We start from the raw sequence: 72,089 nt of genomic DNA, 5'->3' as shown, positions 1-72,089 counted from the left end.
GGATTAGTAAACATGCCATAAATGGATTAAAGAGATGTTGATGATGGAGAGTTAGTGGAAAAGAAATGGTGAGGGTAGTGGATGTCAAATGGTTATAAATGCTATGGAATAGGCTCTTTTCATTAACGGCTTTGTCTTCTATATTCTCCCTATTTACTTTTCTTCTATAATTATAATAATCCCAAAATTAATTCTTTAATAAAGTCCGTGAATAATTCTTTACACTTTGCTTGAACGTGGACAAATCGATATCTTCATCTTTTATGTTTCCCACTTCCAATATAACTCCTACAAGAAAAAATATCGTAATAAGTTCATCAAATTCAATATAGAAAGTTCATAATTTCAAATTATGAGAATAAATTTTTTTTTAAAAAAGTAAAATTATCATTATTAAGCCAAAATATTATAAAATCTCCAAAAAAATATATTAAAAAGATGTAATTTGAGACTCTCATCGCCGCACACCCCAACACCTTTGATGCCCATAAGAATAAGTAAAGATCTAGGAGTATTACGCCCCCAATTTCTAACACATAAAAATAAAACAAAACTAAAATCAAAATCAGAGCATGAATGAGAATACATTTTAACGCTAAAGGAAAAATTATAATCCTTTAATGCTAGATTTAAATAGGCCACAAACCCAAACTAAAGTCAACACTACTAAACTAATAAATTTAGAGTCAAATGTTACAAAACAAAAATAACAAAAAGGAATTCAACTCTCTAGAGTCACTCACTAGAAGTAAACAAATGACATAACACAACTACATGTTTGGAAGCTGCTCGCCTCTAACTGCTCAACAGCTACTCTTTAGGATGAACCCCTACCATGGAATGGTGTACCGAGTCACAGTGGCGGATCAAGGAATTTTTCAAATTTAGGGCGAAATGTGGAAGTGCAAAGCATTTTGATTGAAGAAAAAGATCGTAAATATTAATTAACAAAACACTCATTCATAGTGGAGCACAAAATAGTACAATTCCCAATTGTCCACGACGCGTTTATATTTTTTGAAAACGTTCCATCATAACATAGTTACAGATGCTATACTTAACAAATATATTAGTCCTAAATCAGTATAGGTTAATGCCTAATGACAACTCCTTATGTGAATTTAGCAAGGTTGTAAATCAATGAGAGATGACTTTGCCTTTTTCCTGGACAGATGATGCTCAAGTATCAAGTTAGAAAAGCATGTTATCATGTTAACATATATAACATGTAGGCTTTTTTATCACAAATGGTCCTTGACGTTTACGAAATTATCATGAATGGTCCTTGAGGTTTTTTTGTGACACTAATAGTCCTTAACGTTTGGACTTTTTATCACAAATGGTCCCTGCCGTCAAAAATTCTGTTGAGTGTATGATGTGGAAGATAAGTGGAGTCTACATTTCCAATCACATCGTGACATGTGGATTAAATAAATAAATAAATATTTTTTTGATAAAAATCCATTACAAAAACCATTTACCCTCTCTCTCTCTCTCTCTCTCTCTCTCTCTCTCTCTCTCTACTCTTCAATTTCGACAACTAATGAATTTGCATCAGCCAACTTTGCCTCAGACTTGAGCTTTATTTGGGCGTGCTCCTCATGCATTTCACGCAAAGCTTTCTCCAACTGCAGTGAATGAAAACATCCATATCAATAATTCTAACCCAAACAAAAAATTGCATACAAATTGACTAACAAGAAGTGGCAAGAAAGTGCATCTCTTGACACAAAAGTACCATAAAAGTCCAGTAAATTGAAGATATAAAATTGTATAAGTGCATCTTGACATACCTCGGCTACACACTGCTTTTCAGCAACCAATACTTTCCTCAAATTCTCTTCCCACTTCTCAACTTCAGATATTGAAATTAAATGTGCAGACTGTTCTCTTTTAAGAATCTCTTGAGTTTCAGCCGCTGATGGCTTAATCCTTCATAAAAGTTGAATTGTTGCTGCAAATCGTTGAGTTTGTTTGTATTATTGGCTTCAGTTTCTCTACAATTCATCCCAGGCTTTTCTTGGTCTTTGTCTATTTGAAGAGGATGATGAACTTAACTTAAGCTTGAACTTGGTCTTCGGGATTGAAAAACTTGAAGAGTAGAGAGAGAGAGAGAGAGAGAGAGAGAGAGAGAGAGAGAGAGAGAGAGAGAGAGAGAGAGAGGCTAAATGGTTTTTTAATGGATTTTCATCAAAAAAATATTTATTTATTTATTTAATCCACATGTCACGATGTGATTGGACATGTGGACTCCACTTATCTTCCACATCATACACTTAATAGAATTTTTGACGTAGGGACCATTTGTGATAAAAAGTCAAAACGTTAAGGACTATTAGTGTCACAAAAAAACCTCAAGGACCATTCGTGATAATTTCGTAAACGTCAAGGACCATTTGTGATAAAAATGTTAGAAATGTGCCCTAAGAGCCAATACATTTGATGTAATCTCCTTAGAATACATTTCGTATATGATAAATAAAGGGCAATATTATTTTGTTATCTTTTATGTCGTGTAAAGAAACAAAAGTCCAGGGTGTACTAAATAAGAGATAAAGTAATCTAAAGAAGTTTAGATTCGGGAGACCTTTAATCTCTAACTGTAGTATCCCAAAATGTTCCTAATCATAAGGTTATCAAATGGGCATTGATAAACCGTCAAGATTGGCACATACTATGTATGCTCAATGATGAGGATGGTTGGTCTCAAACCATTTGTGTAGTTGACACTAATACAAGTATGTGGGTGCTCATTAGTGAATGAGTACACTGAACGCGATCAACCGGTGTTCTCGTATGGAGTATTTATCTATATGTCAAACGAGAACTCATAGTTGCAATAATGCAAATTAGTCCTTAGACCTGAGGCATCATGGTTGTCTTGTGATGCGTTATTGATCTTTGATAGCTCACAAAGACAAGTCGTAAAAGATTTTCCTTATGTGTTATTGGGATCTCTTAATTCATCATAGAGGCATGTGAATGTACAATAAGGAATCTCTACCTTGATAAAGAAAGGAGAATGTTTCAAGATATGATTCAGTGAATCTTCGGCCGAAGTGCTTGAACATGATTTAGAAAGTGGTTTTTAATTGTGTTCTATTGAATCATATGAGTTTAATCATATTAGGGGTTTGACATTATCAATCCGTACCCTAACAATATGATTGGAAACATTGTATAAGAGAAGGACCGTATTGCATTGCAATTCCAACTGAATAGGTTCTTCATCTATTCTAATTAGCTTGGGTAGCCATGATATATTGCTAGATGTCACTCTTGGCTTGTGGAAGTCCTAGGATTGATTGTGATCGATCCAAATAAAGGAAGAATTAAAAAGGGGTTTTAATTCCAGTTGGTTAGAAAGAGTTCTAATGTTTTCCCACTGCCTTGCTAAATTAGAACCTAATGGATCGCACACCTTAAATGGTTAACTTTGAGTAATACAAATGAGAATGAGGAAATCAATTTGATTGATTTGATGTGGATGATTTACTACGTGTAAAAATATATTTGGGCCTCGATAATAGTTAGAGGGAAGCCCAAATGGTTGGGTATCAAGCCCAAGGGCTTAAGACACCTAAATATTATGGTTTAAGTGTCATAAGGCCCAATTTTGGAAGCCCAATGAGGTTTGGCCGAAAATGGTTAAGTGCATGTGTATAGGAATTGTTTCCATAAGCTCATTAAGACAACAAACACAATCCAACATAAACCAAAGAGGTTTGGGAGATCAAAGAGAGATAGTTGTGAGTTTTCAAGAGTGAAACACAATCTTCTTTCAAAGTGGTTTAGATTGAAACTAATCTTGAGAATCTTGTACTAGCATCCTTGTATTCTCAAGATACCTCTTCTCATCTCAAGGTTCCATTGGTGTGGAGACTTAGAGGCCATATACTTTTGTGGCTCACAAGGAGGAGAAAGATCAAGAGGAGATCAACAAAGGAAAATCATCAAGAGAAGACCAAAACACAACTTGGTTCATATAATTGCTTCAAGGGTAATTAGATCTTATCCTTTCTCTTGAATTTTCATTTATGAAAAACATATCAATGTTCATGGCTTAAGATACTTGGAAGAAGTTTTGTTTTTGAATTTAAACAACCACCATATTCTTCCGCTGCGATTAATTTGATTAAATGCATGTTTAATATTCAAATGAACTTCTTAAAAATATTTTAAAACCAACAATTGGTATCAGAGCCATAGGTCATGAACTTGATATGTTTCTAGGGTTTAGAGATGCATATGTGGGTTGTGAATTCATTTAAAAGTATAATAGTTATACTTGATTTATTTTGATTTGATTGAATAAAAATCAAATGGAGTGAAAGGGGTTGTTTGGGATTTTGAATTTCCGGATTTGTGTTTTGATGATTGATGCTCTCTTTGAATGCATATATGTATGTATGAACATTAGAGCATAGTTGCATTAAAACCCCCATGATTTTAACTTCATGAAATATATGATATTAAGAGCATGAGATGGTTAAAATGGAATATGGATTTTTCCGGAAATAGCATGAACATTCATATAAGTTCATATGCATGTTCTTGGTGTTCTTGATGTTCTTGTTATGGGATCTTTTTGATCCATAAGTTAGGTGGCTAATTTTGATGATTGTGTTTAGTGGAATTTTCCACCAAAATAGGTCAAAAGATGATGATGGTGTTTTATTATAAAATTAAAAGTTTTTCAAAAAATGTTTCCACTTAATAAACTTTTACCCACCACTAAAATTAATAAGATTACTTTGGTGAGTGTGTGGGGCTTTCTAGGTATAAATGTTGGTGATTTGATATAAAATGCAAAAGTTGATCAATTTATTCATATCACTAATTATTTTCCTACCACACTAAAATTATTTTTGATTACTTTGGTGAGTGTGGTTGGCCTACCTAGTCACATTCATGATTATTCACCTTGTTGGAATAATCATGATCACCACTTTGTATTATACAAATGTATGCTTTAACCCCACTCCCTAGTGGATCAACTTTGGATCCATTATTAATTGTTGAATGGTTTTGGAACTAATTACTATATATGATAAGTGTAACTATGTCCAAAAGATTTACACAATTACTTTTGCTTTTGTAGTAAAACGTTTTCACTCCATGGTAAATTTATTTTGAATATGGTTACCACTTGAATTAAACCCACATATGTATGCAACCCAAGAGCATGTATTTACATTGCTAGTTTAATTGTTTAAAGCGTTTAAATAATTAAAGGATGGTTATGGACTTAGACCAAACAATTGAGCTATGTGATTGGCCGCTTATTGGATATGTATTCATTTTTGATTGGCTATGTAATATTGAAATGGCTTTCATGCCTAATTTATTTGGCTATGTAATATTGAAATGGCTTTCATGCCTAATTTATTTTTATGCGCGCGTAATTAAAATGAATCACCTTCCAAGACCATGATCCAACATGGTGGCTCGTGTTGGATCAACAAGAAAGTCCATAATCATCCTATAAGCTCAATGCAATTTGAATGTTCGGTAATGACAATAATTAACCAATTAGTAGCACCATGTATTCTCGCTATCTTAAGCAAATGGTTTCTAAAATATTTAGTGGGAGTATTATGTGCTACTAATATGTTGCATTGGGAACCATTTAATGAGATTAGATAGGTAATTTTAACAGGATTAAAATTGGATTAAAATGAGACCAATTCAACTACCCTCAAAGCAATATTAAGTTGATAAGCGAAATGGCATTTTGAATGCTATTTTGTGGCCTTCCACCGTGGTAGTCTCTTATTGGGTGGCACATTTACACTTTGTTGTACCTCAGTGAGGCAACATCCAGTACTTGTAACCATCCAAGGGAAGCCTATTACACATACTTGATGTAGTGCGGATAGATAACGAGTGTGGCCAACAAATTGTTAGGTTGAGGTCATGCTTGAAACCCTATACCCACAAGCATGGTGGGAATAACTTAACTAAGACGAACGAAACCAACAAACTGTTAGGTTGAGGTCTAGTTCTCTAGAGGCCATAGTGATGGGTATTGACATGAATGATGTGATTGGATAAGAGTATCCTCTCATTAGTAAGATAGCAATCCAACAAACTGTTAGGTTGAGGAAAACTATATGAAAATGAGACTCCCATCCCCACTAAGAGTTTCAACGGAAACTCTCGGATTTCAAGAGGGATATGAAATTTGACAAAAATAGTGGGAGCTACCATCATGACTTAAAGACCCTAAGTTTTTGGTAGAAGATTAATCTAAACTAAAATTTGTTTACGTTGTTGCAGAATTTTTCAAATGGCCGTTAAAAACCCAATCTCATCGATACTTAACAATTACATCCTTGATGGCACGAACTATCCGGGTTGGCTTCGCAAAATGAAACTTGTCCTTAAAATGGATGAGATTGATTATGTGTTGACACAAGCCCCACCACATATTGCTCCTGACGAAGAAGCTACTCAGGAGGAAATAACTGCTTATGAGAAGCATGTCAAGGATGATAGTAGAGGTAAATGTTACTTACTAGCATCCATGAACGATGAGCTACTAAAACAACATGAAGATATGGAAGATTGTGCTTCCATATTGCTTCACCTTAATGAGCTTTATGGTGAAGCTACTCGTAGCTTGCGATTCAATACAATATGTGAACTTGTCAACACAAAGATGACAAGAGGGACTCCGGTTAATCAGCATGGTCTCAAGATAATATCATTACTTGAGAAATTAGAAAAATTGGATTGTCCATTTAATGCTGAAGTTCAACAAGATTTTTTTCTTTCGTCCCTCTCATCAGATTTTTCCCAATTTGTTATGAACTATAATATGGGAAAGATGGAAAGTTCCTTATCTGAGCTACTCAATATGGCTATAGTAGCTGAAAAGAATATCTCAAAGGATAAAGGGCTGAAAGGGACAGTTGCGGTGTTTGAAAAGAGTTCTTCCTCCTCTTCCAAATCCAAACCGAAAGGTAAGGATAAGGGAAAGAAGAAGAAAGGTTTTCTAAAACCCAAGGAAAGAAAAATAACAAAGAAAGGCAAGGAACCGAAAGGAACTTGCTTTCACTGTGGAAAGGATGGACATTGGAAGAGAAATTGCAAGGATTACCTCGCAAGCTTAAAGAACAAGCCTTCGGAAGGTAACACTCTTGTTCTTGAATCAGTTTTTACAGTAAATACTTCTACCTGGATAGTTGATTCAGGAGCTAGTCAACATATTTGCAATTGTGTGCAGGGACTAGTAGGAAGTAGAAGACTCGGAAAAGGAGAAATGGTGCTAACTGTGGGTAATGGCACTAAGGTAGCTGCCAAAGCTGTAGGCACCTATCGTCTCAATCTACCTTCCGGGGAGACCCTGAATTTGAATAATTGTTATTTCATTTCTGGTTGTGTAAAGAACTTAATATCTGTCTCTATGCTTTTAAGAGACGGATTTGTTGTTTTGTTTGACAAACTACTTTGTTCTATTTCACATAATAATCGAATTATTGCTTATGCAAATTTGATTGATGGTCTTTTTCATTTAGAAATGAATGGTAGTATTAACTGTATAGAAAAAGATGCACCTAGACCTAAAAGGCCTAGAGAAGTGGATAACTCAACTAAATTGTGGCACCTCAAACTTGGACACATTGGCCAAGATAGGATTCACCGGATGGCAAAAGATGGATGCCTTGGATCTTTAGACCCTGCTCCTATGCCTACTTGTGAATCTTGTCTACAAGGTAAAATGACCAAGTCTCCTTTTACAGGAAAAGGAGAAAGAGTTACAGAGTTGTTGGGGTTAATCCACACAGATGTTTGTGGACCTTTGTCTACAAACGCAAGGGGAGGTTATTCATACTTCATTACCTTTACTGATGATCATTCAAGGTTCGGGTACTTATACTTAATGAAGCATAAGTCTGAATCTTTTGAAAAGTTTCAGGAATTCAGAAATGAAGTTGAAAACCAAACAGGCAAGAGTATTAAAATCCTTAGATCTGATCGAGGAGGTGAATACTTAAGCACAGAGTTTCTTGATTACCTCAAGGAACATGGCATCTTATCACAATGGACTCCACCAGGGACTCCACAACATAATGGGGTTTCTGAAAGGAGAAATCGAACCTTAATGGATATGGTTCGTTCCATGATGAGCTATACTGATTTACCTATATCCTTTTGGGGATATGCACTTGAAACAGCAATTCATTTGTTAAATAGAGTGCCTTCCAAATCTGTTCCACAAACTCCATACGAAATGTGGTTTGGGAAGAAACCAAGTCTTGGTTATATCAAGATTTGGGGTTGTCCAGCATATGTCAAAAGACAAGATGTGGATAAACTAGATGCAAGGTCAGTGAAGTGTAGATTTATCGGGTATCCCAAGGAAACTATGGGATATTACTTCTATCACATCGACGAGCAAAAGGTGTTCGTCGCAAGGTCAGCTACCTTCCTGGAAAGAGAATACGCTCTTGATGGGAAAGGGGGACATGAGATAGAACTCAAGGAATTGTCCAAAGAGCTAGAAATCAACACTGAACTGAATGCAATCCCAGATCCACAAACTGATATGACACAAACTCCGCGTAGTTCAAGTAGGGTTAGAAGAATGCCTGAGAGGTATTACGGTTTCCTTCATGAAAACGAAGGAGAGTTAAATCTCCTAAGTGATTGTAAGGATATTGAAGACCCTTCGAACTACAATGAGGCAATGTCAGACATTGACTCACAGAAATGGCTTGGAGCCATGAAATCCGAAATGGATTCTATGTATACCAACCAAGTCTGGACTCTAGTTGATCCGCCTTCTGGTATTGTACCAATAGGAAATAAATGGATCTTTAAGAGGAAGATAGGCTCAGATGGGAAAATAGAAACCTACAAGGCAAGGCTAGTAGCAAAGGGCTACAAGCAGAGAGAAGGGATTGACTATGAAGAAACCTTCTCTCCTGTTGCTATGACAAAGTCTATTCGGATTTTGCTTGCAATAGCTGCATACCATGATTATGAGATTTGGCAAATGGATGTGAAGACGGCTTTTCTTAATGGCCACCTTCAGGAAGAACTATACATGGATCAACCTGAAGGCTTCATTTATACAGCTGATAAGCATAAGGTATGCAAGCTACATAAATCCATTTATGGGTTGAAGCAAGCTTCTAGGAGTTGGAACATCCGCTTTGATGAAGTTGTCAAATCGTTTGACTTCATGCAAAACATGGATGACCAATGTGTGTACAAAAAGGTCAGTGGGAGTTCGGTAGTATTCCTAGTGTTGTATGTAGATGACATACTGATTATTGGAAACGATATAGGAATGCTATCTTCAGTGAAGCTGTGGCTCACTAAATCATTCGCAATGAAAGATTTAGGGGAGGCATCTTATATACTTGGTATAAAGATTTATCGTGATAGATCTCAGAGAATAATTGGATTATCTCAATCATTGTATATAGATAAGGTGCTAAAGAGATTTCATATGGAACAATCTAAGAAAGGGTTACTTCCAGTTAGACATGGACTTCACCTTTCTAAGAACATGTGTCCGAAAACTCCTGAAGATATACAGCAGATGAGTAAAATCCCTTATGCATCAGCAATAGGGAGTCTCATGTATGCCATGGTTTGTACCAGACCGGATATCAGTTATGCTGTTAGTATAACAAGTAGATATCAGTCAAACCCAGGATTAGATCATTGGGGAGCCGTTAAGTGTATCCTTAAATACTTACGAAGAACTAAGGATATGTTCCTTATTTATGGAGGAACATCAGAGTTACAAGTGGAAGCGTTTACCGATTCTGATTTCGCATCTGATGTTGATGATCGTAAATCCACATCTGGGTATGTCTTCATTCTGAATGGAGGCGCTGTTAGTTGGAGAAGCTGTAAACAAAGTGTTACGGCTGACTCCACCACTGAAGCTGAGTACATTGCTGCCTCAGAAGCGGCAAAGGAAGCTGTTTGGATGAAAAAGTTCATTACCGAACTAAATGTGGTTCCAACCATAATGTCACCAGTGCCTTTGTACTGTGACAATAATGGGGCGATAGCTCAAGCCAAGGAACCAAGGTCTCATCAGAGATCCAAACACATTGAAAGAAAATTCCACAAGATTCGAGAACTCATTTCAAATGGTGATGTGTGCATCCTAAAGGTTGCATCAGCAGACAACGTAGCAGATCCACTCACTAAGCCTATGTCACAGTCACAACTGGATAGACATACAGAGAAAATGGGTATTAGATACATGGCTAAATGGCTCTAGTGCAAGTGGGAGATTGTTAGAAATGTGCCCTAAGAGCCAATACATTTGATGTAATCTCCTTAGAATACATTTCGTATATGATAAATAAAGGGCAATATTATTTTGTTATCTTTTATGTCGTGTAAAGAAACAAAAGTCCAGGGTGTACTAAATAAGAGATAAAGTAATCTAAAGAAGTTTAGATTCGGGAGACCTTTAATCTCTAACTGTAGTATCCCAAAATGTTCCTAATCATAAGGTTATCAAATGGGCATTGATAAACCGTCAAGATTGGCACATACTATGTATGCTCAATGATGAGGATGGTTGGTCTCAAACCATTTGTGTAGTTGACACTAATACAAGTATGTGGGTGCTCATTAGTGAATGAGTACACTGAACGCGATCAACCGGTGTTCTCGTATGGAGTATTTATCTATATGTCAAACGAGAACTCATAGTTGCAATAATGCAAATTAGTCCTTAGACCTGAGGCATCATGGTTGTCTTGTGATGCGTTATTGATCTTTGATAGCTCACAAAGACAAGTCGTAAAAGATTTTCCTTATGTGTTATTGGGATCTCTTAATTCATCATAGAGGCATGTGAATGTACAATAAGGAATCTCTACCTTGATAAAGAAAGGAGAATGTTTCAAGATATGATTCAGTGAATCTTCGGCCGAAGTGCTTGAACATGATTTAGAAAGTGGTTTTTAATTGTGTTCTATTGAATCATATGAGTTTAATCATATTAGGGGTTTGACATTATCAATCCGTACCCTAACAATATGATTGGAAACATTGTATAAGAGAAGGACCGTATTGCATTGCAATTCCAACTGAATAGGTTCTTCATCTATTCTAATTAGCTTGGGTAGCCATGATATATTGCTAGATGTCACTCTTGGCTTGTGGAAGTCCTAGGATTGATTGTGATCGATCCAAATAAAGGAAGAATTAAAAAGGGGTTTTAATTCCAGTTGGTTAGAAAGAGTTCTAATGTTTTCCCACTGCCTTGCTAAATTAGAACCTAATGGATCGCACACCTTAAATGGTTAACTTTGAGTAATACAAATGAGAATGAGGAAATCAATTTGATTGATTTGATGTGGATGATTTACTACGTGTAAAAATATATTTGGGCCTCGATAATAGTTAGAGGGAAGCCCAAATGGTTGGGTATCAAGCCCAAGGGCTTAAGACACCTAAATATTATGGTTTAAGTGTCATAAGGCCCAATTTTGGAAGCCCAATGAGGTTTGGCCGAAAATGGTTAAGTGCATGTGTATGGGAATTGTTTCCATAAGCTCATTAAGACAACAAACACAATCCAACATAAACCAAAGAGGTTTGGGAGATCAAAGAGAGATAGTTGTGAGTTTTCAAGAGTGAAACACAATCTTCTTTCAAAGTGGTTTAGATTGAAACTAATCTTGAGAATCTTGTACTAGCATCCTTGTATTCTCAAGATACCTCTTCTCATCTCAAGGTTCCATTGGTGTGGAGACTTAGAGGCCATATACTTTTGTGGCTCACAAGGAGGAGAAAGATCAAGAGGAGATCAACAAAGGAAAATCATCAAGAGAAGACCAAAACACAACTTGGTTCATATAATTGCTTCAAGGGTAATTAGATCTTATCCTTTCTCTTGAATTTTCATTTATGAAAAACATATCAATGTTCATGGCTTAAGATACTTGGAAGAAGTTTTGTTTTTGAATTTAAACAACCACCATATTCTTCCGCTGCGATTAATTTGATTAAATGCATGTTTAATATTCAAATGAACTTCTTAAAAATATTTTAAAACCAACAAAAAAGCCTAACATGTAATTAACGTAAACTGTAGAAGCATTACATAAACACGTCTCTCAGATTCTAATGTTACGTACATGTATACATCTACCAAATATATGCGAAGAAACAATACTTCAATGCACTAAGGGTATAAATTGTAATTTAGTAAGTTTAAGGGTATAAATTGTCTTTTTTTTTAAATTTAATAGCTATTTTATAATTTATTTGTGTGTGTAAAATATCTATATTGCCCTTGTACTATGGATTTGATATTAATATTAAATTGCTAAAAAAATCAAATTAGATTCATTTTATCCTTTCTCCCTGGTGCTTTCTCGATGTTGGAGCAAGAGGAGCTTACATTGAAGCTTAGTCTCAGGTACAACTATATTCTTCATCTTTGATCTACAATTTTCAATATTTCACTTTCGATTTCTTGTTCTAAAATCGAACTTCTATTCATTTTTTTTTTCGGATTGTTCGGAACCTCAAACAAACCTCGGTCACATGCTCTTAGCTCTACTCCTCATCTTAGAGCGTTGGTTTTCTTTTTGGATGTTGGTTTGTTTTGTTCTTTCTTCATCCTTTCTATGGTAGACATGTATCAGAAATAGCAACATGACAACCATTAATCAACGTGACAGTAAACTAGCAGTGTTATTACCCTAGACTGGAATATTACAACCATTAATTAACGTGACAGTAAACTACCAATATTATTACCCTAGACTGGAACATTACAACCATTAATCAACATGACAGTAAATAGCGGTGTTAATACCATAGACTGGAACATTACAACCATTAATCAACATGACAGTAAATAGCAGTGTTAACACCATAGAATCAACGTGATAGTAAATTAGCAGTGTTATTACCCTAGACTGGAACATTACAACTTTTAATCAACGCGACAGTAAATAGTAGTGTTAATACCCTACACTGGAACATTACTGCCATTAATCAAAATGATAGTAAATGGCAGTGTTAATACCTTGGACTGGAACATTATAGCCATTAATCAACGTGACTGTAAACTAGCAGTGTTATTACCCACGGTCAAGACTCGTTAATAAGGTCGTTCTAATACTCCTCGAAGGGTGAAACTACCTCGGAAGACTCACGGTCAACTGAGGGGTTAAACTGCCCAAACTTGGTCAACCGAGCCTCAGGGCCCACGACGTCTGATTTCCGATCTGAAAGTTCTTTTGGGTTCCACAAAATTTATTATATATGTCCTACAAGTTTGGTCCGAATCGAACTGTCGGTTCGCTCGCAATCGCACGATCGGATGATTACCGTTTAACCTAATCTTTGAATTATTGAATCGAATCATCCGGGACTCCGATTCACGATCCATGAATTCCTACACAATCTTAGAGATGCATAGATCAACATATTTGAAATTGGAGTTGATTCGACAGTCCGAACATATTGAACATGGATAACGCCTAATGTGCATAATCCGATTGACAGTCAATCAACGACCAAATTCAAATCCAAGTATACCGTCGTGCTCGGGACGACATGGGGATCATTTTAGGACCAAATGGGTCACCCAAATAGTGCCCACGCGCTGGCAGAGCGTGGGTGCTTTGAGAAATTCCGGCGACTGTAAAATTCTCGAAACACCCAAAAGTACCTATACCTACATGACTAAGATAATGAGTGGAGCAACTTTTGTTCTTAGACCATGGCCAAAAAGTGATCGGAACTTGCCGAAAATTGGCCAAACTTTAAGCAATAAATAGAGTTCCAAAACTCAAAAATCGATCATAATCAACCCAACCATCAGCTAGAACACATTGAGAGGATGAAAAAGCATACCTAGATTGAAGAAATTGGTGGCTGGAATTTCCAAAATGAGCAGTGGAAGTTTTAAGTAAAATTTGACCGAATTTTTCTATTTTCCGACGGCCAGAGCTCACGGTGGAGGTGGCAGAAGGGTGGGGTAGGAAGGGGGAGGTTGGCCGGTCATTCTGGGACTAGTCCCAGCTAGACAATTGCACACGACCTGTTAACACAACACGAATTCGCAAGAAATTATCAGTATTTGGGTTGAGCTTAATGGGTCGGGTTGAAAACGGATGAACCCGTTAACCATCCATTAAGCTAACAGGTCGTGTCGGGTCAAAAAAGGGTGAACCCGTTAGCCACCCATTAAGGAGGTTAATTTTGTAATTTTGCAAAATATTTTGTTTTTTCTTTTCTTCTTCACCTTTTCCTCTTTAGTTTTCTTCTTTCCGTTGTGTCTTTTTCTTCTTTCCTTTTTTTACTTTTCTTTTTTCCTTTTTTTACTTTTCTTCTTTCCTTTTTGTCTTTTTCTTCTTTCCTTTTTCTCCTTTTCTTCTTCCTCTCCTTCTTCACTTCTTCTCTTCACTCAACGGGCTCCGCTAGCCCAGCCATCAAAGTCCACCGATGAGCCCAGTTGGGATCAAGGAGGAGGTATCTGGGTCGGGTTCCACAGAGGGTGATTGGTTCTAGAGTTGTTGGTTTTGGTTCTCTCAGTCAATTTTGAATTTTCTTTCTTCCTCAGTTTATGTTGTTGTTGGGTTTTAAGATATCTGTGAGAGATATATACTATTTTGGGGTGAGAAGACTGAAATGAAGAGGGAAAGAGGGAAGAAAAGTTAGGGTTGGTGTTTGGGGGGAAAAAGATAGAGAAGGCGTGTTGGCTAGCTGGGTAGAGAAGCCATGCTGTGATAGTTTTTTTTTCCTTCTTCTTCTGGTTTATTCTTAATGAGTCGTGTCGGATATTCGCGAATTGTAATGGGTCGTCTTTGGGTCTAGTATTTGCCACCCGCTAACTTAACGGGTTGTGTCATGTTCACCCCGTTAACTTAACGGGTTGACACGAACACGACCCGAAACCCATTAACAAAACCCGTTTGCCAAGTCTAGTCCCAGCTCAGATGGTGGCCGGAGGTGGCGGCAGTGGCCCAAAAATCGTGCGACCAGGGAGTTGGTCGCACGAAGGGGGGGAGGCTAGGGAGAGAGAGAGAGAGAGAGAGAGAGAGAGAGAGAGAGAGAGAGAAGAATTTCATATTTTTAAAAACTATTTTCAAAATATTTACAGTTGTGCCATTGGGCTTCCGTTGATCGTAACTTCTTCGTTACAACTTCAATTTGAGCCAACTACGTGTCTACGAACTCGTATTCACTCGATTTAAGCAATAATACCATTTATTTTCCCAAAATCCTTCCAGATTAAAAAGTGACCAAAATAACCCTACTCACGAGGGTTAAAATGTAATTTCATAATTAAACAAAGTAATTAATTTTAATCAAATAATAAAAATTGGGCCGGGATGTTACAATTCTAAAATTGAATTATGCAGTTTCTGATCAATTTGCTACAGCACTAACAAAACAACAAACTAAAGAACTTCATGAAAACAAGCATTGAATGACAGTTACGAGGGAATATCCACTAATGAAACAATTGCATAATTTTCATTAACTTCAAAAAACATACCTCAACAACAGAAAAATTGAGCTTCACATCAAAACATGAATATTGCAATAGAAGAAGAAGATTGAAAAATGCACTGCAGTTTCTAGAAAAACCAAAAGTTTTCATATATGCATAGAAAACTGATGAGGCCCACAAGTAAAAGAACAAATTTTAAAATTTTAAAATCCATAAATTAAACAAAAATCATCCTTAGTGGCATCAATTACATCTATTTTCACATACTCATAGCCATTAAATTTTCTTTTGCATACAAAAAGTAAAAATAAAAAATTGAAGATAAAGAAACTAAAGCAGGTACAATCATCAACAAGTAACAATCAAGAACTCAAGCAAGTACAATCATCAACCAGCAAAAAAGTCTGGTAAAATAACTTCAAAAATAATATATGGAAAGCATTGAAAAATTAGGGATTCACCTCATGATTTTCTTTGTTTCTTCTTGTAATCATATCATGGCTTCAAATTCCAAATACTTTATGAGAGAGATGGTGTGGCGTGGAGTGGAGAGGATCAGAGAGAGCATACGCTTTGGCCTTGGCAAAGGAAAGAATAAGTTGTAAAGAACAAGTGAAGAAACAATTTGGGCAGAGAAAAAAATAATCAATTTGGGAAAAGGAATGTTGAAAACTTGGTTACCTGGGAGAAGAGAGCACGCCTTTTTGTTTGTTGGGAACTTGGGAGAAGAAAACAACAAGTTGGAAACTTTGGAGAGGAGAACAACATATTGTTAGGAACAAAAACTCTGCCTACCGCCATCTCCTTTATCTTGATCTCCAGTAAGGAGAGGCCGAAGAGAGATGAAGAGGCTTTGGAGTCGGCGAGGTCAAGGACCTGAGCTCCTATGAGGCTAACCTCAACTTCCAGTAGAGAGAGATCGATTACCCTCCGTTTGGATGAAGGAATTGCCAATTACGTAGAATTCTAAAATGACGGAATTTAGATTTCCGTCATTTCAATTTCTGGCAATTGAAGATTTCAGTGTTTGGATTTATGTATGTCGGATTTTGTAAATGACAGAAATTGAAAATTTCAATGTTTGGATAGCTCATGTAAATTATAAATGACATAAATTAAATATTTCGAAAGAACAAAAAAATTGATAACCGACATAGAAGGTATTCCTCGAAGTATAAAATAACATATCGTTTGATGAACTAAATAACTCAACTTAAACAAACAGAGCATACTAGCAAACCAAATCACTCCCCACGTGCAATAAACATCAGCAACATACTATTTTTTTTCTCAATTGGGAGTGCCTTCAGCATATGAAATTGTTTGTCATTTTCTATCATCCAAGCACATGCTTTGAGTTGTTCATTTTCACTAAGACCTGGTACTGATTGTACTTCAGCATATACCTCTGCTGGATCAAGTAGGTTCTTAGTATCAACACAGATAAACTCTTCAAATGATAAAGCCATTCTAGCAATCGAATTAGCAATAACATCTTTGATAGCACATCTTTCAAAAAAGCTAGCAAAGAACTACAGAGCTGTACCATAAACACAAATCACACACCAATATCCATGGGCATAGAGTATTTTCTTAAAACTTCCCAAAATCCAGCCATAGTGCCGCAAAGATCACAAAACCCATTCAACACATTCATAAATTTAGTCAGAAACACCCAATTTTGATAGCCATTCAGAAACCATGGTAACCCTAAAATAGAAAAATATAAATTGGAGAGAAAGGCTTGAAGACTAACCTTCAAACTTGATCCAGAGAGATGTGTAACCCAAGAAGAACTCCTTCTCCTTACTTCTCTGGCTCACGGCTTTTTTATGATGCTTCTTACTTCTTTGGCTCGCAGTTCTTTAATAAAGCGACAAGGCAATTTGTTGTCCAAGGTTTCATAGGTTTATAAAGCGACAAGGCAGTCTGCTCCAAATTCCCGACTTTTAGCTAAATTCCGAGTTATTTTCCCTGATCCAAACGGAGGGTAAGAGAGATCTAATTTTTGTCAGGCTTTTAAACGAAAAGGGTAAAATTGTATTTTAACTTTGAAATGTAGACAGGCCCAACGAACCTGGGCCTCCTCTTTGGCCTAATCCAAAACAAACTTTGATTCCTAGGTATTAAAACCCAAACATAAATACTCCATGTCTCAAATCTTAATTAGTAAGGATTGTTATGTGTAATGCCTAATTTTTCTATATAATTATTGACCTAAGAGATATTCTCTTTGTCGACGTAGTGCCTCATGATTGGTTGCCGATATATTTGTTCCCACAACTTACACATCACATGCACACCTCTTACACATCACATGTGCACAAATGAACAAGAAATTACAAACAAAAATATTTCACACGCACACTAGAAAACAAGGAAATAAAAAAAATTGTTCCAAAATTGCCTCATCATCCGTGGAGTGAAATACCCTACTAACAAACAGGACCTACAAGTCTTTTCATTTGGTATGTATGCCCATTTTAGTCTTTCTGAAAGTAGGCGCACGACAGATTTAGGTAGTTTGTATTTTAGGAGAAGAACTTGCATGTCATGAGGATAATGTTGTTTTGCTATCTCAATCCAATCACGTTTCGTCATGGGGAATCCTTATCACATGTGGTGGAACGTGATTAGTTGGGGATAACAGAACAATGCTATTCCCGTAATATGCATTTTTTTTTCTTCGTATTTTAGGGGCTTTTTGATAATTTCCCCTTGATAAAATCTTCCTGTGTTTCTTGACACCCAAAAAATAAAATAAAATAAAATAAAAAACTCAAATTAAGCCTAAACTGGTACAAAAATAAGTTCAACCAGCGCATTAATCTTCTCAACAACAGTATAACCTTGCGACCAAACAGTGGGACCAAAGCGTAATGGTATAATTTCTAGGGTTTCAACATTTCGCTATAAAAGCATGATACTATGCTTCTTCTCAGCTCACGGTCCCCAGCTCTTCAAATTTCCGAGATTTCTCTCTTTCGTCTTCTTTACTTTTAATTTTCCGAGATGGCTTTCTATTATTCTTTTCTTTGAATTTTGATTGATGAAAATGATGAAAGAGATGTGTAAGGGTGATGATCATTCGATTTCACGTGATCAAACAAATTCTCTTCGCTACGTTCTTTCTGATTCTTAAAGTCCCACTGCCATTCGACCCCCCCAGTATCTATTATTTCTCCTTTTTGTTTAATGTTGAATCTTCAAACTGGTTTTTGCCGAAATTGGTTAAATACAAATAAACACAATGCTCTGTTAATTGCATTTATTTTTAAGCAATCACAGATTATAATGGTGTATTTGTAATTGAAAGAAATGGTTTATATATTTTCAGATCAAAATTCACAACCCAATATCTCAATCTCACAACCAAAATGAAACACAAATTCATGGTTGGAGGATAAACAATCACAAATTGATGCTCGAGTCATATGCAGCTTCATTTTCTTTTTCTGCAGTTTGATGTGAGGAAATGTTTGATTAAAACTGCAGATTGGGTTCTACTTCCTCATGCAGGTTATTTCTCTGCTTCAAAGTTCATTGATTTTCTGCTTCCACTGAAAACTTGGGTTTCCAGATTGATTAACACAGAAGTACTCTAAACCTAGTTAATGAGTTTGAAGATAATCAAGTGATTATAATTTGGGTGGAAAAACACCATTATGGACCCCAAATTGCCTAATTTTTTTACCCCTTTTGAATCAATTTTACAAGTTATTGGGTTCTGATTGAGAGATGTATTAAGCTAATGCAGCCCTGATTTACCAAGGGATGATGGGCCTATAATTTTATCTTAAGGGTCTTAAGAGCATAAGATTTTTCAACGATTTTGTAACCTGGAAAACCAGAGACTATTAATGCTAATAAGAGTTAAAAACAGAGGAAGCAACAAGTTAACTCTTTGTTTAAGTCTGATGAATTGCTTGAACTAATTTCTTTTGATTTTTGGGAGCCTACCCCAATTAGCTCTTAGGACTCTTTTAAACTTATGGTTGGGGTCAAGGGGAAGATACTCAAAAGTGATGCTTAAAGTTAAATACATCCCCATTCTTCCTCTGAAATATGAAGTCTTGAAATTTCAATTCAACTGTCTATTTCATTAGAAATGGGACTCGTATAACACCGTTACGAAGCTTAGATTTCTGCAGATGTATTGATATGACCAGTCTGATTTAAATCATATACAGGATTAGGCCTCATCATTTGGCCCGCGGGCTCATGGGCTTACGGGAGCCCGCCCGGCCCATTGAAAAAAAGCCCGGCCCGGCCCGTTATGGGCTTTGAGAGGGCCCGGCCCGCTTGGGCTTGGGCCGGGCTTGGGCTTGGGTGTTTGAAGCCCGGCCCGGCCCATAGGCCCGGCCCGATTAAGCCCATGAAAGCCCTGCCCGGCCCGCCCACAAAAGCCCGGCCCGTTAGGCCCGCATACATATATAATTATGTATAAATAAGGGTTTAGGATTAGGATTACATCACTTGAATGACAAATCCCCCTTTTTAATTTTTTTTTGTGTGTTACTTGTTATAAAAATTGTGTTTGTTTCCATTGAATTCTACTCATTCCTAGTTTATAATTGGATGATTAGCACATTAATTTGTGTCATTTATTAATACAACAATTATATATATATATATATATATATATAATAAGACAAACAACATATCATATCACCAAACATAATCATACCACCAAATATAATCATACTTTTCTTTAACACATCACCAAATGATGAGCACAAAATTAATACAAGTTTTATCCTTAAATTTATAGTTGTTAGTATTTTCTTTTGTTTTATGTAAATCTATTAGAGTATTTATATTGGTTTTTTCCAATCTTGTTTTTATATTTAATGAGTGGTTGTTTTTTCCAATCTATTAGAGTATTTTCTTTTGTTTTATGTAAATCTATCAAGGAAATATGCTCAAGACAACGTGAAAATGTGATTACATACAAAAACATGAAAATGCATACATAAATTTAAAAATCATATGTTTCTTATTATTTTTTAGGCCCATTTCGGCCCGGCCCGTAGGGCTTAGCCCGGCCCGGCCCGATGGGCTTTTTCAAGCCCGACTCATGAGATGGGCTTGGGCTTTGAATTTTCTAAAAAAGCCCGGCCCGGCCCGGCCCGATATTTTCTCTCTCCTCTTTAAAGCCCGGCCCGGCCCGGCCCAAGCCCATGAAATTTGGGCCGGGCTAGCCCGGCCCGGCCCATTGACGAGCCCTATACAGGATATACACGGTACTAAAGTGTAGAATTTTCAGTTTATTGACGTTTATCTTTCTGAGATTACTTTTCTTTTTAGGTTTTGGTTGTTTGATAATTTAGTCCAACACTGAGAGAATGAAATATTTTACAGCTAATGCAAGCTCATGGAAGGAGAATTATAGATAAAAGTCAATGGCTTTTTTGTTTCACCGGCCAACTTGACAAACACATTGCTGCTTTTGAGGATCTGTGGATCGTTTGTCATTTTTTGAGGTGATCGGTTGACTTCCAAAGTCAAACATACGATATCCTGATACAGCATGTCTAGCTAAGCTGTCAAGTGAAAGGAACAAAAGAAGAACAAGGAAGGCCAAGCTTGGCCTGTGCTTATAGCAAAACAGCACTTTTTTGCAAGTTTGTAAGGAGATGAAATTCACTTGCAGGAACAACTTTATTTATAAGCCTGTTCTGCTTCTGTTATGTTTAACCTTCGATGCTTGTATCTCCATGGCGTCTCATGTTATCTCTGCAGGCCAATCTCTTTCTGGGAACCAGACAATTACCTCTCCAAGTGGCATTTTTGAGCTGGGTTTCTTCACACCAGGTAACTCTCAAAACTATTATATTGGGATATGGTACAAAAAACTACCCCCTCAAACAGTAGTTTGGGTGGCAAACAGAAACCAACCTGTTTCTGATACATCGTCTTCAACATTGCAACTCTTCCAAAATGGAAACTTAACCCTACTGGTCCAATCCAAAACTGCAATTTGGTCAACTCATTCTATGTCAACGGTTTCTCATTCCACTGTAGCAATGCTACTTGACAGTGGGAACTTTGTCATAACAGATGCATTTAATTCATCTGTTGTTATATGGCAGAGTTTTGATCACCCAACTGATACTTGGCTTCCAGGAGGGAAGCTTGGACATAATAAGCTTACGAAAGAAAAACTAAGTCTTACTCCATGGAGAAACCCACAAAATCCAGCACCTGGCCTCTTTTCTTTTGAGCTAGAACAAAATGGAACAAGTTTTTGGTTATTTTGGAATGGTTCTAAAACTTATTGGACCAGTGGATATTGGACAGGGAAAATCTTTAGCCTTGTTCCGGAAACAGCAGCAAATGATTATATTGAAAATTTCACTTTTGCTTCAAATGAAAAAGGAAGCTATTTCACTTATGCTTCAGCATATAACGATACCTTTATTAGATTCATGCTTGAAATTACTGGTCAAATCAAGTTTTATGTCTGGGGGAAGGGCTTCACACAATGGACTCTAATCTGGATGCGACCAATTGAGCAATGCGATGCTTATGCTACCTGTGGTGCTTTTAGTATCTGCAACCAGCAGAATGCTTCTCTTTGTGGTTGCCTGCCTGGATTTGAACCCAAAGTCCCAAAAGTTTGGAAATTAAAAGATCACTCAAATGGCTGTCTGAGGAAAACTCCTTTACAGTGCAATGATGTCCGAAATTCCACATTTCTGGTGATGCATGATATTCTCTATCCTGTGAATTCTGAGTCTTTGACAGCTGAGAACATTGATAAATGTAGATTAGCATGTTTAAGAAATTGTTCGTGCACTGCTTTTGCTTATGATAATCAGTGTCTGATTTGGAAAGGAGATCTGCTCAATGTAAAGCTACTACCATCTGAAGGTACGGTAGGAAAAGATTGGCATCTCCGAGTTGCAGCATCTGACAATGAGTATCAAAAGATAGGGTCTACCGTTAAGATAAAGAGGAAGACTACTTGGATTGTAATTGGAGTACTTTTAGGTTTCACCTTTATCTTGACAGTTGTCATGATATTAGTCAGAAGGAGACAGTCAGCAGGAGCATTAGAGACAGTTGATGATTCTTTAGTGTTGTTCAAGTATAGAGATTTAAGAAGAGCAACAAAGAACTTCTCAGAAAAACTTGGGGAAGGAGCTTTTGGTTCTGTCTTCAAGGGGGTATTGCCTGATTCAACTGCCATAGCAGTGAAGGAACTTAAAAGCCTGAACCAGGGAGAGAAGCAATTCCGCAATGAAGTGAGAACTATTGGTTCAATCCAACACATTAACCTTGTTCGTCTCTGGGGATTTTGTGCAGAAGCTTCGAAAAGAATTTTAGTCTATGATTACATGCCGAATGGTTCTCTTCAATCTCTCTTGTTTCAAAAGAATCCGATAATCCTAGATTGGAAGGCCAGATATCATATTGCAATCGGCATTGCCAGAGGCTTGGCTTATCTCCATGAGGATTGTAGAGAGCGTATCATACACTGTGACATTAAGCCTGAGAACATTTTGTTGGATGCAGAATACAACCCGAAACTGGGAGATTTTGGTCTTGCAAAACTCATAGGCAGACAAAATAGCCGGGTTCTAACAACCATGAGAGGAACTGTAGGCTATCTAGCACCAGAATGGTTTTCAGGTGAAGCCATCACACCCAAAGCTGATGTCTTTAGCTATGGCATGTTGCTGATTGAGATTATTTCAGGAAGAAGAAATAGACAAGGGTTAGATGAGGGATTAGAGAGTTTCTTTCCAATCCAGGTTGCAAATATAGTAACCAAAGGAGAAGATGTTGTTACCTTGTTAGATTACAGATTGGAAGGGCAAGCAGACAAGGATGAACTAACCCGGGCATGCAAAGTCGCTTGTTGGTGCATTCAAGATGATGAGAAGGATAGGCCAAAAATGAGGGAGGTTGTTCAAATTCTTCAGGGAGTTTCAGACGTTGGTATACCTCTAATCCCACAGTTCCTCCAGCGCCTTAATGAGAATCCAATAGAAGCCAACAGTAGCCAGGAGACAATTTGCACTTCAGATTCATCGGCATGATCTGATGTCTTTTCTGCATTCAATCTGAAATCAGCAACTGTTGTGTGGAAAATAAATAAGAATGCCCCTTTGGCCCTTTGTGAAAGTTCAAACGAGTAAACTCCGTACCTCCTCACGTTTTTATTCACACCAGCTACAGAAGATGTGTATCATAACATAAATTTTCTTAACCTCTAATCTCTATTGCCAGTAAATAAATTATGATGAGGAACACTGGCACTGAGAGCTTTTGTATTAAGCATACGGAGAATCCTCTTTCTCTGATTAGGTTCACTTGATTTAGAGTACGTTTATTATTCAGTACTAGATTGGATCAGTAGCTAGCTTCTTTTTGTTTTTTTGTATCTTTTAATTCTTGGTTTCATAAACTCTATGACTATCAAGTTAAATGCTGCACGGATTTACTGATTACACCTTGAAATTGAAAATTTCATTGAAACTATATTGAAAAGGACAGAAGAGGATGCAATTTTTCACTATAGCCAGACTATGAGTCTTCTGAAGTCATGTACTATTTTTTGTGTATTGATTGAAAAAGATAAAAAGGAAACAAGAAAACATGGCCGTACAGAAGGGAAAAGACACTAGATCTTTCATTCATCCATGCTTTTGCTCTGTCTTCCTCAGTTTTTAATCTTCACACTTGTGATTAAACTAAATTCCAACTCAACTCAACTTCTTTTAAAGATTCCTTGTTGAAATTCTTTGCTTAGAGATAATTCAATGCAGCCACCTTCTTTTTTTTTTTTTTTTGGTCAACAATGCAGCCACCTTCTATATATATATATATGCATCCCCATTCTGCCATGTGAAGTGAGTAATGCTTGAGTTAGATCCAGCTCTCCATAATAATAGTTCATTTTTAAAAGACAGAGAGCTCAGTTGCAACTTCCCCATACATGGCTCAACAATCTATTTCATTATAAATTGAATTATATTGAAATTCGACAGAGGATTTTGGTAATGAAGCTGATTCATACACAGTCCCTTTTGTAAACTCAAGTTTCAGGTTATTGACTTCATGTTTTTTAGTTTACTTTATTCTAGCTTTTTTGATAAATAATTTAAGTCAAATTATTAAAATTTGATTGAAAAGTCAGTGGTTGAATCTCTGAAGCACTGCATTAGACAAAGAGTATTTTATGCATGCTTGCGAAGTGCCAGTGATCATTTGCTGATTTGCAGACTTTGTGGATCCTTTCTCCATTATTGAGGAAATTGGTTGACTTTCAAAGTTTAACAGTAATTCTTTGTAATAGAGTAATATCTAGCTTAGCTGGCAATTGTGAAGGGAGCAAAAACAGAATAAGGCCCAAATTAGAGCAAAACTTGCTCTTTGTTGCAAGTCTATGAAAGGATGGATATCACCAGTAACAACTACTTTATTTCTCAGTCTATTATGCTTCTTAGGACGTGCTATGCACAGGGCAGGCCCAAATTTAAAAATAAAAAATAAAAAATACCTACATGTGTTATAAGTCCATCTTAAAATTAAAAAAAGAAACTAAAAGCAAACTCTACACATATATTGCCCATCTAGGTGGTCTCATATCTTCTCTCTCCTCTTTTGGTTTTTAGACTTCTTGTTTCTCTCTCTCTCTCTTTGCTACCCCACAATGGCAAGTTTCTCCCTCTTTTTTTTTTTTTTTTTTGTGTGGGGGGGGGGGGGGGGGGGTGTTCAAATTCTCCCTCTATTGGCTACATCTTCTATAATCTTGGGTAGGCAACTTGGCAACAACATCTTCTCCTTTCCTTTTGTCAACAACAAATATTATTCTCATTCTCTCCTTTGCTATATATCTTTAATTATAGTTTTAATTTAAAAATGATTATTCTAGGGTTTAATTATGGATGAATTATAATTTTGGGATTTTGTTGAAATTAATTAGGGATGAATTATTCTAGGGTTTTGATTTGGGATTTTGTTAAAATTGAGTATTTTAGGGTTTAATTATGGATGAATTATAATTTTTGGTTTGGTATTGTTGAGATGCGATTATGAGAATTTGTTTGATTTTTTGTTGGTATGTTTGATTAAAATTATTTCTATATATTATTCATAGGCTATCTTTTATTATGTCGGATCACAATTGGAATCCCAAGAGAAAAAAGAATTTGTTGTCTTTTTTTGAGAAAAAGAATGATGGGTCATCATCTAGTACATTGCCTTCTAGAACTTCTTTATCTACTCAAATATGTGATAAGCAAAAATGTGGGGTTATCGGATGCTACATATTATTTGAAGTTTGCAATATTTGAAACGATGGAATATATGATTTTGGGATACTTGAATTATTGGTTGTGAAAGTGAGTCATGGAACTGGACTATGATTATTAAGAAGTGGGTGGACATTCATGGTTAAGTGTATTTCGTTTTCCAATTATAAAATTTTGTGCATATTGAGTTTGGATTGAAAATTGATTCAATATAGGTTATGGAGGGTATGGGATAAAGGCTACTACTTTTCTTTTATTTACATTACTATGGTTATAAATAAAGTATATGGATTGTGTAGTGGTTATTTAACTATTTATTTAATTATTATTTAATTATTTATCTATTTAGTTATCTATTACTATATATAATATAATATTTAGTTATATATATAATATATTATTATAGTACTGAAATGGAATGGTTCGTTCATTGGATTTCGAAATGATTAATAAAATTAACTAAATATCTAAATACATGTCTATATTTAATCCTGATCTCTTGGACTACAGGGGTCCAAGAGATTTGTGGTCACTCACCGTTGGATGCAAATTCAACGGAACCCTCCACGGGAGTACCCCTAGTTACCTTGAAACAGTTTTGTCATTGATAATAACTCCCCATGAGTTTCGGGGACGCCCGAACAATGTGGTGCAAGGAATGCGGCTAAGGCTGACTAATGGTCCCCTGAGGCCTGCGAGGAATGCGGCTCGGATTGACTTTGTGTTACCGAGGCCTGCGAGGATGTGTCATATTCTGTGACACAAGGAATTGACGGTATAATGTGGGAAACAAATATAAAGATATTGGAATGACGGAATCTTATTGGAATTGACGGCTTATTAAAAGAATTGACGGAAATATAAATGGGGGTACGCCGAGGTGGAGAACGATTGAGTTTTAAAAGGTTTAAACTAAATATTAAAGATTTTCTAAGTTTAAGGATTTTATACAGCTTACGAGTATTTTCTTAAGCGATGAGTCATTATCGCTTATGTGAAAGAGAGAAGCATATTTTACCTAAATTGTTGTTTCGGATATTAATTCTTTGCGTAGTCAATGCTATTTAAATAATTTTCTTGTTATCCTACATCTTTGTAAGGAGTAAATATGTATATAAATTTGTATTTGAGCCTTATGTGAGTACGAAGGAAAGCTTAAAGGTGCCTTTGGAGCTTGTTGGATATATATATATATTGATTATAAATTAGAGAAAGAATTACGTGTGGCTTGATCCCTGGTTAAGGGTACGTAGGCAACCTAGAATTACTAGGTGCAACCGCGAGTCCAAATAAATGGAAAGTTGTTCAGTTTAGTTACCTTGAAATCGGAGACGTATTCGCTTTGTTCCAAAGTTTGGATCAGTTTCTGTTGGTAAAATGTTTTATCTGATTTTAAGAGGCATGAGGCCAAAATGATGTGATGTTTGGTTGCATGAGTTCTGTTTTGTGTATGCTAAACGATTGGGTTATATAAATGCTTGTATGACAGGTGGAAATTTTGGGAAATGAGCAAGTTACAGGGGAGACTTTGCCGAATTTTCGGCAGAAGTCAAACTTGAAATAAATTTGGATTTTAGTTAGAGAGGCAATTTGGTCGTTTGTGCCCAGCACCCACCAGGTGTCGGACACGCACAAAGTTCGGCTTAGATTCTAAAGTGGAATTTGGGTCGGGTCCTGTCACTTTCCACTTGATGACAAATATACATGGCTCTTCATTTGTCATGGTGTGAGGAATTTGTTGATATTGAATTTGTTGATGGATATTGATTTGGTTGATTAGGATTTGGATATTGAATATGTTGAATCTTTGAATATGTAACTTAGACATCACTTATTTTGATGAATGAATTTGTTGAATATTGAATTGGTTTATTTTTGAGTTGTGTCATTTTGGTACTGAAATGGTACCGATACCGTACTGATACCGATTTGGCACAGTATGGTACGATACCAACTTTGGCAAACGATAATCCCATACTGTACCATACCAGTTTTAATTTTTGATATCGGTAGCTGTACGAGCTCAATAACGTACCGTGCCCACCCCTAGTATAATCTATGTTTTTTTAGAATGTTGGTAATCTATTATGACTTGGCACTCGTAGACTGTTCTTTTTAGCATGTCCTTTGAATGGGTTATAATAACTATTGTGGCTTCTTAGATACTTAATCATAAAAATGATTAGCTACTTAATCATACAAATGATTAGCTACTTACTTATAAAAAATGATAATTAAGAATATATTTCATTTGTACCTTAGCTTCTTCTAATAATTTGGTTAAGAGATTGGCAGTCAAGATGTGGCTTCAAGTGAGTGCTCTTTCCTATCAGTGAGGGCTTTGGCTCCACGAACATAATCCAAGGGATCATCTTGCAAACTAATGGTGAAAGGGATGAGGATATATCGAATCCAAGTATTCATTGAGAATAAAATATGTTAAATAGCTTTATGCATGCTTTGTTTTAAACTCATTTGCGGTTCAAATACCTTGAGAGACCTGCTTGTGCTTGTGTCATTCCCACTACAACATCATTGATGGTCTGGTCAATGTAAAGAAACCAATTTTCTTAGAAATCATACATTATTTTGAAGAAAAACACGATGAAAAGAAGCATGCATGGGCACCTTTAAATGGAGTTTTTGTGTCTTTTCAAAACAGAAGTGTTGTTATGAACATCATGCTATCCACAAGAGTGTTCCCTATCAATGTGATTGCTGACCAAATAGCCAAAAAGAACCTCCACAACATGCACGAATTACTTGAAGTATCGGCCCAGTACCACATCGGTTTCAACCTCCCATTTTTTATCAAAAGGTTTCCAAATATCAATGTCATTGCTGACCAAATATCATGAAATTGTCATAATTGTTAATTTAAATATAAGTTAATTAATTATATCGGGCCCGCCCGGGCTTTTTAAGGGTTTTAAAACAAGGGGCCCATTAGACATCGGGCAGGGCTAAGCCCGCCCATTACATCAGGCTGGGTAAGCCCATAATTAAACAAATCGGGCTGGGTTCGGGCTAGCCCATCGGGCGGGGGCTTTATTTACAAGCCCAGTTGCAATATTTGACAAGTCATAGTTTACTTTGTTGCTCTGGAGAATTTGTGGATCATAAGTCCTTTTGTTGACTGGATTAGTTGACTTGCAGCAAAATTGGGGGGTCTGAAAGGAAGAAAAATACGAAAAGGAAGAAAAATAGGAAACGGAAGGCCAAGTTTGGCTTGTTCTCCTTGCAGCAAATCTTACGTACTCTTTGTTTGAATTTTATGAAGAGATGGATATCGCTAGCAAAAACAACTTCATCATTTCTCAGTTTGTTATGCTTCTGTTATGTCTTACCTTCAATGCTTGTATCTCCATGGCATCTCACACCATCTCTCCAGGCCAATCTCTTTCTGGCAGGCAGAAAATCACCTCTCCAAGTGGCATATTTGAGCTGGGTTTCTTCACTCCAGGTAATTCTCGAAACTATTACATCGGCATTTGGTACAAAAATTTACCTAATCAGACCATAGTTTGGGTAGCAAACAGAAGAGAGCCTGTTTCTAAACCAAGTTCTTCAGTATTGCAACTCCTAGAAAATGGAAACTTGACCTTAAGTAGCCCCTCCACAGTTGCAATATGGTCAACTAATTCAAGATCAAATGTTTCTAATTCTACTGTAGCAATGCTTCTTGACAATGGGAACTTTGTTATAAGAAATGCATTTGATTCATCTGCGGTTATATGGCAGAGTTTCGATCACCCAACTGATACTCTGCTGCCAGGTGCGAAGCTAGGATATAATAATCATAGCAAGCAAGAACTAATTCTTACTTCCTGGAGAAGCCCACAAAACCCCGCACCTGGTCACTTTTCTTATAAGCTACAACAAGGTGGAGAAGGTTTTTCATTGTTCTGGAATGATTATGAATATGTTTTAAGCTATTATACTTTTTCTGGGTATCCTCATAACTTGAGCAGACGCAAGTTAGAAATTAATGGTCAGCTCAATGAATATGTTTGGCATAAAGACATCAGGCGGTGGGAATTAGAATTTTTTGTCCCATTTGAACAATGTGAGGTCTATGCACTCTGTGGTGCTTTTAGTATCTGCAACCAGCAGAAGTGGCCTCATTGTAGTTGCCTGAATGGGTTTGAACCCAAAATCCCAGAAGATTGGAAATTAGGAGCTCACTCAGATGGTTGTGTGCGAAGAACTCGATTTCAGTGCAGTGCTGGGGGATATCACTCATTTTTGGTGATGCCTAATGTTCTCTATCCCAACAATTCTGAGTCTTTATTAGCGGTTGCGAACATTGATGAATGTAGATTAGCATGCTCAAGAAATTGCTTTTGCACTGCTTTTGCTTACGATAACAAGTGTCTGATCTGGAAAGGGGAAATATTCAATCTAAAGCAACTAACACCAGATGCAATATTGTATGGAAACATAGGCAAAGACTTGTATCTTCGAATTGCAGATCCGAATAAGACAGACAGAAAGACTAAATGGATTGTTGCCGGAGTACTTGCAGGGTGCCTTTTTGTTGTAAGTATACTCATGGTATTTATCAGAAGGAGAAAGCCAGTAATAGCATTGGAAATAGTCGAGAATTCTCTATTGTTGTTCAAGTACAGAGATTTAAGAAGTGCAACAAAGAACTTCTCCGAAAAACTTGGGGAAGGAGGTTTTGGTTCAGTTTTTAAAGGGATATTGCCTAATTCGACTGCCATAGCAGTGAAAGAACTCAAAACTCTCGAGCAGGGAGAGAAGCAATTTCGTGCTGAAGTTGGAACTATTGGTGCAATCCATCACATTAATCTTGTTCGACTAAGGGGATTTTGCGCAGAAACCTCAAAAAGACTTTTAGTCTATGAGTACATGCCAAATGGTTCTCTACAATCTCTCTTGCTGCAGAAGAATCCACTAATGTTAGATTGGAAAACTAGATATCATATTGCAATTGGAACTGCCAGAGGATTGGCTTACCTTCATGAGGAGTGCAGAGACTGCATCATACACTGTGACATAAAGCCTGAGAACATTTTGTTGGATGCAGAATACAGTCCAAAATTGGCAGATTTTGGTCTTGCAAAACTCATGGGCAGACACCACAGTCGTGTTCTGACAACCATGAGAGGAACTGTTGGCTATCTTGCACCAGAATGGTTTTCAGGTGAAGCTATCACGCCAAAAGCCGATGTCTTCAGCTATGGCATGTTGCTGATAGAGGTTATATCGGGAAGGAGAAACAGAGAAGGCTTAGATGAGGGGTTAGAAAACTACCGTCCTATCCAGGTTGCAAATGTAGTTAATAAAGGAGAAGATGCTGTTACCTTGTTAGACTACAGGTTGGAAGGCCAAGCTGACAGAGATGAACTCACAAGAGCATGCAGAGTCGCGTGTTGGTGCATTCAAGAAGACGAGAAGGATAGGCCAAAAATGACGCAGGTTGTTCAAATTCTCGAGGGAGTTTCAGATGTTAGTATACCGCCAATCCCACAGTTCCTCCAGCGTCTTATAGAAAGTCCGATAGAAGCCATTAATTCCCAGGAGATTACTTCTAGTTCAGGCTCATGGTCATGCTCTGATGTCCAAAGTGCATCTCAACAAAATGTCAGCAATTGAACGATGAAAATTCATGTGGATGGCACTTGGGGAAGCTAGTCCGTTTTCCCTCTACTTCGTCACTCGCTCCACAAGTTTTGTTTCGAAAATAAATTTTCTCAGTCTCTAATTATAGTAAATTTTCTCACTTATTAAAGTGAGGACTATTTGCACTTTGTATGTACCATTGAACAAAGGCCTCTTCTTCTGAATACGTTCAGCTGATTTTGAAGTATTCTATGCTACATTATCTAATAATTTTAACATGCTTCAATTTTTTTAGGTCTGGGCATCGGGTGATTTCAAATTTAGTAGTTTCCCACGGGGCCTAAGTTGTGGCACACGGGGCAATGTTGCGGTAGTGGTGGATCAAACATATCTTTTAGAGGATCAAGACAATTGAAAGGAATGTCTCGCAGGTATGCTTTGAATCGGATTCAAGAGAACTGGTGCAAAGCATCAAATGGCAACATCACAAGAGGCAGATGGAATTTTGTTGCTTGGATTGGGCCAATACTTGTGTGCTTGGATCAGACACATTCTGAACTTCAATTTGGAGTGCTTAAAGTCGTCATTTGCTTAAGAGAAGCCCAATTTGTAAGCCCTTGAAGTTGCTGGTCATGCTGACCTCGGGATGAGCTATTGTTTCTGGTTGGAAGCTTGGTCATAGTGAGCTAGGCATGAGCTATTGTAGCTGGTTGGAAACTTGGTCATGGTGACATGAATATGAGCTAGGGTTGCTGGTGGGATTTATTGGTGAAGTGCATCAACCAATTCAGATTTTCTAATACAAGTGCATCAACCAATTCATATTTTCTAATACAAATGTTGTATGCATTAGCCATATCAAATTCAGATTTTCACTTCCCCTAGGCCTATAAATAGGGATGTTCTCTAAGCTTGTAAACACACCCCAAGGGGGGGAGCTCTCAAACACTTCTCTAGAGCTCCCTTCCCTTCTCTCCCTCAAATTCTCTTAGTTACATTTTCTAGTTTTCAATTGTTGTAATGAAATATTTGTGCTGAAATTCTCTTTAAGTCTTTCCAAGTTCTACTTTAATTTTCATTGTTATGTAAATTCTTTTCTTTAGTTTCAAGTTTGATTAGTTTCCAAGTTTCAATTATGGTTCATGTTCTTATTCATTATGCTTATAAGTTAATATGCTAGTTTGAATGATTGATCACCATTTAGGCTTGCATGTTAGCTATCTTGGTTTGAATTAAGAGTATACACCATGCTTTAATTCGAATTGAACTATGAATAGGAAGAGTATGTATGGACATTCGACAACAGGGATTAGATACATACTTGGTTGTTTAAAATGTTCTTCTATGCTTAATGGGTTCCTAATGCTTAATTTTAGGTTAGACAACAAATGATCAAATTAGGGAATTAGGAACACAAGGTTATGACCACACACCATGGCTTAATCATACTTTAGCTAGAATCAATCCATTAATCTAAATTGAACTTGGGAACTTATCTGCTTGAATGATGCTCAAATCAACTACTCCACAATAGAGAAGGAGTTGCTTGCTGTGGTTTTTGCTTTAGAAAAATTTCGTTCTTACTGTTGTGTAGATACAGCTGCACCAAAATGGATTCAGTTGCATCCTCAACTTGTGATACTCGCAAGTGCACGAGCCGTTCGGTAGTATAGCGTATGTAAGTGCGAGGTCGATCCCACGAGGATTGGTGATTGAATGATCCAATTCATTTCTCCTACACAAAACAGAAATGAAAAAGAAAGGAAATAAATAAAACAAGGAAGAAAGAAAATAACTAACTCAAGTAGATAAGTTCCCAAGTTCAATTAGATTAACGGATTGATTCTAGCTAATGTATGATTAAGCCATGGTGTGTGGTCATAACCTTGTGTTCCTAATTCCCTAATTTGATCATTTGTTGTCTAACCTAAAATTAAGCATTAGGAACCCATTAAGCATAGAAGAACAATTTAAACAACCAAGCATGTATCTAATCCCTGTTGTCGAATGTCCATACATACTCTTCCTATTCATAGTTCAATTCGAATTAAAGTATGGTGTCTACTCTTAATTCAAACCAAGATAGCTAACATGCAAGCCTAAATGGTGATCAATCATTCCAACTAGCATATTAACTTATAAGCATAATGAATAAGAACAAAAATCATAATTGAAACTTGGAAACTAATCAAACTTGAAACTAAAGAAAAGAATTTACATAACAATGAAAATTAAAGTAGAACTTGGAAAGACTTAAAGGAAAATTTCAGCACAAAGATCTCATTATAACAATTGAAAACTAGAAAGAGAAACTAAGAGAATTTGAGGAAGAGAAGGGAAGGGAGCTCTAGAGAAGTGTTTGAGAGCTCCCCCCCTTGGGGTGTGTTTACAAGCTTAGAGAACTTCTCTATTTATAGGCCTAGGGGAAGTGAAAATCTGAATTTGATATGGCTAATGCATACAACACTTGTATTAGAAAATATGAATTGGTTGATGCACTTGACCAATAAATCCCACCAGCAGCCCTAGCTCATCTTCATGTCACCATGACCAAGCTTCCAACCAGCTACAATAGCTCATGCCTAGCTCACCATGACCAAGCTTCCAACCAGAAACAATAGCTCATCCTGAGGTCAGCATGACCAGCAACTTCAAGGGCTTACGAATTGGGCTTCCCTTAAGCAAATTAAGACTTTAAGCACTCAAACTTGAAGTTCAGAATGTCTTCTTTCTAGCCATATATCATTTGGGCCAATCCAAGGTCGGAGGAGGAAGTTAAGGCCAAAACAAATTGCTAACTCATTTTGCGCGCTGATAAAATCCATCCTGAGTATGGCTCTGTGTTTGCTAGGTAACAGACTCCATATTTATCCAATGGGGCTGAATTTTGGATATGTTATATTACACACCCATTGGAACAACTTTCATGAAGAATGTGGCCTCATCCGAGCTTTGTAGATTGCTGAAACAAAGCTTGCAATATGACCTACGAAACTGGACTGGCAGGGGGCTGTAGCCAAAATGAGTTTGTCTTTAAGCACTTCTTCCCTTTATCCAAATCAGGCTTTAACATGCATGGATTGCATCATTTACTATCCAAAGCCCTCATTATTACCTAAAGCTCAATGAACTGAAAGATAAACACAAAAAGGATTAAAAGCACAAGTTTAACTCAAAAACATAACCAAATCATAAGCTAGAAGGGTACAAAATGATATGTAAATATGCACCGATCAAATACCCCCAAACCTAGATTTTGCTAGTCCTCGAGCAAAACAAAAGGAAAACAAAGATAAAAACAAACAAGAAGTTAACTAGACCACTTTCGTAGGTAACTCGATTACATTGAGCATATGCAACAAGCCTTTAAACCTCTAGGCATCCCTAGTAGGAGGAGTTGTGTCTCCTGAGGGTTTAACAGATATGATACCCACAAACGTTTTACTGACTCTGTAAAACAAGGTAATTAGAAAACTTAAAAGATTTGTTAGTCCTTAAGCAAAACCAAAAACAAAAACAAACATAAATACATTAACAAAAACAAAAAAATAAAACAAAAAGAAAAACAATTAAAAAAATAAAAAGAACTCAAAACAATCTTTCCGAACATTTTCTGAAGAGAAATGACTCATGCACATGACTCAAAAGTTTTTAACAATAAAAGCTCAATTTTGGACATTATTCACAAAGCGGCAAAGTTCAAAACATAATATGCTCAAAGTGTGGTAGTGTGATAGCCAAATGCAACAAATTCTCCAATCTTAGTTTTCACACAATTTCAAAAATCATACAAAGCACAAATTCAACTTCAAATCTCACCAAAATTGTCCTCTCACAAATGAATCACTCGGAAGAGGGCTACAATGCAACACTCAGTTATAAACATGAGATTAGAGTTAAACCATAAGGGACTTAACTCGCAATAGAAAGATGAAGAACTTGCATTAATATGATCTCAAGAAGGATGCCAAACACTTAAAAGTAGAAAAATGAATGCAATTCAACCACATGACATTTAAGATCAATTTAGGTCTTTAACATAGGTTGTAATGGGGCCAAGGGTGTAAGGTGAGTAAGAAATGAAAGGTATGGATAAAACAAAGTCCAAGGAACTCAAAATATAAGAGCATAAAACAATTGTTTACAAGACTTCGAATCATCACAATGAGAATTTATTTTTCTTTTACATGATCAAAACTCCTTATACCTTCATTTACAATTATTCATACTCCTTTCCTTGAATTGAACAAACACCAATTTATTTAGAAGGCCCAAAAATGAAACCCAAAAATGAAATTTCATTCAACCACCATTTAATCACAATTTTTCTCTTTTCTTTTCTTTTCTTTCACCAATTGAGTGATTTTTTTTTTTTATTTTATGTAATATCCCTTCCCAAACTTAGCATGAAAAACACATCCGAATTAGAGCTCATGAGTTCCTTAGAAAGGTAAATTCTTGTTTTTCGGGCTAAGGCGAGGAAATATAATTGGTAAAATGAAAGAAAAGGTTTACATGTAGGCTCAAAATGGTTAACAATGGAAAATCATGCCTAAGCATGCATAAGGTTAGCTTGAAAGGCACAAACGATCCAAAGAGGGCCTTAATATCACTTCTTAAATGTCATGAAATCAAATTGCATAAGAATGAATGACTTTTAAGTGTTCAACCAAATCAATGAATAATGAGATCAAACAACAACTTTGATGACAAGAAAATAAGAGTATGTATATAACACTCATGAATTGAAGTACAAGGCTCAAAAGCTCACTTTATATAGTTGGTTAAATAAGTCTAATTTATGATTCATACAATTCTTTAGATCATGCAAATCCTTTAATTGGAAAATTATGAAACAAATGGCAAGTGCAAAGAAGGTTTCGAACATGTCATGCTAGAACGATGCCAAATTAATTAATTAATTAATTAATATTTTTTACAATAAAAATTTACAAGGCAAAAATAAATAATAAATAAAATTCAATTTTTTATTTAAGTCATGCAACATTTATCACAATCTCATCAAATGTGTTCGGAAAGTGACTAAACAAAACAAGATTCAAAACAAGAAAGAAATTTAAATTTTTTTTTAAAAAATTTTTTTAAGAAAAACCAAGTTTACTTGCTAAACTCCAATACCCCCAAACCTAGAAATGAGCATTGTCCTCAATGTTTAAAAATTAGCCACAAACAATGTCATAACAACAAATGAAAGGTATTAAAGCAAATAAAATATAAAAAAATCACAAAATCACAAAAGAAAACAAAAACAAAATAATTATAAAATAAAAATTACAACACAAACAAACAAAAACAAAAAAAAAAAGAAACAGTAAACCCTAATCACACAATTCTGAAACCCAAAAAAAAATTTTGAAGCCCAAAGCCCACAATTTCGAAACACAAACCACGGTGAATTTAACCCACTTTGAAACCCAAACTAAAGTGAAACCCGACCCACAATTTGTTTTCATTTCCGGCTTTTTATTATTATTTAGTTTTGTAAAAACAAACTATCGAACCGTGATTAGCAACACAAAGAGCGGGATTTTAACATGGGTCATGATGTCTCGGTTCAGTGTAAGGGACCAACAGACAGGGCGAGACACGTGTCATGGAAAGGCGCCGCAGACTCCACAAGCAAAAATTACGGGCTCATGGAAAGGCGCGAAGACTTTACTGAACGCGTTCGTTCAGAAAAGACACGTCGTGATAAATGAGTTGGGTATGGTTGGAAGGCGAGAAGGTTGTGGGACTCAAGGAATGCTGGAGATTCAGAAAATGCTCAGATGCTGTAATGGCTAGGGTTTGTCAAAGACTAAGTCTATAAGAAAGGGTGAAAAAAAATGCAAACTCAGAAACACACAAAAGAGAAAAGAAAGAAAGAAGAAAAGAGAGTGAGAAATCAAATGGCCTCTAACTACCCATTTTCGTTGGATCTCAACCTAGCTCCACCGACTCAGACACGAGGCCAAGCAGCGGCACTAGTATGGATGCCCTACTTTGCTTCCGCACGGGGGCCTGTGACAGTAACTGACTCAATACTCCTGGACAACGATGTTGCCATTGGAGTGGCTAGAAATTTAGTGACTCCTAAAGATATACGTGTGCTGGGGACAAGGGATGACAACCGGGTCGTGAGCGATGCCCTGGCACTGAGCGTGCAGAGTACAGCAACAGTCGCAAGTTTGGGTCATCGCCTACTTGCGAAGTCCCATGAGGTGGAGGTGCTCAAAGCTCAGTTGGCGGCGGAGCGAAGTATGGTTGAAGATTGTCAGAGTGCTATAAAAAGCTTGAAAAGGGAAAGGTCAAGGATAGTGGAGGTGAATCGACACCAGCTAGAAGTATTGCGGGACGAGAATAGAAACCTATCAAAGATGGTAGAGTTGTACTCTCGCGACATGCGAAAACAGCTGGAAGACCTAGACAGACCGGGTAAACGCAAACAAGCAGATCGCGAGAGTAGTTACGCTCAAGCTAAGATTGCGATCTTTGGGAGCTCAAGTGATGAGCCCCAAGAAGCTGTGCGTGAAGCCCCGGAAGAGGACAGCCAGAGGGCCAAACTCAAAGCTCCAATGGTCGAGACACCAAGCACCGAGAAGAAATGATTTCCTACTGTATTATTGTTGTTTTTATTTTATTTTGTTGTTTTTGTATTTTCGTTATTTTGTTTCGGAAATAAAAGAGTAAGGTTGCAGAAAGAAAAAGAAAAAGAAAAAGAAAACACACTTCCCAACTAAAATAAAACAAAGACGACAAACGGAAAAGAAAACACATTTCCCTAACTAAAATAAACTAAAGATGATAGCCGAAAGGGAAAAGCAAAAACACAAAGCTCTAGAAAATGAAAGTAACGGGCAAAAATATTAAACACCAGAAAACACGGAGGAAAAAAAGAAAAGTAAAGTAAAGGTGCTCCCCCTTGAAGCGATTAGGTCGAGCATGCCCGGGAAATCCGAAATGGTGTTGGCTCTCTCTCATCAGCATATGTCTATTTAAACCACACTTCTGCAAGCGGATGATACCCAGCATTTCTTCCTGCAAACTCAAGGAAAAACATCAAAAAATTCAGAAGCAAAACAAATGGCATCCTCATGCACTCACCTTGATGATCTCAACCTTGAGCTCTCACTTGCACCACCGAATGCCCAGCCAAGGGCTCCTCCAAACACTGTCTTTCCAAACTCTTCATATCATCACGGCACGGCCTCAAACTTTGCTGAGGCAATACCGAACTTTTCTGAGGCACTGTCGAATAGAGCAGTGCTGCTAGGAGGCATGATTAGCAACAAGCTCACTCCGACAGATCATCTGCATGTGGCACAGAGGTCTGATAAGGCAGCGGTAGAGGAGTCCCACAATTTAACTGTGCTCCACGCGGTCTCCGCTACCAATTTGGGCATGCGATTACTGGCGAGGACAAGAGAGTGTGCCGCGATGAGCGAGGAAATAGCTTCCTTGAAGGCTATGGTGGCGGACTTGCAGAAGCGGCTCTACTGTGCCAATCAGCACGTGGAAGCACTGCAGAGAAAAAATGAGGACCATGTGGAGCTGCTGCAGATTCTACAAGTGCGAGAAAATAGAGGCAAGCCATGATGATGATGGAGATGAAGAAGATGAAGAAGATGATGATGAAGATGATGATGATGATGTTTTTTTTTTTTTTTTTTTTAATGTTTTTTTTTTTTTGTTTTTTTTTTTTGTTTTTTTTTTGTTTTTTTGTTTTTTTTTTGTTTTTATGCAATGTTTGAAATAAAAATGTGTTTTAACACTCAGAAATAAACTAACTAACCATACCACGTAAATAAATAAATAAACTAACATAACAACACAAAAACAGAAACAAAACAAAAACAAAGACTCAACAGAAAAGAAAACAAAGAAAATAAAATAAAATAAAAAAAACTTAATTTAAAAACACACAATATACAAGCAACTCACGGATGACCAGTTAAGGGCCTCAGAAAACACAGCCAGGGGATCCGGGAAGGTTGGAGGGGTCACAATGGTCCCGCTTAAAACCCAAACTTCTTAGACACCGAAGGTGTCGCCTAAAGAACTCCTAGACACTGTATTAACGGAAGTGCTCACTGGGGTTACCATAAGTCGGCTCATATGAAAATTTTATTTTATTTTATTTTATTTTTAAAATTTTAAGATAAGAAACAAAAACAAATTAAGATAAAATGAAACAACAAACCATACACGAAAATGAACTAAGTACTGTAAACAAATTCAAACAAACAACATAAATTGTTGCACTAAAAGAAACAAACCAAGAAACCAAAGAAAAAAAACAAACAGCACTTTCTATCACCCTTTTATCACCATTTGGACAGATTCGTTTCTATGTTTTTCAGCTTCGACCTCTGTTCAGTTTTTAGGCTATAACTTTCCAACCGTAAGTCCAAATTTTACGTTCTTTATATGGTTGGATTCAGCATAGAAAAACAAAGAACTCAACGCGAACCAAAAGGCAAAAACAACTACGGAAATAAACAGAATTCAAATTCTCAAGTAAGTAAATGTAGCAAGGGTTTGGTCCACGTTGTGTTCTTCATTTTTTCATGCTGAATCCAACGACGTAAAGAACGTTAAATTTGACCAAGTGGTTTGAAAGTTACATGTCAAAACAGATTATATGTTGAAATTGAGCAAAACAGCAATTTGAAACCTCTCGTTTTTTCTTTTCTGTTTCTTTTCTTTGAGTCATTTTCAGTTTTCCTTCCCACACCAATGATAAATCATGAGTCTAACTTCTAATATGGCTCTTAGGAATTTGATAAGCATTGTGTTAGGTCTGAATCTTATTCTTTTGCTAGCTAAGTCTCACATAATTATTCTTGAGCTTTCTATGCACTTTAGCCATGATTATACACCTCTTGCATGTCTTACCCAATTGTATGCATTTTTGCTTGTGTGATTCACTGGAATGTTAAGTTATAACTAAGATATGATTTAGGCCATCTTTGTTATGCCTCTTTTTTTTTTTTTTTTTTTTTCCTCCATCAACCTATACAATACATATTCCATTGTAAACCCCTTTGTGCTCAAACACTTAGCAATTTCTTTCTATCACCTTATCATCCATTAAACATCCTACCATCTAGGGGACATGTAGAGTATGATTGTATTTCAGATTGTAATGTATTCAAGGCAATAAATGAGCTATTAAAAAAAAATTCAGAAGAAAAAGAGAAAAGAAGTGTGGCCAATGTAGTCACGACCCTAGGGTGATATAAGGAGAAATCAAGGTGATCTAGGGTAAAGAGCTGCAAAATTGGGCCAAATATTATACAAAGTGTGTAAATGTCAAAATCAAATTGTGAAGTGATTCAATTGCAAAATCTGGTATTGTGAGCTTTTCAATTTATGTGCCTTACATTTCAAATGTCAATGATCTTGTTTACATGATATGCTCTACTTTGTTCCTTAGACTTTGTGTTCCAATATCCATTCCTTTTCTAACCATTACATTACATCCATGAGTAAAGTCCTATTGATTTTGGTTTAGCTTGGCAAACTTGTGTTCATTCTTGCAGGAATTCATATCGTTGTTTGAGAAGCATGAGTTGTATCTTCATGGCTATTTCACACACACACCTTGAGCATGATTTTTGTGAGATTGTGGTAGCACTTGAATAATGTTTGGAACTTCCTTAGTGCTTGTTTTGTTCCTTGTTGAGCCATGTCTATGAAGTTTAAAATTTCTGTTCGGTTGGAAGGTTAACGTTTTTTGTATTTTGTTTTGTTTTGTTTTGCTTAAGGGCTAACAAATCTATTAAGTTTTCTAAGTACTTTGTTTTGTAGAGTCAGTAAAACGTTTGTGGGTATCGTATCTGTTAAACCCTCAGGAGACACAACTCCTCCTACTAGGGATGCCTAGAGGTTTAAAGGCTTGTTGCATACGCTCAATGCAATCGAGTTACCTACGAAAGTGGTCTAGTTAACTTCTTGTTTTGTTTTTATTTTTTTTTGTTTTTATTTTTATTTTTATTTTTTTTCTTTTGTTTTGCTCGAGGACTAGCAAAATCTAAGTTTGGGGGTGTGATAAGCTCATAATTTCATACATATACATGCCCTATTTACTTACTTCTTTTGCTTAGTTTCTTAGATTTTTAAGTTATTTGCCTCCCTTTGTGTGTTTTGTAGGCAAATAGAGCAAGAGAGCATAATCCATGCAATTCAAGCATGTTAAGGCCTGATTTGGATGAAGGGAAGAAGAGCTTAAAGATAAACTCATTTTGGCTACAGCCCCCTGCCAGTCCAGTTTCGTAGGTCATATTGCAAGCTTTGTTTCAACAACCTACATAGCTCTAATGAGGCCACATTCTTCATGAAAGTTGTTCCAATTGGTGTGTACTATAACATATCCAAAATTCAGCCCCATTGGATAAATCTGGAGTCCGTTACCTAGCAAACACAGAACCATGCTCAGGATGGATCTTATCAGCGCGGAAAATGAGTTAGCAATTTGTTTTGGCCTTAACTTCCTCCTCCGACCTTGGATTGGCCCAAATGACATATGGCTGGAAAGAAGACATTCTGAAATTCAATTTCGAGTGCTTAAAGTCCTAATTTGATTAAGAGAAGCCCAAGTTGTAAGCCCTTGAAGTTGCTGGTTATGCTGACCTCAGCATGTGCTGGTTGGATGCTTGGTCATGGTGAGCTAGGTATGAGCTATCATTTCTGGTTGGAAGCTTGGTCATGGTGACATGAAGATGAGCTAGGGCTGCTGGTGGGATCTATTGGTGAAGTGCATCAACCAATTCAGATTTTATAATGCAAGTGTTGTATGCATTAGTGAAGTGCATCAACCAATTCATCTTTTATAATGCAAGTGTTGTATGCATTAGCCATATTGAATTCAGATTTGTCACTCCCCTCTCCCTATAAATACCACATCCATTCCACATTCAAGACACAACAAATCCTGAGATTCACAACCCCCACAATTCACTCCAACCATCCTCAAACACTCTCAAAATCCCAAACACTCCAACAATCACCAAAACAACTCCAGCAAACCTCTCTTCCATTTCCCTACGAATTTCATCTTCCTTAGCCATCACCACTCACTCAAACTCATCCCAAATCACCTCCATATCCTTCATACATCTTTCTAGAAGTGGGGAAGCTCTTGGAGAAGCATTAGAAGTGGAGAAGCACTTGGAGAAGCCTTGGACACCACAAGAACTTCAGAAAAAGGGTTTTTCTACTCTTATTGTATTCATTATGTTTTCTCATTTCTGTTCAAGTCTCTTTTCCATTATGAGTAGCTAAATCCATAACTAGGGCTTCGATGTAACCTAACATGAATATTCTGGGTTTATAAGTTTGGAGTTTCAAGTTTGATTCAAAAAAAAAAAAAAAAAAAAAAAAAAATGAAGAACACACTTTGTATAATATTTGGATTTCTAAACCCTGGAAAAGTAGCATTCAAATTCTCCTGGAAAAATACTTCTCCACGCAAAAGACCGACATGCTTAGGGACAAGATCTTGTTATTTGCACAGCAAGATGATGAATCGTTTTGTGAAGCATGGGAGAAATTCAATGGGTTGCTCAACCAATGTCCTCATCATGGGATTCCATTGAAGCTTCAAATGCGTATGTTTTATAAAGGACTAACCCCTTCTAGTCATAATATAGTCACCAATTTTGCAGGTGGTTCTTTTAAAACCAAAACTCCAGAAGAAACGTACGAACTCTTTGAGGAGATAGCAATGGAGACCCAACATACGGATACAAGAGGTAAACGTGTTATTAGTGGTTCTAATGATGCTTCTAGTGTGCAGATTTCAAAACTGGAACAAAAGTTAGATGCTCTTCTTGCATTAAACTCAAGAAGCCCTCCGAAGGAAGTGTGTAGCATTTGTGAATCTCATGACCATGCTACCACAGCTTGTCCACTTGGGGCTGGATATCCAGAATTTGTGCAAGAGCAAGCTAAGTTGGTAAATTCCTACAACCAAGGTCCAAGAAATGATCCATACTCTCAAAGTTATAATCCAGGTTGGAGGAATCATCCAAACTTTTCATGGAGAAATACCCAGAATCAAGCAAATCCCCCTTCATTCCAAAGGCCACAACAATCATCATCATCATTGGAAGATATAGTGAAGCAGATGGCAATCAACCAATCCAATTTTCAGCAAACTACACAAGCTGCCATCTCCAAATTGGAAGTCCAATTAGGCCAAATAGCTGCTGAAATAACTCAAAGAGTGCCTGGGAAATGGCCAAGCCAAACTGAGATCAATCCAAAGAACCCAGAAGCCAAGGCCATTCATGTGCTCAGATCAGGTAAGATCATTGATAATAAAGATGATTCTAATCTTTCAAATGATGTTGTGATTGTAGAAAATGAAGAGGAGGAGACCATGGCCACGGAAGGAGAACAACTCAAAACTTCTCAATCTGCTCCTAAGGCCAAATCAGATTCTCAGAAATCCGATCAATTCCAATTGCATAAAAGGGATGACAAATTTGTGCCACCACATCTTCAAGAAGATAGATACGTGCCACCCGCTCCATATGTTCCACAGATTCCATTTCCAGGCCGTCTTAAGAAAGCAAAGCAAGATAAGGCTTTTAAAGAGATTTATGATATTTTGAGTAAAGTTAATATCAATTTGCCTTTGCTTGATCTTATTGAACAGATTCCTGCATATGGAAAATTCATCAAGGACTTGAAAACTCACAAGCTCAATTTCGCTCCAAATGAAGGAGTAAAGCTCGACCAGAATGTAAGTGCTGTATTGCAAAGGAAGCTTACACCAAAACTAGATGATCCTGGCAGCTTTGACATTCCCATTAACATTGGAGGCAAGAAGGTTGGAAGAGCCATGTTGGACTTGGGAGCAAGCATCAATGTTTTGCCATATTCAGTTTATCAAGAGCTTGGCTTAGAAGGGATGAAGAAGACTTCAATGCGACTTGAACTAGCTGATCATTCTATAAAATATCCAAAAGGTATTGTAGAAGATATTCTAGTTCAAGTTAATACACTAATTCTCCCTGCTGATTTTGTAGTGATGGACATGGAAGACAATCCAAATGGAGATCGTGTTGATCCCATTCTCCTAGGCAGGCCATTCATGGCCACTGCAGACACAATCATCAAAGTGAAAGATAGCACTCTCTCCATGACTGTTTTGGGTGAAACTGTTGAATTTAAAATGCTTAATGCTCTATCTCAACCTTCTATCTCTCTTGATTCTTGCTTTTCAATTGATGTTGTGGATCATGAGGTTTCTTCCAAAATTTTGCAGAGAAAGTCTAATGATGCTCTAGAAGCTGTCTTAACACAAGAAGAGGAAGATCTTTGTGAACCGGAGTTCCAAGAAGTGGTGGCTGCCTTAGAAGTGTTTCCGCCATACCCACCATCCTTTAGGCCACCAATCGAGCCTCTTGGACCATCATCCACGAAATTGGAGCCATCCATTGTCATCCCACCAAAGCTAGAACTTAAACCTCTTCCCAATAATCTTAAATATACATATTTGGGTGCTAACGAAACTCTCCCTGTTATAATTGCTGCAGGTCTCTCCTCACATGAAGAAGAGAGCTTAATTAAAGTTCTAAAAGAGCATAAAACAGCCATTGGGTGGACCATAGCAGACATCAAAGGAATTAGTCCAAGCATGTGCATGCACCGGATTTTAATGGAAGAAGACAGCAAACCATCTCGTGATGCCCAAAGGAGGCTAAATCCCAACATGAAAGAGGTGGTTAGAGCTGAAGTTTTAAAGCTACTCGATGTAGGAATCATCTACCCAATTTCAGATTCTAAGTTGGTGAGCCCTGTGCAAGTTGTTCCAAAGAAGTCCGGAATCACCGTTGTGAAGAATGAGAAGAATGAGCTAGTTCCTACACGAACTGTCACTGGTTGGAGAGTTTGCATTGATTACAGGAAGTTGAACACATCCACTAGAAAAGATCATTTCCCCTTACCTTTTATTGATCAAATGCTTGAACGTTTATCTGGCCATGCTTACTATTGTTTTCTTGATGGTTTTTCAGGTTATAATCAAATTCCCATTGCTCCGGAAGACCAAGAGAAAACCACATTCACATGCCCATTTGGTACGTTTGCTTATAGAAGGATGCCATTCGGTTTATGCAATGCCCCAGCAACTTTCCAAAGATGCATGATGTCAATCTTTTCAGATATGGTGGAACGATTCATTGAGGTATTTATGGATGATTTTTCAGTTTTTGGTTCCTCTTTTGATAATTGTCTTCACCACTTGTCTCTAGTGCTTAAAAGATGCCAGGAAACAAATCTGATTTTGAATTGGGAGAAGTGTCACTTCATGGTGAGACAAGGCATTGTACTAGGCCATGTGATTTCAAGCAAGGGAATCGAAGTGGATAAAGCCAAGATCGACCTCATCTCAAATCTTCCACCCCCTACCTCTGTTAAAGGAATTAGAAGCTTTCTAGGTCATGCTGGATTCTATAGAAGGTTCATCAAAAATTTCTCAAGCATTACAAGGCCATTGTGTAATCTCCTTGCTAAGGATGCTGTTTTTGAGTTTAATGAAGCTTGCATGGAAGCTTTTTCTACCTTGAAGAGGGAGCTAACTTCAGCCCCTATTATCATAGCTCCGGATTGGTCTTTACCATTTGAAATAATGTGTGATGCCTCTGACTTTGCTATTGGTGCGGTTTTAGGTCAAAAGAAGAACAAGCTGCCCCATGTGATTCATTATGCTAGCCGGACCTTGAATGATGCTCAAATCAACTACTCCACAACAGAGAAGGAGTTGCTTGCTGTGGTTTTTGCTTTAGAAAAATTTCGTTCTTACCTTGTTGGTTCTAAAGTAATTGTTTATTCTGACCATGCAGCCCTTAGATACTTGCTCACTAAGAAGGATGCCAAACCACGCTTGATTAGATGGATTCTCTTGCTGCAAGAATTCGATTTGGAGATTCGAGATAAGAAGGGATGTGAGAATGTGGTAGCTGATCATTTGAGCAGAATTGTGGTTGAAGAAAAAGGAGGAGCTGTGCTACCCTTGAATGAGACTTTCCCTGATGAACAACTATATGCTGCCCAAGTCAAAGAGCCATGGTATGCTGATTTTGTTAATTATCTTGCTTGTGGTGTTCTTAGAAATGATCTAACTTCTCAGGATAAGAAGAAGTTCTTTTCCATGGTGAAACATTATGTATGGGATGAACCTTTCTTATTCAAGCATTGCCCGGATCAACTCATCAGAAGATGTGTTCCAGAAGAAGAGCAAGAAAGCATACTTAGGCATAGCCACGAATTGGCCTGTGGAGGTCACTTTGGAGCTAAGAAAACAGCACTTAAAATTCTGCAATCTGGTTTCTTTTGGCCCACTCTATTTAAAGATGCATTTAATTTTTGTGTTAAGTGTGATAGGTGCCAAAGGATGGGGAACATAAGTCGCAGGAATGAAATGCCATTGAATAACATACTTGTTGTGGAGCTCTTCGATGTGTGGGGTATTGATTTCATGGGACCATTCCCATCTTCCTTTGGTTATACTTACATACTTGTTGCTGTTGATTATGTGTCTAAATGGGTGGAAGCCATAGCCACCAAAACCAATGATTATAAGGTGGTGCTGAAGTTCTTGAAGGATAATATTTTCACAAGGTTTGGTACTCCAAGGGCTGTCATTAGTGATGGAGGCAGCCACTTCTGTAACAAGCCATTCGAAGCACTCATGAAGAAGTACAACATCACCCATCGAGTCTCTACACCATATCATCCGCAAACTTCTGGTCAAGTGGAAATAAGCAATAGAGAAATTAAGCACATCCTGGAGAAGGTGGTGAACAATACAAGGAAAGATTGGGCAGCCAAGCTCAATGATGCATTATGGGCTTATAGGACAGCATATAAGACTCCCATTGGAATGAGCCCTTATCGTCTTGTGTTTGGGAAAGCTTGTCACCTGCCAATGGAGCTTGAACACAATGCTTTTTGGGCCATCAAGAAGTTAAATTTTGATCTAGACAAGGCAGGCCATGCAAGAAAGTTTCAGCTGAATGAATTGGAAGAAATTAGACATGAGTCTTATGAGAATGCAAAGCTTTACAAAGAACGAACCAAGAGCTACCATGACAGAAACATTCAACGGAAAGAGTTCTCCAAAGGTATGTCAGTTCTTTTGTTTAACTCACGTTTGCGTCTCTTTCCAGGAAAATTGAAGTCTAGATGGCAAGGCCCATTCACCGTGGTCAATGTTTCTCCCTATGGAGCTGTGGAGATTCAAAACCCTAAAGATGGCTCGACTTTCAAAGTAAATGGACAACGTTTAAAGCCATTCTATGAGGGAGTTTCAGCTGGCATCCAAACTGGCCATGTGGTAGATCAACTTCCCTTCGTACCATCAACTTAGCTGATTGCACAATGTCTTGCCAAGACAGTAACTAAGGCGCTTCTTGGGAGGCAACCCATGTGTTCAAGAAGAATGTGCTTGGTAGCAATCGACCTAATCGCATCAAGGGGGAGCATTTCAATCCTTTCTCTTTACTTGTTATTATTTTAAATTTCTGTTTTTTTTTTTTTATAAAAATTTAAAAAAAAAAAAAAAAATTTAAAAATTTAAAAAGATTTTTCATATGAGCTAACTTATGGTAACTCCAGTGAGCACTTCCGTCAATACAGTGTCTAGGAGTTCTTTAGGCGACACCTTCGGTGTCTAAGAAGTTTGGGTTTTAAGCGGGACCATTGTGACCCCTCCAACCTTCCCGGATCCCCTGGCTGTGTTTTCTGAGGCCCTTAACTGGTCATCCATGAGTTGCTTATATATTCATTTTTTTTATTTTTTATTTTTCCTAAACCTTCTTCTAAACTTTTCCCTTTATCATTTGTTTGTTCTCAATCATCTTTTGTATGCTTTCACATTGAGGACAATGTTCAATTCAGGTCTGGGGGGAAGGTTTTCAATTTCAATTTTCTTATCCATTTGTGTTTTCAATTTTCGTTCTCTTGTCACAATTTTTTTTTTTTTTATTTATTTATTTATTTATTTATTTATTTTTTTAAAGAATGTCATACAATCAATGCTATGGAGCTGCTATTTGAGGTTTTCATATCAGAATTTTGCACTTCACAAAGCTTTTGCTCTTAGAATTCTGGTGGCTAAAGTACCACGCTCAAATTCTTGAAGGAAAATAGTGGAGACTACCCTAGTGAGCTATATCGAGCCTAATTGCTTTCTTGAGAGGGTTTAAAGTGTTCTATTTCTCATCCATACTTATTTTCTTCAATTCACTCTAATTGATCTCATTATTCCATTTTGATTGAATACTAAGGATGATTCTCTTTTGCAGATATCATGTGCTTGCTCTCATTCATGAATGAACTCATTGAAGTGATGCTAGGCTATGTGTGCATAACCATTCTATGTGCTTTCTTTTCACCCTACCTATATGTGTGTTCCATCAACCCTCTTGAAGCCAAACACTTAAAGCCTTTTCTTCTATCACCCTCATCATTTCCCTACCTTTGTATCTCAATCTGAGATACTTGACCTATTGTAGCCATACCCTATAGCTTAGAAATATACCAAGGTGTGCCAAGATAAAGTTTGAAGCAAGGAAGTTGCAGCCATGTACCTAAATAAAGATGATGTGAATCTGTGCAATGAAGTTAATGAAGATGCATATCAAATCAACGAAGATGAAAGTGTTTCGATTTGATCTAAGTGTGAAAAATAAAGTCTATGCCAGGAGATACCATGAAGTTTGCTGCCATGCCAATCTAAATCAATGATGCCTTGCAGATTAATGAAGCATGCAACCTTGGTATGTTCTTAAGTTATTTGTTTTTCCTTCCAATTCTTCCATTTCCCCTAAACCTTAGCCTTTCATTACGACATTGTGAAAGACCTAGCTGATCTTTGAGGATGTATTCATGGGTGCTGGTAAGTATGTGTGTATCTCTATTCTTAGTATTTAATTCCTTTCATGAGATCTAACCAAATTTGTGCTTCTATTTCATACACTCACTTATGCTTTCTTGAGAGAATTAAAACATAGGTTCTGAGTGATTGAGTGTTATCTGTGAGAATTAGAGTCGAAGCATGTTCTCTATTCAAGGTTTGAGTGTGCTTGCTTTGAAACTGTGTGCCTTTGAGCTATAGCTTCCACTTGTACACACTGATTGATGACCTATCTTGGCAACTCTATGGTGTTGGAGGTATGACTAAAACTTTCTTTCATTTTCATTAGTTGATTTCAAAGTTGTTTTTCTAACCATTTTGTTTTGAAGAGTTAGAAAAACGTTTGTGGGTATCGTATCTGTTAAACCCTCAGGAGACACAACTCCTCCTACTAGGGATGCCTAGAGGTTTAAAGGCTTGTTGCATACGCTCAATGCAATCGAGTTACCTACGAAAGTGGTCTAGTTAACTTCTTGTTTTGTTTTTATCTTTGTTTCTCTTTTGTTTTGCTCGAGGACTAGCAAAATCTAAGTTTGGGGGTGTGTTAAGCTCATAATTTCATACATATACATGCCCAATTTACTTACTTCTTTTGCTTAGTTCCTATAATTCTAAGTTATTTCCCTCCCTTTGTGTGTTTTGTAGGCCAATAGAGCAAGAGAGCATAATTCATGCAATTCAAGCATGTTAAGGCCTAATTTGGATGAATGGAAGAAGAGCTTAAAAGACAAACTCATTTTGGCTACAGCCCCCTGCCAGTCCAGTTCCGTAGGTCATATTGCAAGCTTTGTTTCAGCAACCTACACAGCTCGGATGAGGCAGCATTCTTCATGAACGTTGTTCCAATGGGTGTGTACTATAACATATCCAAAATGCAGCCCCATTGGATAAATATGGAGTCTGTTACCTAGCAAACACAGAGCCATGCTCAGGATGGATTTTATCAGCGCGCAAAATGAGTTAGCAATTTGTTTTGGCCTTAACTTCCTCCTCCGACCTTGGATTGGCCCAAATGACATATGGCTGGAAAGAAGACATTCTGAACTTCAATTTCGAGTGCTTAAAGTCCTAATTTGATTAAGAGAAGCCCAAGTTGTAAGCCCTTGAAGTTGCTGGTTATGCTGACCTCAGCATGTGCTGGTTGGATGCTTGGTCATGGTGAGCTAGGTATGAGCTATCATTTCTGGTTGGAAGCTTGGTCATGGTGACATGAAGATGAGCTAGGGCTGCTGGTGGGATCTATTGGTGAAGTGCATCAACCAATTCAGATTTTATAATGCAAGTGTTGTATGCATTAGTGAAGTGCATCAACCAATTCATCTTTTATAATGCAAGTGTTGTATGCATTAGCCATATTGAATTCAGATTTGTCACTCCCCTCTCCCTATAAATACCACATCCATTCCACATTCAAGACACAACAAATCCTGAGATTCACAACCCCCACAATTCACTCCAACCATCCTCAAACACTCTCAAAATCCCAAACACTCCAACAATCACCAAAACAACTCCAGCAAACCTCTCTTCCATTTCCCTACGAATTTCATCTTCCTTAGCCATCACCACTCACTCAAACTCATCCCAAATCACCTCCATATCCTTCATACATCTTTCTAGAAGTGGGGAAGCTCTTGGAGAAGCATTAGAAGTGGAGAAGCACTTGGAGAAGCCTTGGACACCACAAGAACTTCAGAAAAAGGGTTTTTCTACTCTTATTGTATTCATTATGTTTTCTCATTTCTGTTCAAGTCTCTTTTCCATTATGAGTAGCTAAATCCATAACTAGGGCTTCGATGTAACCTAACATGAATATTCTGGGTTTATAAGTTTGGAGTTTCAAGTTTGATTCATGATTCATGTTCTTATTCATTATGCTTATAAGTTAACATGCTTGTTTGAATGATTGATCACCATTAGAACTTGTTTGTTAACTATCTTGGTTTGAATTAAGAGTATACACCATGCTTTAATTCGAATTGAACTATGAATAGGAAGAGTATGTATGGACATTCGACAACAGGGATTAGATACATACTTGGTTGTTTAAAATGTTCTTCTATGCTTAATGGGTTCCTAATGCTTAATTTTAGGTTAGACAACAAATGATCAAATTAGGGAATTAGGAACACAAGGTTAGGACCAAACACCATGGCCTAATCATACTTTAGCTAGAATCAATCTTTGAATCTGAATTAGACTTGTTACTTGAATCTTTATAACCCAGAATTGAATTGTTATGGTGATTCGAATGCACTAGTCTCAAAATCTGTTTTCCAACTCTTAAAACCACTCTTTGTTACATTTGTTTACTTGTTTTTGTTTGCAATTTCATTTTGCTTCTTTTGTTCAACAATCACAACCACTCTTGTTTTAAATTCTGTTTTAGACATAACCTCTTACTTTATTGAATTTGGTAATCTAAGTACATAACTAGTTTTAACTTCTCAGTCTTCGTGGGTACGACCTCGTACTTGTCTTGCTATACTACTAATTGCCCCGTACAATTGCGAGTTAACATAATATTAACAACAAATTTTGGCGCCGTTGTGTTCTTCATACATATACATGCCCTATTTACTTACTTCTTTTGCTTAGTTTCCTAGATTTCTAAGTTATTTGCCTTCCTTTGTGTGTTTTGTAGGCAAATAGAGCAAGAGAGCATAATTCATGCAATTCAAGCATGTTAAGGCCTAATTTGGATGAATGGATGAAGAGCTTAAAAGACAAACTCATTTTGGCTACAGCCCCCTGCCAGTCCAGTTCCGTAGGTCATATTGCAAGCTTTGTTTCAACAACCTACATAGCTCGAATGAGGCCACATTCTTCATGAAAGTTGTTCCAATTGGTGTGTACTATAACATATCCAAAATTCAGCCCCATTGGATAAATCTGGAGTCCATAACCTAGCAAACACAGAACCATGCTCAGGATGGATCTTATCAGCGCGGAAAATGAGTTAGCAATTTGTTTCGGCCTTAACTTCCTCCTCAGACCTTGGATTGGCCCAAATGATATATGGCTGGAAATAAGACATTCTGAACTTCAATTTCGAGTGCTTAAAGTTTTAATTTGATTAAGAGAAGCCCAAGTTGTAAGCCCTTGAAGTTGCTGGTTATGCTGACCTCAGCATGTGCTGGTTGGATGCTTGGTCATGGTGAGCTAGGTATGAGCTATCATTTCTGGTTGGAAGCTTGGTCATGGTGACATGAAGATGAGCTAGGGCTGCTGGTGGGATCTATTGGTGAAGTGCATCAACCAATTCATCTTTTATAATGCAAGTGTTGTATGCATTAGCCATATTGAATTCAGATTTGTCACTCCCCTCTCCCTATAAATACCACATCCATTCCACATTCAAGACACAACAAATCCTGAGATTCACAACCCCCACAATTCACTCCAACCATCCTCAAACACTCTCAAAATCCCAAACACTCCAACAATCACCAAAACAACTCCAGCAAACCTCTCTTCCATTTCCCTACGAATTTCATCTTCCTTAGCCATCACCACTCACTCAAACTCATCCCAAATCACCTCCATATCCTTCATACATCTTTCTAGAAGTGGGGAAGCTCTTGGAGAAGCATTAGAAGTGGAGAAGCACTTGGAGAAGCCTTGGACACCACAAGAACTTCAGAAAAAGGGTTTTTCTACTCTTATTGTATTCATTATGTTTTCTCATTTCTGTTCAAGTCTCTTTTCCATTATGAGTAGCTAAATCCATAACTAGGGCTTCGATGTAACCTAACATGAATATTCTGGGTTTATAAGTTTGGAGTTTCAAGTTTGATTCATGATTCATGTTCTTATTCATTATGCTTATAAGTTAACATGCTTGTTTGAATGATTGATCACCATTAGAACTTGTTTGTTAACTATCTTGGTTTGAATTAAGAGTATACACCATGCTTTAATTCGAATTGAACTATGAATAGGAAGAGTATGTATGGACATTCGACAACAGGGATTAGATACATACTTGGTTGTTTAAAATGTTCTTCTATGCTTAATGGGTTCCTAATGCTTAATTTTAGGTTAGACAACAAATGATCAAATTAGGGAATTAGGAACACAAGGTTAGGACCAAACACCATGGCCTAATCATACTTTAGCTAGAATCAATCTTTGAATCTGAATTAGACTTGTTACTTGAATCTTTATAACCCAGAATTGAATTGTTATGGTGATTCGAATGCCCTAGTCTCAAAATCTGTTTTCCAACTCTTAAAACCACTCTTTGTTACATTTGTTTACTTGTTTTTGTTTGCAATTTCATTTTGCTTCTTTTGTTCAACAATCACAACCACTCTTGTTTTAAATTCTGTTTTAGACATAACCTCCTACTTTCTTGAATTTGGTAATCTAAGTACATAACTAGTTTTAACTTCTCAGTCTTCGTGGGTACGACCTCGTACTTGTCTTGCTATACTACTAATTGCCCCGTACAATTGCGAGTTAACATAATATTAACAACAAATTTTGGCGCCGTTGCCGGGGATCGGTAACATTGTTTGATTCTATTTGGCTTTCCTACTTTATTTTTTTTTCTTAACTAGACAATTTCAAGTTTTAAAGTTAATGACGTTAATGGACAAGTTGTGTTTGTAGTCCAACAGAAAAGGACAATTGCCCAACAAGCAAGAGAACTGGGTTTAAGTCCCAGCTTACACAACCCATTGGTGCTTGTTGCTTTGAAGCATGAAATTGGACGTGTGTTGATTTTCCTTTTCATTTTAGTTTTTTTTTCCTAATCCTTTAACTCTGTTTCAAGTTTTCTATATTTGTTTTAAGCAATTTATGACAGCTCAATAAAGAGGGAGAAAGAAGGCAATTTCAAAGATAGGAAGTGTGGGGTAGTGGGAGAAGTCGCGACCTCCAAATGCATCACGCTCGACCTAATCGCTTCAAGGGGAAGTATTTCGATCCTTTCTCTTTACTTGTTTTGTTTTTATTTTAGTAATTTTAAGTTTATGTTTCTTTTATATAAAATAAAAAAAAAAATTAAAAAGATTTTTTATATGAGCTGACTCGTGGTAACTCCAGTGAGCGTCTCCGTCAATACAGTGTCTAGGAGTTCTTTAGGCGACACCTTCGGTGTCTAAGAAGTTTGGGTTTTAAGCGGGACCATTGTGACCCCTCCAACCTTCCCGGATCCCCTGGCTGTGTTTTCTGAGGCCCTTAACTGGTCATCCTTGAGTTACTTGTATATTTGTGCGTTTTAATAAATTAAAAAAAAAATTATTCAATTTGCAATTTGAAACCTCTCGTTTTTCTTTTCTGTTTCTTTTCTTTGAGTCATTTTCAGTTTTCCTTCCCACACCAATGATAAATCTTGAGTCTAACTTCTAATATGGCTCTTAGGAATTTGATAAGCATTGTGTTAGGTCTGAATCTTATTCTTTTGCTAGCTAAGTCTCACATAATTATTCTTGAGCTTTCTATGCACCTAAGCCATGACTATACACCTCTTGCATGTCTTACCCAATTGTATGCATTTTTTTGCTTGTGTGATTCACTGGAATGTTAAGTTATAACTAAGATATGATTTAGGCCATCTTTGTTATGCCTCTTTTTTTTTTTTTTTTTTTTTTTTTTTTTTTTTTTTTCCTCCATCAACCTATACAATACATATTCCATTGTAAACTCCTTTGTGCTCAAACACTTAGCAATTTCTTTCTATCACCTTATCATCCATTAAACATCCTACCATCTAGGGGACATGTAGAGTATGATTGTATTTCAGATTGTAATGTATTCAAGTGGTAAGTATTCCCGCCTGTCACGCGGGTGACCCGGGTTCGATCCCCGGCAACGGCGCCAAAAACTTGTTGTGTAGATACAGCTGCACCAAAATGGATTCAGTTGCATCCTCAACTTGTGATACTCGCAAGTGCACGAGCCGTTCGGTAGTATAGCGTATGTAAGTGCGAGGTCGATCCCACGAGGATTGGTGATTGAATGATCCAATTCATTTCTCCTACACAAAACAGAAATGAAAAAGAAAGGAAATAAATAAAACAAGGAAGAAAGAAAATAACTAACTCAAGTAGATAAGTTCCCAAGTTCAATTAGATTAACGGATTGATTCTAGCTAATGTATGATTAAGCCATGGTGTGTGGTCATAACCTTGTGTTCCTAATTCCCTAATTTGATCATTTGTTGTCTAACCTAAAATTAAGCATTAGGAACCCATTAAGCATAGAAGAACAATTTAAACAACCAAGCATGTATCTAATCCCTGTTGTCGAATGTCCATACATACTCTTCCTATTCATAGTTCAATTCGAATTAAAGTATGGTGTCTACTCTTAATTCAAACCAAGATAGCTAACATGCAAGCCTAAATGGTGATCAATCATTCCAACTAGCATATTAACTTATAAGCATAATGAATAAGAACAAAAATCATAATTGAAACTTGGAAACTAATCAAACTTGAAACTAAAGAAAAGAATTTACATAACAATGAAAATTAAAGTAGAACTTGGAAAGACTTAAAGGAAAATTTCAGCACAAAGATCTCATTATAACAATTGAAAACTAGAAAGAGAAACTAAGAGAATTTGAGGAAGAGAAGGGAAGGGAGCTCTAGAGAAGTGTTTGAGAGCTCCCCCCCTTGGGGTGTGTTTACAAGCTTAGAGAACTTCTCTATTTATAGGCCTAGGGGAAGTGAAAATCTGAATTTGATATGGCTAATGCATACAACACTTGTATTAGAAAATATGAATTGGTTGATGCACTTGACCAATAAATCCCACCAGCAGCCCTAGCTCATCTTCATGTCACCATGACCAAGCTTCCAACCAGCTACAATAGCTCATGCCTAGCTCACCATGACCAAGCTTCCAACCAGAAACAATAGCTCATCCTGAGGTCAGCATGACCAGCAACTTCAAGGGCTTACGAATTGGGCTTCCCTTAAGCAAATTAAGACTTTAAGCACTCAAACTTGAAGTTCAGAATGTCTTCTTTCTAGCCATATATCATTTGGGCCAATCCAAGGTCGGAGGAGGAAGTTAAGGCCAAAACAAATTGCTAACTCATTTTGCGCGCTGATAAAATCCATCCTGAGTATGGCTCTGTGTTTGCTAGGTAACAGACTCCATATTTATCCAATGGGGCTGAATTTTGGATATGTTATATTACACACCCATTGGAACAACTTTCATGAAGAATGTGGCCTCATCCGAGCTATGTAGATTGCTGAAACAAAGCTTGCAATATGACCTACGAAACTGGACTGGCAGGGGGCTGTAGCCAAAATGAGTTTGTCTTTAAGCACTTCTTCCCTTTATCCAAATCAGGCTTTAACATGCATGGATTGCATCATTTACTATCCAAAGCCCTCATTATTACCTAAAGCTCAATGAACTGAAAGATAAACACAAAAAGGATTAAAAGCACAAGTTTAACTCAAAAACATAACCAAATCATAAGCTAGAAGGGTACAAAATGATATGTAAATATGCACCGATCACTTACCTTGTTGGTTCTAAAGTAATTGTTTATTCTGACCATGCAGCTCTTAGATACTTGCTCACTAAGAAGGATGCCAAACCACGCTTGATTAGATGGATTCTCTTGCTGCAAGAATTCGATTTGGAGATTCGAGATAAGAAAGGATGTGAGAATGTGGTAGCTGATCATTTGAGCAGAATTGTGGTTGAAGAAAAAGGAGGAGTTGTGCTACCCTTGAATGAGACTTTCCCTGATGAACAACTATATGCTGCCCAAGTCAAAGAGCCATGGTATGCTGATTTTGTTAATTATCTTGCTTGTGGTGTTCTTAGAAATGATCTAACTTCTCAGGATAAGAAGAAGTTCTTTTCCATGGTGAAACATTATGTCTGGGATGAACCTTTCTTATTCAAGCATTGCCCGGATCAACTCATCAGAAGATGTGTTCCAGAAGAAGAGCAAGAAAGCATACTTAGGCATAGCCATGAATTGGCCTGTGGAGGTCACTTTGGAGCTAAGAAAACAGCACTTAAAATTATGCAATCTGGTTTCTTTTGGCCCACTCTATTTAAAGATGCATTTAATTTTTGTGTTAAGTGTGATAGGTGCCAAAGGATGGGGAACATAAGTCGCAGGAATGAAATGCCATTGAATAACATACTTGTTGTGGAGCTCTTTGACGTGTGGGGTATTGATTTCATGGGACCATTCTCATCTTCCTTTGGTTATACTTACATACTTGTTGCTGTTGATTATGTGTCTAAATGGGTGGAAGCTATAGCCACCAAAACCAATGATCATAAGGTGGTGCTAAAGTTCTTGAAGGATAATATTTTCACAAGATTTGGTACTCCAAGGGCTGTCATTAGTGATGGAGGCAGCCACTTCTGTAACAAGCCATTCGAAGCACTCATGAAAAAGTACAACATCACCCATCGAGTCTCTACACCATATCATCCTCAAACTTCTGGTCAAGTGGAAATAAGCAATAGAGAAATAAAGCACATCCTGGAGAAGGTGGTGAACAATACAAGGAAAGATTGGGCAGCCAAGCTCAATGATGCATTATGGGCTTATAGGACAGCATATAAGACTCCCATTGGAATGAGCCCTTATCGTCTTGTGTTTGGGAAAGCTTGTCACCTACCAATGGAGCTTGAACACAATGCCTTTTGGGCCATCAAGAAGTTGAATTTTGATCTGGACAAGGCTGACCATGTTAGAAAATTTCAGCTCAATGAATTGGAAGAAATTAGACATGAGTCTTATGAGAATGCAAAGCTTTACAAAGAACGAACCAAGAGTTACCATGACAGAAACATTCAACGGAAAGAGTTCTCCAAAGGTATGTTAGTTCTTTTGTTTAACTCACGTTTGCGTCTCTTTCCAGGAAAATTGAAGTCTAGGTGGCTTGGGCCATTCACCGTGGTCAATGTTTCTTCCTATGGAGCTGTGGAAATTCAAAACCCTAAAGATGGATCAACTTTCAAAGTAAATGGACAACATTTAAAGCCATTCTATGAGGGAATTTCAGCTGGCATTCAAGCAGGCCATGTGGTGGATCAACTTCCCTTTGTACCATCAACTTAGCTGATTACATAAAGTCTTGCCAAGACATTAACTAAGGCGCTTCTTGGGAGGCAACCCATGTGTTCAAGAAGAAGGTGCTTGGTAGCAATCGACCTAATCGCATCAAGGGGAAGCATTTCAATCCTTTCTCTTTACTTGTTTTGTTTTTATTTTAGTCATTTTAAGTTTCTGTTCCTTTTTATAAATAAATAATAAAAAAAAAAAATTCATATAAGCTAACTTTTGGTAACCCCAGTGAGCACCTCCGTCAATACAGTGTCTAGGAGTTCTTTAGGCGACACCTTCGGTGTCTAAGAAGTTTGGGTTTTAAGCGGGACCATTGTGACCCCTCCAACCTTCCCGGATCCCCTAGCTGTGTTTTCTGAGGCCCTTAACTGGTCATCCGTGAGTTGCTTATATATTCATTTTTTTTAAAAAAAAATTTTTCCTAAACCTTCTTCTAAACTTTTCCCTTTATCATTTGTTTGTTCTCAATCATCTTTTATATGCTTTCACATTGAGGACAATGTTCAATTCAGGTCTGGGGGGAAGGTTTTCAATTTCAATTTTCTTATCCATTTGTGTTTTCAATTTTCGTTCTCTTGTCACTTTATTTTTATTTTTATTTTTATTTATTTTATTTTATTATTTTATTTTTATTTTATTTTAAGAATGTCATACAATCAATGCTATGGAGCTGCTATTTGAGGTTTTCATATCAGAATTTTGCACTTCACAAAGCTTTTGCTCTTAGAATTCTGGAGGCTAAAGTACCATGCTCAAATTCTTGAAGGAAAATAGTGGAGACTACCCTAGTGAGCTATATCGAGCCTAATTGCTTTCTTGAGAGGGTTTAAAGTGTTCTATTTCTCATCCATACTTATTTTCTTCAATTCACTCTAATTGATCTTATCATTTCATTTTGATTGAATACTAAGGATGATTCTCTTTTGCAGATATCATATGCTTGCTCTCATTCATGAATGAACTCATTGAGGTGATGCTAGGCTATGTGTGTATAACCATTCTATATGCTTTCTTTTCACCCTACCCATATGTGTGTTCCATTAGCCCTCTTGAAGCCAAACACTTAAAGCCTTTTTCTTCTATAACCCTCATCATTTCCCTACCTTTGTATCTCAATCTGAGATACTTGACCTATTGTAGCCATACCCTAGTAACTTAGAAATATACCAAGGTTTGCCAACATAAAGTTTGAAGCAAGGAAGTTGCAGCCATGTACCTAAATAAGAATTTTGTGTGAATCTGTGCAATAAAGTAAAGAAGATGCAGATCAAATCAACAAAGATGAAAGTGTTTTAATATGATCTAAGTGTGAGAAATAAAGTCTATGCCAGGTGATACCATGAAGTTTGCTGCCATGCCAATCTAAATCAATGATGCCTTGCAGATTAATGAAGCATGCAACCTTGGTATGTTCTTAAGTTATTTGTTTTTCCTTCCAATTCTTCCATTTCCCCTAACCTTAGCCTTTCATTACAACCTTGTGAAAGACCTAGCTGATCTTTGAGGATGTATTCATGGGTGCTGGTATGTATATGTGTATCTATTTTCTTAGTATTTGATTCCTTTCATGAGATCTAACCAAATTTGTGCTTCTATTTCATACACTCACTTATGCTTTCTTGAGAGGATTAAACCTTAGGTTCTGAGTGATTGAGTGTTTTCTGTGAGAATTAGAGTCGAAGCATGTTCTCTATTCAAGGTTTGAGTGTGCTTGCTTTGAAACCGTGTGCCTTTGAGCTATAGCTTCCACTTGTACACACTGATTGATCACATATCTTGGCAACTCTATGGTGTTGGAGGTATGACTAAAGTTTTCTTTCATTTTCATTAGTTGATTTCAAAGTTTATTTTTCTAACCACTTTGTTTTGTAGACTCAGTAAAGCGTTTGTGGGTATCGTATATGTTAAACCCTCAGGAGACACAACTCCTCCTACTAGGGATGCCTAGAGGTTTAAAGGCTTGTTGCATACGCTCAATGCAATCGAGTTACCTACGAAAGTGGTCTAGTTAACTTCTTGTTTTGTTTTTACCTTTGTTTTTCTTTTGTTTTGCTCGAGGACTAGCAAAATCTAGGTTTGGGGGTGTGTTAAGCTCATAATTTCATACATATACATGCCCAATTTACTTACTTCTTTTGCTTAGTTTCCTATAATTCTGAGTTATTTGCCTCTATTTGTGTGTTTTGTAGGCCAATAGAGCAAGAAAGCATAATTCATGCAATTCAAGCATGTTAAGGCCTAATTTGGATGAATGGAAGAAGAGCTTAAAGACAAACTCATTTTTCCTACAGTCCAGTTTCGTGGGTCACATTGCAAGATCTGTTTCAGCAACCTACACAGCTCGGATGAGGCCGCATGCTTCATGAAAGTTGTTCCAATGGGTGTGTACTATAACATATCCAAAATGTAGCCCCATTGGATAACTCTGGAGTCCGTAACCTAGCAAACACTGAACCATGCTCAGGATGGATTTTTGTCAGCGAGCAAAACGAGTTAGCAATTTGTTTCGGCCTTAACTTCCTCCTCCGAGCTTGGATTGGGCCAATACTTGTGTGGTTGGATCATACACATTCTGAACTTCACAATGGACATCTTAAAATCTTCATTTGATTCAGCCTAGCCCAATTCGTAAGCCCAAGAAGTTGCTGGTCATGCTGACATGAGGATGAGCTGGTTGGAAGCTTGGTCATGGTGACATGAAGATGAGCTAGGGCTGCTGGTGGGATTTATTGGTGAAGTGCATCAACCAATTCAGATTTTATAATGCAAGTGTTGTATGCATTAGTGAAGTGCATCAACCAATTCATCTTTTATAATACAAGTGTTGTATGCATTAGCCATATTGAATCCAGATTTATCACTCCCCTCTCCCTATAAATACCACATCCATTCCACATTCAAGACACAACAAATCCTGAGATTCACAACCCCCACAATTCACTCCAACCATCCTCAAACACTCTCACAATCCCAAACACTCCAACAATCACCAAAACAACTCCAGCAAACTTCTCTTCCATTTCCCTACGAATTTCATCTTCGTTAGCCATCACCACTCACTCAAACTCATCCCAAATCACCTCCATATCCTTCATACATCTTTCTAGAAGTGGGGAAGCTCTTGGAGAAGCATTAGAAGTGGAGAAGCACTTGGAGAAGCCTTGGACACCACAAGAACTTCAGAAAAAGGGTTTTTCTACTCTTATTGCATTCATTATGTTTTCTCATTTCTGTTCAAGTCTCTTTTCCATTATGAGTAGCTAAATCCATAACTAGGGCTTCGATGTAACCTAACATGAATATTCTGGGTTTATAAGTTTGGAGTTTCAAGTTTGATTCATGATTCATGTTCTTATTCATTATGCTTATAAGTTAACATGCTTGTTTGAATGATTGATCACCATTAGAACTTGTTTGTTAACTATCTTGGTTTGAATTAAGAGTATACACCATGCTTTAATTCGAATTGAACTATGAATAGGAAGAGTATGTATGGACATTCGACAACAGGGATTAGATACATACTTGGTTGTTTAAAATGTTCTTCTATGCTTAATGGGTTCCTAATGCTTAATTTTAGGTTAGACAACAAATGATCAAATTAGGGAATTAGGAACACAAGGTTATGACCACACACCATGGCTTAATCATACTTTAGCTAGAATCAATCTTTGAATCTGAATTAGACTTGTTACTTGAATCTTTATAACCCAGAATTGAATTGTTATACCGATCCCCGGCAACGGCGCCAAAAACTTGTTGCGTAGATACAGCTGCACCAAAATGGATTCAGTTGCATCCTCAACTTGTGATACTCGCAAGTGCACGAGCTGTTAGGTAGTATAGCATATGTAAGTGCGAGGTCGATCCCACGAGGATTGGTGATTGAATGATCCAATTCATTTCCCTACACAAAACATAAATGAAAACAAAAGGAAATAAATAAAACAAGGAAGAAAGAAATAACTAACTCAAGCAGATAAGTTCCCAAGTTCAATTTAGATTAATGGATTGATTCTAGCTAAAGTATGATTAAGCCATGGTGTGTGGTCATAACCTTGTGTTCCTAATTCCCTAATTTGATCATTTGTTGTCTAACCTAAAATTAAGCATTAGGAACCCATTAAGCATAGAAGAACATTTTAAACAACCAAGTATGTATCTAATCCCTGTTGTCGAATGTCCATACATACTCTTCCTATTCATAGTTCAATTCGAATTAAAGCATGGTGTATACTCTTAATTCAAACCAAGATAGCTAACATGCAAGCCTAAATGGTGATCAATCATTCAAACTAGCATATTAACTTATAAGCATAATGAATAAGAACATGAACCATAATTGAAACTTGGAAACTAATCAAACTTGAAACTAAAGAAAAGAATTTACATAACAATGAAAATTAAAGTAGAACTTGGAAAGACTTAAAGAGAATTTCAGCACAAATATTTCATTACAACAATTGAAAACTAGAAAATGTAACTAAGAGAATTTGAGGGAGAGAAGGGAAGGGAGCTCTAGAGAAGTGTTTGAGAGCTCCCCCCCTTGGGGTGTTTTTACAAGCTTAGAGAACATCCCTATTTATAGGCCTAGGGGAAGTGAAAATCTGAATTTGATATGGCTAATGCATACAACACTTGTATTAGAAAATATGAATTGGTTGATGCACTTGTATTAGAAAATCTGAATTGGTTGATGCACTTCACCAATAAATCCCACCAGCAGCCCTAGCTCATCTTCATGTCACCATGACCAAGCTTCCAACCAGCTACAATAGCTCATGCCTAGCTCACTATGACCAAGCTTCCAACCAGAAACAATAGCTCATTGTGAGGTCAGCATGACCAGCAACTTCAAGGGCTTACAAATTGGGCTTCTCTTAAGCAAATAATGACTTTAAGCACTCCAAATTGAAGTTCAGAATGTGTCTGATTCAAGCACACAAGTATTGGCCCAATCCAAGCTCGGATGAAGAAGTTAAGGCCAAAATAAATTGTTAACTCGTTTTGCTCGCTGACAAAAATCCATCCTGAGCATGGTTCTGTGTTTGCTAGGTAACAGACTCCATATTTATCCAATGGGGCTGAATTTTGGATATGTAATAGCACACACCCATTGGAACAACTTGCATGAAGGATGCTGCCTCATCCGAGCTGTGTAGGTTGCTGAAACAAAGCTTGCAATATGACCTACGGGACTGGACTGGCAGGGGGCTGTAGCCAAAATGAGTTTGTCTTTTAAGCTCTTCATCCATTCATCCAAATTAGGCCTTAACATGCTTGAATTGCATGAATTATGCTCTCTTGCCCTATTTGCCTACAAAACACACAAAGGGAGGCAAATAACTTAGAAATCTAAGAAACTAAGCAAAAGAAGTAAGTAAATAGGGCATGCATATGTATGAAATTATGAGCTTAACAAATTTGTATCCCATTCTGTCAAGGATTGTAGGGATCCGAAATATATTAAATTTAACAGATTAAGATCGATTAGGTAACTTACTTAGTTGAATCATAGTCATTGGTTTACTTATAAAAAATCGAGTTTTAGTTTTAAATAAAAAAGTCAAATTTATTAATATTAATATTATACCCTAGGTCCATGTGGCTTTAGCCAACGATCCTCAAATAGCTCTATTAGACTTTGAGACTAATCAATAATATGAATTCGAGGTGAAGAAAATGTATCTCGATATATTTAAGTCTCTGGTTATTTATACCGTTTCTAGCAGGCTAAGGACGAATAGAAGTGAAGAAGTCACACACCTCACACGATGTGCACGTGAGCTGTCAGCAATTAGTTAGAAATAGTTAGTTAATAACAAATCTGTACAACTGGCATTATAACAGCTTAGAGTTTAACTTTCTCTCTCTTAAAAATATAAAAGAGTCTTTTGTAAATGATTATTTACAGTTAATGAAAACAGAATATCCATTTCTCTTCATGGTATCAAGAGCCCTTCGTCTTGCGACTTCTCTGTTAATTTTCTTCCTCTTTCTCGCCCTTTCTCTGCTTCCAAACACTAGCTTTCTTTCACTTTCTTGCAATTATGCTTTCTTTTATTGACAATGGCGCTCCGCTTTCTTCCTCGCATGTTCTCCCTGATCTTCCGCATCTCTCTTCTCATGCCGATTCACGTTCTTCCATGGATGTTTATCTCCAAAACCTCAAGGAAATTGCTGATGTCCTTGCTGCTGCTGGTCAACCACAGTCTGAATCTGACTTGGTGGCCTATATTCTTGGTGGTTTACCAGAAGAATTTGATTCTACTGTCACGTCCATTGAAACTCGTATTGAACGTGTCAATACTGATGAATTGCATGGCTTATTGCTTAGTCGTGAGGCTGTTCTTCTCAAACGTCAAGCACGTGGTTCTTCTCACTCTCAAGAACCATTTCATGCCTATCATGCTACTTCTTGTCACGGTCAATCTTTTCGACCTTCTTCTCGAGGTCGTGGACGTGGTAACTATTCTTCTTCTGGATTTAACAATACTCCTCGTCCCTTCACCAATGGCCGTGGTATTCTTCCTACACCATCTCCTGGTTCTTTTTATCCAGCTACCTTTTCTTCGTCTGATCGAACATTGGTGTGTCAAATCTGTGAAAAGAAGGGCCATTCTGCTCTCACTTTGTTGATGCCAAAAATTATCACATATTTGCCCAATACAAGGCTGCATAAATTGGAGGTCATTTTGCATGAAGAAGAGAAGGCCACGTACGGCCATGGAGGAGTTTGGCCGTTAGAAGTTGTCTACCGAAGAGCTTGATTGCCAAAGTTTGACGATCGAGTTTGACGGCCGAATTGAACGGCAGAGATCGGTAACCGAGCTTTGGGCCCGAGGAGTTTGGATGACGTGGAAGTTTGACCGGTTGATAACTTGTCGACGACCATGGCTAAAGTATGCTGAGGTCAGTGACCTTTCAGTCTTTGGGAGAGGACTGTGCGTACATGCTGGAAGCCAATAATTCATGCAAGTGGGTTATTTGAATATTCAAGCAAAAAGTGAAGGCGGTGGCTTTGCATGAAGAGAATGTGACGAGGAGAAGCAAAGATGGCACCAATATGATTAAAATAATCATTTGGTGGGCAAGTTGTGATGATGGGTAGCATTAAATATTAATTGGTGGGGGACAAAATCATCAACTTTCGGCTGAGAAGACTCACCATTTCCCATCATTGCTGCCATTGAACCGAGCGGACTCACCTCCAATTCTGATTGAACCACATATTCCAAGCCATGTGGGTTTGTTCTTCACGTGTGTTACTTCCAAAACATAGTGCGACAGACATCCTTCATGAGTGCTACCTTTCCCATTTCCAGATGCTGCCCATGCTACCCAAACTGCCCACTAACTACAATAATTCATGCCATGTAAGCCACGACCGTGGCTTTCCTCTTCAAATGGACTTCTCCAAGTGGATTTCTCCATTTGCAAGCTCCAGCTTCTTCTAAAAATACAAGACCCCAAGCAACGGAATAGGAGTCTAGCACCAACCAAAGCATCCCAAGGTATAAATTTATCTTTTATTGTCCTTTTAATATCTTTAAATCTTTTTCTAAGAGTAGTGGTAAAATTAATCCCTCCATTCATCAATATATTAACCGACTCTTGATTTTCAAGGCGCCGGAGCACCATCCCGGTTATTATTCTGTCTACCTCATATATCATATAACATTCACAATCTAGCGAGGCGTTGGAGCACCATCCAAATCCACCGACCATCATTTCCAACAACACCATCAATGGTCTTGTAGCTCAGGCCATGAACCTGATGGCTGAGAATTGTTCCTATCTCAACCACAATTACTTTGAGCGGAATTCATATCAAATAGATGCAATCTATGTTAGAATACTCAGACTATGATTTGATTAATTTGGATTTTTGGTAGATGGAGCTCAAGATCTTAAGGAAAATGAAAATGCAGAGAAGAAGAAGTTTTAGAATTATCCAATAAGAACTTGGAGAGAAAGTGGAGAAAAAAATGAGTCTGTTGTCTCACACTTACACATGCAGAAACTGTGCAGCCAAAATATATCCGTTGGGAATAGAATATTCCCAATTACATCATCCAAATCTAGCCCTTCAATTTAACTATCCTATGAGATAGCAACACATGGCAGAATTCATTACTTAAACTAAGAATACATCTTAGCTGTCCATTGGACTGTGATCCAATGGTTCACAATTAATTCAATACAATTAAAACAAAATAACACTAATACTCAGCTAACACACTTATACTTCAACACTCCCTTCTAAGTGTTTAGCTGAAATTCCTCCAAGCTTGCTCCTTAGATATTCAAACCGATCCCTGGCCAAAGCCTTGGTAAAAATATCTGCAGTTTGCTCTTCTGTCTTGCAATACAACAAATCAATCTCTCCATCTTGCAAAGCATCTCGAATAAAATGAAACCTCCTGTTTATATGCATTGTCTTGTGATGATGTACTAGATTCTTTGTTATTACTGTTGCTGAAGTATTATCACACAAAATTGGAGTAGCATTGTTAAGGGCCAAAAAATCATAGGAAAGGCCCATGCATATTTTAAAGCCCAGTCACTATCATGCTATAAAAACGGCCTAGCCGGTGCATACATGCCATGCCAAGCAAAGCTACAATTTGGCACGTGGGGAGGCAGTGGTGTGAGTTTACCACTTTCACATGCAAACTTGTAAGAATTACAAGGTTTTGTAGGCCCAAGCCCACTTACCCCACTGCACTGTCAAGCATTATCTAACACAAAGCTCGAGCCACTGCAATACGACATAGCCCAAGCATACGCACACGATAACGTGCAATGCCAAGCAACTCCCTGTTGTGTCAAATCTCGCAACAAGCCTAAGTGGGCCCAAGCCACTTAATTACACGCATGGGGCTTGCTGATTGGTTTGTGGTGTGGATGGTTACAAGTTACACAAGGCCTATTAGTGGCTCAAAAATGGAGGCTTTGGGCTGGGCACCAAACCCAATCCCATTTTCTTGAGTCATTAAATGGGTAAGCAGAGAGAAAGAAAAGCCCAGCACCAGCACGTTCTGGGCCACTGGTCGAAAGGACTGGGCGACCGGTCGCTTTTGCACAGAGTCGAAAATCCAAAACAGCACAGCTGGAGCAACCGGTCGCTGAAGACTCTGCCTAAAAGAGACCGGTCGCTTGCACTTGGCGACTGGTCGCTGGCCGCGATTTCCACCTTCTTCGAATCTGCTTCAAAACGACAGGTCGCTCATCCCTTGAGATCGGTCGCTTCCTCCGACCTACCCATATCCCACCTAAATACCCATACGGCAGCAAAACAAAGGTCCAGCAGCAAAACAAAGGCACGACAACAAAACAAAGGCCCAACGACAAAACAAAGGTCCGACAGCAAAGCAAAGGCATGGCAACAAAACAAAGGCCCAGCGGCAAAACAAAGGCACAACAGCAAAACAAAGGCCCAGCGGCAAAACAAAGCATACGACAGCAAAACCAACTACTCAGCACCTAGAATAACTCATTACCTGGCACCTACATAGAATGAAGAGGTTATGTCATCTCAGCTGGGAGGCAAAACGACCAAAAGGAAACGACCACCTCGAAGCCGGAGAGCAAGCCGGACCGCCTTGATATCGAAGTGTACGCATATGGGGAAGTGAGCTCGCAAGGTGTATAAAAGGGCAAGGAAGCAAAGGAAAAGACAACCCGGGAGGAAACACGATGAAAAACACCAAGAAACCCAGAAATATGTACTAAACTTAACCTTCTCCTATGATCATATCCTTCAAAGCCTCAGATATCACCCCATCACCCAATATTCCTGCAAGGTCTTTGATACCAACCCAAGCTGCAATCTATCAATCTCTCTCTCTCTCGCTAAACTTGTGGAAACTTAGCTCCCGCATCACAAGCCTCTCAAGCCAAGCGTAACTTTCTAATTCTTTTACCACAGTCATCACCTTCTTGGTGGGAAGAAACAGAGCATTCCCTGAAAATCTACATTTTCTCGGAGTGTTTTGGGCCTGGTTTTGAACTCAGGCAAAGGGGCATCACAATTAGCTCTTTACGACGGCCAAAGTTTGCATTGAGTGTCATAACCAAAAAAGACCCCTACATAAATTGGCGACTCTTCTAGGGACTTAGGCTGCCATTCTCTCCAATGCCTCCAAGAAAGAATACCATAAGCAACACTGTGGCCTCCCAAGAAGAGTTAAACCACGGTGACTCGACGTCAAGAGGGAACAGATCCCGTGAAGAGGAGAGACCAACAAATGGAGAAGAGTACACACTCCCAGAGCTCATCGCAGCCATCCATGCTATGAGTAAATCACAGAGAGAAATCATTGAAACGATGAAAGAGTTGAAAAACTCTGTTTCCAATCAGAATGACAAAAATGAAGAGCAACGCGAAAAGACGCCGTTAGAAAACTCAGCTGATGCCGGAAGAGGATCTGAGCAAAAGGAAGCATCTTTGTCACCCATGAAGATGTGATTCCCTTGCTGGAAAAAGAGTTGAATCGAAGCCATGAAGATTGGAAATACGTCCCTCAGCCGCCGTATCCAGCCAGCCTACTCGAGCAGCCCTATCCTAAGGGCTATGAAACTCCAAGCTTTATCCTCTTTGATGGGAGGAAAGGAAGTCCAAAGGAGCACATCAGTCGCTTCGTTGATGCTTTGGGACCTTATGCTGGTGATTATAACTTACGTGTTCGAGAATTTTCGAAGAGTCTCACAAACCGTGCCTATACTTGGTATACTACTTTGGCGCCGGGCTCTATTTGCTCATGGGAAGACTTGGCAAGCAGGTTCTATAGAAAATATTTCCAGCATGAGGAACGAGTAACTACGACCCAACTCAATAACACTCGCCAAAAGCCTGGAGAAAACTCTATGGACTTTGTTCGTCGATTTCGTGATTTAGCTCTTGATTGTTATGATGAAAAAGATGAAGAGGCGCTTGTTGAGATTTTCATAAGTAACATTGTACCAGAATACAGGGTATATCTTGAGAACATTGGAATCAACTAGTTCTCTAGACTTTTGGAAGCAGTGAGGAAAACAAGCATGTCTGTCAGACCAGCCGCCGGGCAAAGAACATGGAGGAATGAAAGGAAGGAACCCCAACAAACTTTGTTTGTAGATGAAAAATCCTCAAGTGATTTCAACCCACGCAAACAAAGACAAAGGGAGACGTACCCGCCGCTGCCGTACAGAGATGAGGAACTCCATGCTATCTTGGATACGATGTTTGCAGAAGGAGTCATCAAACCGCCAAGACCACAAAAGGTCCTTACCAGAGAAGAAAAGAACGACCCGAGATACTGCCGCTACCATCAATATGTGGGACACCCAACCACTGCCTGTCAGGCTCTACGAAAGATCTTGCATGCCAAGGTACACAATGGAACTCTTGAGTTACCTTCCAAGAAGCAAGCCATTGATGATGATCTCTTACCCAAACAAAGAGGGAAAGAGATAGCCGTTGTAATCATGTGTTCTGATGATTTGATGAATGATGATGGATTATAGAGCAATGATCCTAAGCCGCCGGACGCTACCTGGGAATCACATGGGAACATGGAGGAAGCCTAAGCAATGATCCAAAGCTTTTAGGACACACTTACCTGACTGGGCCGAAATCCGTGATCTTGGTGACTCAGAGCTTATGATCATTGTGGATCGAGAAAGGCCAAAGCACCCTGAAGTCAATCATTATACTTATACCCCCCCGCAATGCTCAAAAGTTACATTACCGGACGGACGCATCGTTTACCGCTTATGACGGGTTTGGAGGCCAGACCACGTTTCGTGGGAGGGCCTCGAGTCCGGAGGAGTTCCAAAGCAAATGTGCAATAAACGAATCAAGGAGATGCCTACCCCTTCTACCTTTCAAGAACCCATGCTGGCACCTAAATGTATGCAAGATGGCTCCACGGCCGTGGCAGAGCAACTAGAGATAGTCAACTTAAGTGAAGATCCTTCTATCCAGAAGCCCATTTCCATCAGCATTCATTTGACAGCCAAAGAAAAAGAAAAACTTGTAAGCCTGTTGAAAGAATTCTGGGCAGGGTCTGTTATCTTTCATGGATGGATTCAGTGGGTATAACCAGACAAAAATGTCAGCACGAGATGCAGAGAAAACAGCTTTTCGGACGCCATATGGGAATTTTTACTATACGGTTATGCCGTTTGGTCTCGAAAATGCTGGAGCTACTTATCAACGGGCCATGACAGCGGTGTTCCATGATATGATGGGAAGAGAGGTGGAAGATTACGTGGATGACTTAGTTGTAAAGTCCAAAACAAGAAAAGGCCACTGGGAGTTTTAAGAAAGGTACTGGAAAGATGTCGATTATATGGCTTAAAGATGAATCCCAAGAAATGTGCATTCGATGTTTCAGCGGGCAAATTTTTAGGTTTCTTAGTACACCAGGGAGGCATCGATGTTGATCCTGACAAGACTAAGGCCATAAGTTCTCTCATGCCGCCGGCCAACCCAAAAGAACTAAAAAGCTTCATGGGGAGGTTATCATACATACGGTGCTTCATCCCTGGTCTGGCAGCCGTAACAGGTACTTTCACTCCCCTGCTCAAGAAAGGAAAGAAATTTGTGTGGGGCAAAGAATGTGAGGAAGCATATCAACATGTGCAGCAATTGATCACAAGGTTGCCTACTATGACGGCGCCTACCCCAGGGGTTCCGCTCAAGCTTTATTTAGCTTCAACAAGTACTGCCGTAGGTGCTCTGCTCGCTCAAGACAACAGTAATGGTAGTGAGAACCCTATTTATTACGTTAGCAGGCAATTACGGGGAGCTGAGACACGCTATCCAAAGACTGAGTGCTTGTGTCTCGCTCTTGTTTATGCTTCACAATGTCTACGTCATTACTTCCTTGCTTACAAGTTACAACTCATGGTGAAGTGTGATCCGGTGAGGTACTTACTTACAAGACCTGTATTGTCTGGACGCTTAGCGCGCTGGCTCTTACAATTATCTGAATTTGACATCACATGCATAACTCCCAAGGCAATCAAGGGGCAGACTGTGATTGACATGCTAGCCTTGTTTCCTGAGGTTGAAGAATCTACTCTTATTGAGGATATTCCAGGAGAGCTATCGGAAGTAGTAGTAGTAGTCGCAGGGGAGGAACCTTGGACCCTGTACTTTGATGGCTCTTCTACTGCTAATGGAGAAGGAGCAGGAGTGGCGCGCATTAACCCTGAAAGACAGGCCACAGCCCTCTCATTCAAACTCAATTTCCCCTACACAAATAACGTAGCTGAATACGAAGCTCTTTTTATGGGTCTGTCCACGGCAAAAGAGATGGACATAAAGAAGATCAAAGTCATTAGAGATTCAAACCTGGTACTAAGTCAGCTACAGGGCAGTTTTGCAGTAAAGGAACCTGTTCTGGCATCGTATCGCACAGCCTTGAAAAACTTATCAGTACTTTTGAGCAGGTTGTGCTGGAACACATCCCCAGAAATACTAATAGGTATGCTGATGCTCTTGCTACTTTGGGATCAAGGCTCTCATTCATCAAAGAACGGCCTAACATTTCGGTAATAAGGAGGGACATGCCCATAATTGAAACCATCTCTACAAAAGAGCTACTGGAAAAGGATGATTGGAGAATCCCTATTCAACATGAACTTTCTCTGCTAAGAGACGGGAGCAACATTAAGAGCCTGAAAGAGTACACGGTTATATTTAGGGAACTATACAAGCGTCTCCCTGGCGGTGTCTTGGCACGTTGCATAGGGAAAGTAGAGGCACGAGAAAGACTCAAAAAGGCATGACGCTTCTTGCGGATTGGA

At 37.9% G+C, this 72,089-nt stretch overlaps 3 protein-coding genes and 2 non-coding genes across 7 annotated transcripts; 4 read left to right on the top strand and 1 right to left on the bottom strand.

The window, feature by feature from the left end:
• The first annotated feature begins 18,504 nt into the window (after nt 1-18,504).
• Nucleotides 18,505-18,599, top strand: LOC148295799 (small nucleolar RNA R32/R81/Z41). Its single transcript, XR_015834944.1, has one exon. It is a non-coding gene; the product is annotated as a small nucleolar RNA R32/R81/Z41 (small nucleolar RNA).
• Nucleotides 18,600-20,689: 2,090 nt separating this feature from the next.
• Nucleotides 20,690-23,821, top strand: LOC110746122 (G-type lectin S-receptor-like serine/threonine-protein kinase At2g19130). The gene is made up of 2 exons (XM_088250039.1): nt 20,690-21,271; nt 21,550-23,821. Exons 1-2 carry the CDS (start codon nt 21,161-21,163, stop codon nt 23,500-23,502), a joined length of 2,064 nt encoding a protein of 687 aa, XP_088106165.1. The 5' UTR covers nt 20,690-21,160; the 3' UTR covers nt 23,503-23,821.
• Nucleotides 23,822-28,879: 5,058 nt separating this feature from the next.
• LOC110746121 (G-type lectin S-receptor-like serine/threonine-protein kinase At2g19130) lies at nt 28,880-52,165 on the top strand. 3 transcript variants are annotated; one of them, XR_015834338.1, is made up of 3 exons: nt 28,880-31,494; nt 31,601-31,736; nt 51,876-52,165. XR_015834338.1 is itself a non-coding variant. In XM_088249885.1 (2 exons), exons 1-2 carry the CDS (start codon nt 29,002-29,004, stop codon nt 31,336-31,338), a joined length of 2,025 nt encoding a protein of 674 aa, XP_088106011.1. In that variant the 5' UTR covers nt 28,880-29,001; the 3' UTR covers nt 31,339-31,555. The 3 variants fall into 3 exon arrangements, 2 of the variants coding, with proteins under 2 accessions (XP_088106011.1, XP_088106012.1); XM_088249885.1 differs by lacking the exons at nt 31,601-31,736; nt 51,876-52,165 and having other exon boundaries at nt 28,880-29,182; nt 29,495-31,555; XM_088249886.1 differs by lacking the exons at nt 31,601-31,736; nt 51,876-52,165 and having other exon boundaries at nt 29,053-29,182; nt 29,461-31,555.
• Nucleotides 42,788-42,894, bottom strand: LOC148295798 (small nucleolar RNA R71). The gene has a single exon (XR_015834865.1). It is a non-coding gene; the product is annotated as a small nucleolar RNA R71 (small nucleolar RNA).
• Nucleotides 45,623-48,499, top strand: LOC148295797 (uncharacterized). Its single transcript, XM_088250592.1, has 4 exons — nt 45,623-46,029; nt 46,420-46,552; nt 46,688-47,604; nt 48,436-48,499. Exons 1-4 carry the CDS (start codon nt 45,623-45,625, stop codon nt 48,497-48,499), a joined length of 1,521 nt encoding a protein of 506 aa, XP_088106718.1.
• Nucleotides 52,166-72,089: the final 19,924 nt, after the last annotated feature.

Source organism: Prunus avium, chromosome 3, assembly GCF_965620075.1.
Source record: "Prunus avium chromosome 3, drPruAviu1.hap1.1, whole genome shotgun sequence".
Taxonomy (NCBI): domain Eukaryota; kingdom Viridiplantae; phylum Streptophyta; class Magnoliopsida; order Rosales; family Rosaceae; genus Prunus; species Prunus avium.
The sequence above is the reverse complement of the archived record's forward strand: the minus strand, read 5'-3'. Positions and strand labels throughout refer to the sequence as shown.

Excerpts from the sequence above, each read along its gene's own strand:
- LOC110746121 (XM_088249885.1), top strand. The coding sequence starts at position 29,002 with ATGGATATCGCTAGCAAAAACAACTTCATCATTTCTCAGTTTGTTATG. Across the intron at positions 29,183-29,494 it reads GCTGGGTTTCTTCACTCCAG|GTGCGAAGCTAGGATATAAT; the intron begins GTAATTCTCGAA and ends CTCTGCTGCCAG.
- LOC148295797 (XM_088250592.1), top strand. The coding sequence starts at position 45,623 with ATGGTGAGACAAGGCATTGTACTAGGCCATGTGATTTCAAGCAAGGGA. Across the intron at positions 46,030-46,419 it reads GTGATTCATTATGCTAGCCG|TCTTAGAAATGATCTAACTT; the intron begins GACCTTGAATGA and ends TGCTTGTGGTGT. Across the intron at positions 47,605-48,435 it reads GTAAATGGACAACGTTTAAA|TACCACGCTCAAATTCTTGA; the intron begins GCCATTCTATGA and ends TGGTGGCTAAAG.
- LOC110746122 (XM_088250039.1), top strand. The coding sequence starts at position 21,161 with ATGCTTGTATCTCCATGGCGTCTCATGTTATCTCTGCAGGCCAATCTC. Across the intron at positions 21,272-21,549 it reads GCTGGGTTTCTTCACACCAG|AGTTTTGATCACCCAACTGA; the intron begins GTAACTCTCAAA and ends GTTATATGGCAG.